General features: G+C 45.1%; 1 protein-coding gene and 1 pseudogene across 1 annotated transcript; both read left to right on the top strand.

Annotated features, from left to right (window-relative positions):
* Positions 1-4,315: 4,315 nt before the first annotated feature.
* dhx35 (probable ATP-dependent RNA helicase DHX35) lies at positions 4,316-20,720 on the top strand. The gene is made up of 20 exons (XM_024385083.2): positions 4,316-4,427; positions 5,069-5,196; positions 5,288-5,380; positions 5,913-5,990; positions 6,195-6,299; positions 6,402-6,463; positions 6,603-6,672; positions 7,263-7,322; positions 7,797-7,909; positions 9,115-9,211; positions 9,292-9,450; positions 13,863-14,073; positions 14,229-14,353; positions 14,605-14,850; positions 15,025-15,102; positions 16,040-16,169; positions 16,261-16,342; positions 16,455-16,526; positions 16,764-16,875; positions 18,301-20,720. Exons 1-20 carry the CDS (start codon positions 4,367-4,369, stop codon positions 18,337-18,339), a joined length of 2,121 nt encoding a protein of 706 aa, XP_024240851.1. The 5' UTR covers positions 4,316-4,366; the 3' UTR covers positions 18,340-20,720.
* On the top strand, positions 18,685-18,788 carry LOC112222450 (annotated as a pseudogene).
* Positions 20,721-61,989: the final 41,269 nt, after the last annotated feature.

Genomic DNA, 61,989 nt, shown 5'->3' with positions numbered 1-61,989 from the left:
TGGGATAGGGGGCAACATTTTCACGTTCGGATGAAAAGCGTGCCCAGAGTAAACCTCCTGCTACACAGGCCCAGAAGCTAATATCTATAGAAAACAATCTGAAGTTTCTAAAACTGTTTGAATGATGTCTGTGAGTATAACAGAACTCATATGGCAGGCAAAAACCTGAGAAAAATCCTACCAGGAAGTGGGAAATCTGAGGTTTGTAGTTTTTCAACTCATTGCCTATCGAATATACAGTGTCTATGGGGTCATATTGCACTTCCTAAGGCTTCCAATATATGTCAACAGTCTTTAGAACATTGTTTGAGTCTTCTACTGTGAAGGAGGGGGGAATGAGAGCTGATTGAGTCAGGGGTCTGGCAGAGTGGCATGAGCTGATCACTAGCGCACATGTGAGAGTGACCTGCATTCCATTGCAATTCTAAAGACAAAGGAATTCTCCGGTTGGAACATTATTGAAGATTTATGTTAGAAACATCCTAAATATTGATTCAATACATCGTTTGACATGTTTCTACGAACTGTAATATAACTTTTTGAACTTTTCGTCTGAACTTTCGCCTGGACTTGCCCGCGCCTCATGAGTTTGGATTTGCTTACCAAACGCGCTAACAAAAGGAGGTATTTGGACATAAATTATGGACATTATCGAACAAAACAAACATTTATTGTGGAACTGGGATTCTTGGGAGTGCATTCTGATGAAGATCATCAAAGGTAAGTGAATATTTATAATGCTATTTATGACTTTTACTGACTCCACAACATATCTGCATGGCTTGTTTTTGTGTCGGAGCGCCGTACTCAGATTATTGCATGGTTTGCTTTTCTGTAAAGCTTTTTTGAAATCTGACACAGCGGTTGCATTAAGGAGAAGTATATCTATAATTCGGTGCATAATAGTTGTATCTTTTACCAAAGTTTATTAGGAGTATTTCTGTAAATTGATGTGGCTCTCTGCGGCTCTCTGGAAATTCGCCAGATGTTTTCGAGGCACAACATTACTGACCATAAAGCACTAATGTAAACTGAGATTTTGGGATATAAATATTAACTTCATCGAACAAAACATACATGTATTGTGTAACAGGAAGTCCTATGAGTGCCATCTGATTAAGATCATCAAATGTTAGTGATTAATTTGATCTCTATTTCTGCTTTTTGTGACTCCTCTCTTTGGCTGGAAAATGGCTGTGTGTGTTTTTGTGACTAGGCTCTGACCTAACATAATCATATGTTGTGCTTTCGCTGTAAAGCTTTTTTGAAATCAGTCACGATGGGTAGATTAATAAGAAGTTTATCTTTAAGTTGGTGTATTGCACTTGTGAATTTATGAATGTTACATATTTCTAAAAAATATTTTTGAATTTCGCTCTCTGCCTTTTCTGCGGAATGTTGACGAGGTGGAACCCCTAGCCATAAGAAGCTGCCCCTATCACCTCCAAGCCTATCTCTGACCTTTTTAACCTGTTTCTCCTCTCTCGGGAGGTTCCCATTGCTTGGAAGGCAGCCACAGTGCATCCTTTATTTAAAGGGGCGACCAAGCTGATCCTAACTGTTATAGGCCAATTTATATTTTGCCCTGTTTATCAAAAGTGTTGGAACAACTTGTCAATAATCAACTGACTGACTTTCTTGATGTCTATAGTATTCTCTCGGGTATGCAATCTGTTTTCCACTCAGGTTATGGATGTGTCACTGCAACCTTAACGGTCCTAAATGATGTCACCATTGCCCTTAATTCTACGCAATGTTATGCTGCTATTTTTATTGACTTGGCCAAAGCTTTTGATACGGTGGACCATTACATTCTTGTGGGTCTGCTAAGGAGAATTGGTGTCTCTGAGGGGTCTTTGGCCTGTTTTGCTAACTACCTCTCAAAGAGTGCAGTGTATGAAGTCAGAACATCTGCTGTCTCAGCCACTGCCTGTCACCAAGGTAGTACCCCAAGGCTCTATCCTAGGCACAACGCACTTTTCAATTTACATCAACAACATAGCTAAAGCAGTAGGAAGCTCTCTCATCCATTTATATGCAGATGACACAGTCTTATACTCAGCTGACCCCTCCCTGGATTTTGTGTTAAACACTCTATGACCTAGCTTTCTTTGTGTCCAACAAGCTTTCTCTGCTCTTAACACCTCCAAAACAAAGGTCATGTGGTTTGGTAAGAAGAATGCCCCTCTCCCCACAGGTGTGATTACTACCTCTAAGAGTTTAGAGCTTGAGGTAGTCACCTTTACAAGTACTTGGGAGCATGGCTAGATGGTACTCTGTCCTTATGTCAGCACATATCAAAGCTGCAGGCTAAGGTTAAATCTAGACTTGGTTTCCTCTAAAGTAATCACTCCTCTTTCCCCCCAGCTGCCAAACTAACCCTGATTCAGATGACCATCCTACCCATGCTAGATTACGGAGACAGAATTTATAGATTGGCAGGTAAGGGTGCTCTCGAGCGACTAGATGTACTTTACCATTCGGCCATCAGATTTTCCACCAATGCTCCTTATAGGACACATCACTGCACTCTATACTCCTCTGTAAACTGGTCATCTCTGTATACATGTCGCAAAACCCACTGGTTGATGCATTTTTATAAAACCCTCTTAGGCCTCACTCCCCCCTATCTGAGATACCTACTGCAGCCCTCATCCTCCAAATACAACATCCATTCTGCCAGTCACAGTATGCTAAAGGTCCCCAATGCACACACATCCCTGGGTAACTCCTCCTTTCAGTTCGCTGCAGCTAGTGATTGGAATGAGCTGCAAAAAACACTCAAACTGGACAGTTTTATCTCCATCTCTTCATTCAAAGGCTCAATCATGGACACTCTTACTGACAGTTGTGGCTGCTTCACGTGATGTATTGTTGTCTCTACCTTCTTGCCCTTTGTGCTTTTGTCTGTGTCCAATATGTTTGTACCATGTTTTGTGCTGCTACCATGTTTTGTGCTGCTACCATGTTGTGCTGCTACCATGTTGTGCTGCTGCCATGTTGTGTTGCTATCATGTTGTGTTGCTATCATGTTGTTGTCATGTTGTGTTGCTACTATGCTGTGTTGTTATGTGTTGCTGCCATGCTATGTTGTTGTCTTAGGTCTCTCTTTATGTAGTGTTATTGTGTCTCTCTTGTCGTGATGTGTGTTTTGTCCTATATTTGTATTTTATTTGTTATTGTTAATACCAGCCTCTGACCCTGCAGGAAGCTTTTTGCCTTCTGGTAGGCCATCATTTTAAATAAGAATTTGTTCTTAACTGACTTAACTCATTAAATAAAAATAAAAAATAAAATAAAAAAGTTATGGAAATATATATTGATCTATTATGAATTATTATTCGGCTGTATGGATTCATGAACTTTTTTGGAGGCCTTTTTTGTCAACAATGTGGCCTCATTAACCTGGACAGTGGTCTCGAGTAGAAGGCCTCGAGCAGAGCATGGGGGGTTCTCAAGCTGAGAAAATATATATTTTTAAATGATTGCTAATATTATTATTTTTAAATTATGCCCAGCTCAGGAGGCCCCTTGATGATGTGAGCCCTGAGGCAATTGCCTCTTTTGGCTACTGGTAAGTCTGCCACTGCTTGACAGAGCTTGAAGAATTCAAAAAATAATATTGTACAATCCAGGTGTGCAAAGTTCTTAGCGACTTACCCAGAAAGACTCATAGCTGTAATCACAGCCAAAGGTGATTCTAACATGTATTGACTCAGGGGTGTGAATACTTATGTTAATGAGATAAATCTGTATTTAATTTTCAATCAATTTGCAAAAAGCTCTAAAAACTTGTTTTCACTTGGCATTATGGGGTATTGTGTGTAGATGGTTGAGAAAAAAAATCTTCATGCTTTAACAATAAAATGTGAAATAAGTCAAAGGGTATGATGAATACTTTCTCAAGGTAGGTATGTACTGTATAACGCATTTTTTAAATTTTATATATATATAGCATAAAGCATTGACTTTAACATATGGTCATTTGTGCCATATTGTGGTCAATATAATAAACACTCAAGGAATCGCGCCGTAAACATGACGTCATACTCATAACACCGCGTTTTATGTTTTTTTTTCTCACTTTTTTTATGCCGCGTTCAAAACAACTAGGAACTGGGTACTCGGAAATCGAAATCTCTGACACCCGACCTTAGTGCGTTCAAGACAACTGGGAACTCGTAAAAAACGCGCACAACCAGGAAAAATAGTTTTGAACGGTCATCCAACTCGTAATTCCAAGTCATAAACTCGGGCATCTTGCTTGAGCTCCGAATTTCTGACCTGAAGATCACTGACGTCATGATTTGACCTCGTATTTTTCCTTGTTCTCAGTTGTGTTGAACGCACCATTAGGCTAGAAAAAATGTGTGACGTAGAAGCCAAGATGGCGGCCCCCCTCTCCACGATGAAATTTTGGAAACCGGGTAAGCGCAATATTGTTAAATTAGACAATGATTGCATGCATTTCGTCGTTTCACGTAAAAAGTGTATTAATTTGTGCATGTGAATTAGTGCGTAAGATATTTATTGCAGATAACCAACGTTTTTTTTCCCGCCTGCGTTGTGTTATGATAGCTAACGTTACTACTGTGGTCCATTGTCATTGATACTAGCTAGTAATAACGTTAACTAGCTAACGGTAACATTAGTAACTAGTTACTGCTGTCTTGAGGATTGTGAACGTATTTAAGTTTCCCAACATGACAAAATATACGTTGTCAAGCCACATTGGCTAGGATGTAAAGGGGTGTAGCTAACTAGCTAGCTAGTTACTATCATTCGGTTCCCGCTCGGTTATGCATAAGGAGGTAAGGGGGATTTTGCACGTCCCTTTGCAGTAACAATATATCTATTGCTATATTGGCCTGTCATCATATCAGGCGTTAGTTATGTAAACGTTAGCTGAATCCAAGCTGTCAGCAGCATTTCACTATGCAGAGAAACAATCTGTGGTATTAGGTCATCTTATCAATGTTGTATTTGTTTCATTGCGACGTTCATTATGGTTGATCATGAATTTACGCCGTTCTGTGATTATACTACATCATCATCGTCTGTGTCTAAGGTTCGGAGGCCCCCGGGATATCGGAGGAGCGGCATGTCACGACAGAAACGACAGGCTCCCCCATCATTTTCAACCCTCACACCGCGCTGTCCATCGAGAAGCAGCGACAGAAACTTCCTGTTTTCAAGGTTGCTCATCAACTCTCATTAGTAAAGTGTTTTTTATTGTTTCTACTAAATCATAGGAGCCCTGTTGACATGTCTGCCATGTTGTTTTCAGCACAGAAACAACATCCTCTACTTGGTGGAGAGTTACCAGACAGTGATCATCGTAGGAGAGACAGGATGTGGGAAGACTACACAGATCCCCCAGGTTTGGATAAGCTAATATACAGTAGCCAGGCTTGACAACGACAGAGTTGGCTCAAGCAGCAGTTCATATCTGGCTAATTCTAACTTAATATGAAGGATTTTGACCATTCTCATGAAGTAGGACAGATTAATATAGAAGTTGGGGTTGGGGAACACTTGACTCATTACTGTGGAGAATACTATGGACACCCCAGTCTTCCACTAGCGAAGCTGAGTTTTTTTCCAGCCAGTAGAACAGCCTCCAGGCAGGACACTGCAGCAGTGGACTGATACCCTTCACACAGCTTCCTTCTTACGGAGCGGGAGAGTGACCTTGTCCTCTGCTTACTAGCCATTTTCTCTTCTATGCAACCAGGGTTCAGAGCAAATCAAGTGGGACTTAATTTCTGCTGAGTAGGCTGTCCTAGACTTTATATTGATGCCCCTCGCTCTCTTTCTCTCTCACACTCCCCCTTGTCCTCTGTCTTTCTCTTGCTCTTCTGCATCCCACTCTTCCCCTCTCTCTTACCCCTTCCTTTCTTTCTCTACCTCAGTATTTGCTGGAGGCTGGCTGGGCAGCTGAGGGGAAGGTGATTGGTGTGACACAGCCTCGTAGAGTGGCTGCTATCTCAGTAAGTACTCCTATCTCCCTCACATTCTCCTTAAGCTCTGCTGGCCCTTTGGACCGCTTACTACCCTGAATATCAAATAGTCCCCTTTTATCATTTTAAAGAGTTGCAAAAAATGATATAACTTCATTAAAATAACTGTATTTTGGCACTTTTTTAAGAGACAGTTCTGCCTGGCTGAGGTTGTTTCCCCTGTCTTCCTGTCAGGTAGCCAATCGTTTGGCAGAAGAGCGTGGAGCCCTGTTGGGGCATGAGGTGGGCTATACCATTCGCTTTGATGACTGCTCTGACCCCCATGCCACCCGCATTAAGGTACTACACTCAGCCTGCTGCCATGTCCCCTGGCACATAGTGGTACCATAAATTCCTTTTGTTGGGTGTTTTCCTTATGTGAATTTTCTCTTTCTCTCTCAGTTCCTGACAGATGGGATGCTGGTGAGAGAGATGATGGCTGATCCTCTACTGAAGAAGTACAGGTGAATAACTTCACAAACTTAACAAACTGACCTAGTATTGGCTACGCAATACTAGCCTCAGACTGAATATCAATGGTGGATTCATAGTCTGGGTTCATCCTGTTTTAACCCCAGGGATCTGTCTATCTTTCTTCCTCAGTGTCCTAATGCTCGACGAGGCCCATGAAAGAACCCTTTACACAGACATAGCCATCGGCCTGCTAAAGAAGGTAGCTTCTGTGCATGTCTCCTTTAATGCTGGAATCCTTCATTGAAACGATAGCAAAGTGTTTCCCGTGCCTATGTTCTGGTAAAAAGCTGAGGGATGGGCCTGGAGGAATGAAACCACTCTTCAACTCAAAGCCACAGCTATGGATCAGAGGACTGACCATCCATGATATAAAAACTTGAGTTATGAGGCTATGCAATGTTATATTGACTGCTTTGCTTTATCTTGGCCAGGTCGCAGTTGTAAATGAGAACTTGTTCTCAACTAGCCTACCTGGTTAAATAAAGGTGAAATAAAATTAATAACTATTGGGGTATAACAAGCTTATATTTTGCGTTTCTGATTGGGTACGGCCGTTTGTACTAAGCTCATCGGGCATTTATAAGTTATGTTCTTCAAGAATCAATGGGCGTATGTTTAATTTAGAAGTCAAGAAATGTATGTAGCAACTAAGGATTCACAGCTTTAACAGCTCTATCTACTTCACTGTAATGTATTTCCACTGACCATGCATTCAGTTAGGCTAACAATGCATCTGAAATCTATTAAATCAATTAAATAAAGCTTTCTCCTCGTTTCATCCTTCTCTAGATTCAGAAGAAGCGCAGAGACCTCCGGCTGATAGTGGCCTCTGCCACTCTGGATGCCAAGGTGAGTCTCTGATTCATTAAGATGGACAGATATGCTTCAGTACAGAGAAACAAAGGAACTGGGAGAGATGAGCTGATGTCATGAGAGACCACAGTGCACTGACATCTGAAATGTACTACCAAGATAGTGCAGACAGATAAAGATGCAGTCGGCTCATGACTGCGTCAGTCAGCAAGCCAGATGGGACATCAGACTGTATTTTTTTGTTGTCTTGTGTAGAAATGGTTTTTATGTTCGCCAGCTCAGCAATTTTTGCTTCACAGGAGTTTTTCAGAATTTCTGTAGTAATTCTGTTCCCTGTGTAGCTCAGCCGAATCTCACTTTAGGTACAGTTACATTTCACATTTGCAAATACAGTTTCGATTAAATATCTATTTTGTCTTAGAAACAAACAACTCCTTTGTTGTGGTCATGCCAGTGACAAGCCTGTTTACCTACATCTAACCCACTCCTATGTTATCACCTTGGCTGCAGAAATTCCAAGAGTTCTTTAACCTGAATGAGACTGGAGATCCTAACAAGGACACGTGTGGAATTCTGACGGTGGAGGGACGCACCTTCCCCGTTGACGTCTTCTACACTGTCAGGTATTCCATGGAATTCTGAGTGTCTCTTCTGTCTCCAAACCTGACACAGATGATCACATTCTACAGCCCCACATATTTAATGTTTCATTGGTGTCAGAATTAATCAAGCTCAGGACAGACTAAGTTGAGCATCTCTTCACATTGTCTGCGCTCTCTTTCTCTCTGTCCCCAGCCCAGTCATTATACACTGTGTCCCCAGCCCAGTCATTATACACTGTGTCCCCAGCCCAGTCATTATACACTGTGTCCCCAGCCCAGTCATTATACACTGTGTCCCCAGCCCAGTCATTATACACTGTCTCCTGTCGTGGAAATTTCCTCTATTTACCAAATCATGAGCGCAAACCACACACAAGTCAGAGTTAGTTATCAAAGTCCATCTTTAATTATATCAGCTCTATCACAATCCTGTGACTCAGATAAATTCAGTGTCTCTCAATGAATTCTCTGAGAGCCCCTTCTGCATTGCAACTGCGATCCTTTACTAGCAAAGAACACACATAGTCAGACAGCATAGACATAATAAATCGTTCAGCTTTGTCTCCTTACTCAAACCCCAGAACCATAAACCAATCCTCCATATCAACAGGCATATATCAAATTGTCATTTAGATACAACCAATCCTGGACAAACTCACAGAGAGGATAGAATGATTCCAGACACTGCCATCCTCCTTTCCCCGATGGGAAAAGTAGGGAGTGACTGGCACACAGACACAGTGGAGCAAAAGACATGTTTACACATGATGACACCTTGACCTCTCCCCTCTCTGCGGCCCATGCAACTTAGTCTTGACATAGAACACATACTGCAACCCTGCCACAGTATAATACAAAAATAACATTCTTGATGAGAAGTAACTTACAAACATATGATGAATATAAAACATCTTACCTATGTTACCAACAAATTCTGATTATTCCACAACACTCCCCTATCTCTCTGTCCTCAGCCCAGTCATTATACACTGTCTCCCCTATCTCTCTGTCCTCAGCCCAGTCATTATACACTGTCTCCCCTATCTCTCTGTCCTCAGCCCAGTCATTATACACTGTCTCCCCTATCTCTCTGTCCCCAGCCCAGTCATTATACACTGTCTCCCCTATCTCTCTGTCCCCAGCCCAGTCATTATACACTGTCTCCCCTATCTCTCTGTCCCCAGCCCAGTCATTATACACTGTCTCCCCTATCTCTCTGTCCCCAGCCCAGTCCCAGACTATGTGAAGGCCACAGTGGAGACTGTGCTGAAGATCCATGAGACTGAGGATGATGGAGATGTTCTGGCCTTCCTCACTGGACAGGTGTGTTTCTCTTACGGTTTGATTTTGAACTGGGTACTTGTTGTCATGTGACCTGTGTGTGACCTGTGTGTGTCCTGTAGGAGGAAGTGGAGAAGGTGGTGTCTCTGCTTCAGGAGCAGGCCAGGGCTCTGGGCCGTCTCGGCATGAAGAAATACCTCAAGGTGCTGCCCATGTATGCAGGTCTGCCCTACACTGACCAGATGAAGGTGTTTGAGAGGACGCCCCCTACTGTCCGCAAGGTGAATTTCAATCTGCCTCTGTACTCCGTACCAATGTCCCTACGCAGTGGTCATCGACCCCGATCAATGGAATGTTAAATTAGTTGTTTTGTTACTGGGCTGGCACAAAAGCCTGCACATCTTCTAGTTCTCCAGGACCAGGGTTGGTGAGCTGGTCTAGTGGTACTGCATATGATGCATGTATCATATCAGCGTCCTAAAGAGATGCAGAGTCCAACATAAAGGCTTGTCCTTTTGTCCGGGACAAGTAAAAACAAATGGATTTATTTGTCGGACAAGAAGAATATAGATTTTGGTTGTCTAAATGGACGAGAGAAAAAAAATCACACACCACAATATCAAATAATTACTCTGATCAGAGAGGCTAACATTGGAATACAGTTTCTTATGTACATAAATTTAAAAAAAGCCTACAGGGACTTCAAAAAGATTTCACACAGTGGTCTTCACGGATCCAAAAAGTTGGACCGGTTCTGAAATAGACCTGGGTCTTTCCCACCTGGACCCGATAAGTATACTTTTTTTTAAATATAGAGAGCCTTTCCAAACGGACCTGAGGACATCTAGACTCCTTCCATATAGTCCTAGGTGGATCCCAGTCCGCTCCAGGTGAACAAAGCATCAGAAAAGCTACTTTATTAACCAGAGCTGATTAAAGCACACAAGGAGGGAGAGAGGTACCACTAGCAGACGCGGGAGGGGGCATACTGTGAGGGAGGAGGGGGAGGAGAGACGGCAACCGACCAGGCCGACTCGCGCTATAATAGACTAAGGGTTGCCATAGCTAGGTTATTTATCATCAAATATGATTGCATAGTACCTGTCTTGGACTGCATCGAACCAGGAGAAGCTAGTTAAGCTAGCTAGCTAGGCTAACTGATGCTGCAGTTCATACACTTTCTCATTTTAGTTACAAATAACTCCATTCAGAATATTAAGTAGCAGCCTGACTACCTGTTTGCTCTTGGTCGTTATAGCCAATCCTTCTCCTTTTTACTCCGTAATTTTAATTCCATCTTTCACTGATTAGATATCTCCTAACTTTTGCCACACACTGAGCGATGCTCTATGACTGTAGCCTATTGCCGCTTTGATGACTTATGATTGACCAAGAAAAAGTGCTGCTCTTGTGAAAAGCAAGAGCAGCAGCATAAATAATCATTTTTGAATCTGTTATTTTACCAGGTACGTTGACTGAACACGCTCTCATTTACAGCAACGACCTGGGGAATAGTTACAGGGGAGAGGGATGAAAGAACCAATTGTCAACTGGGGATTATTAGGTGACCAGATTGGGAATTTAGCCAGGACAACCGGGATTAACACCCCTACTCTTACAATAAGTGCCATGGGATCTTTAATGACCCCAGAGAGTCAGGACACCCGTTTAACGTCCCATCCAAAAAACGGTACCTGACACAGGGCAGTGTCCCCAATCACTGCCCTGGGGCATTGGGATATTTTTTTAGACCTGAGGAAAGAGTGCCTCCTACTTGCCCTCCAACACCACTTCCAGCAGCATCTGGGCTCCCATCCGGAGACTGACCAGGACCAACCCTGCTTAGCTTCAGAAGCAAGCCAGCAGTGGTATGCAGGGTGGTATGCTGCTGGCATAAAATGTATTTCTCTACTGCAGCAGTCGTGTTTGGATCTGTATGGGCCGGACAAGTCAGTTAAAGTCAGACCTATTGGTAAATTTAAAAAAGCAGACATTGAATATCCCTTTTGAGCATGGTGAAGTTATTAATTACACTTTGGATGGTGTATCAATATACCCAGTCACTTCAAGGACACAGGGGCCTAACTCAGTTGCTGGAGAGGAAGGAAACCACTCAGGGATTTCACCATGAGGCCAGTGGTGACTTTAAAAGGTTGGTGTTTAATGGCTGACAGGAGAACGCTGAGGATGGATCAAATCAACAACATTGTAGTTACTCCACAATACTATTGTAAATGACAGAGTGAAATGAAGGAAGCCTGTACAGAATAAAGATAATGCTAGTTGATTCTGTTGACTCGAGGCATGGTAGTGTTCAGATCAAATGGTCACGTTAGCGGAGGCGGTCGTCATGTTGAAACTATTTAACCATAAAATGATTTCTTTTAAAACCTGGATGTTTTATGTCATTTTATGAAGCATGTCTTAACTTGTTTCAAAGTAGCCTAAAATACGACCATAGAAATGTTGAGGGAATTACTCTACATGGCCAAATGTATGTGGACATCTTTTCAAATGAGTGCATTCTGCTATTTCAGCCACACCTATTGCTGACAGGTGTATACAATTGAGCACACAGGCATGAAATCTCCATAGACACACTTTGGCAGTAGGATGGCCTGTACTGAAGAGCTCAGTGACTTTCAATGTTGCACCGTCATAGGATGCCAGCTTTCCAACTAGTTAGTTCGTCAAATTTATGCCCTGCTAGCGCCACACAAACTCACAGAACGGAACTACTGAGTGCTGAAGCGCGTAAAAATTCTGTCTAAGTTACAACACTTGCTACGAGTTCCTAACTGCCTCTGGAAGCAGCGTCAGCACAATAACTGTTCGTTGGGAGCTTCATGAATTGGGTTGACATGGCCGAGCAGCCGCAGCAAGCCTAAAATCACCATGCGCAATGCCAAGCTTCGGGCTGGAGAGGTGTAAAACTCGCCGCCATTGGACTCTGGAGCAGTGGAAACTTGTTCTTTGAAGTGATGAATCACACTTTGCCATCTGGCAGTCCGACAGACAAATCTGCGTTTATCGGATGCCAGGGGAAAGCTACCTGCCCGAACGCATAGTGCCAACTGTGAAGTTTTGTGGTGGAGGAATAATGATCTGGGGCTGTTTTTTATGGTTCCGGGAAGGAAAATCCTTTACGCTACTGCACACAATGACATTGTAGATGATTCTGTACTTCCATCTTTGTGGCAACAGTTTTGGGGAGGCCCTTTCCTGTTTCAGCATGACCATGCCCCCGTCTACAAAGTGAGGTCCATTCAGAAATGGTTTGTCAAGATGGGTGTGGAAGAACTTGACTGGCCTGCACAGAGCCCTGACCTCAACCCCGTCGAACACCTTTGGGATGAATTGGAACGCCGACTGCGAGCCAGGCCTAATCACCCAACATCAGTGCCCGACCTCACTAATGCTCTTGTGGCTGAATGGAAGCAAGTCCCTGCAGCAATGTTCCAACATCTAGTGGAAAGCCTTTCCTGAAGAGGAGAGGCTCTTATAGCAGCGAAGGGGGGATCAACTCCATATAAATCTTATTTTTAATGCCCATGATTTTGGAATGAGATACTTTTGGACATGTAGTGTATTTTATATATATATATTTTACCTTTATTTAACTAGGCAAGTCAGTTGACTTGACGAACAAATTCTTATTTTCAATGGCAGCCTAAGAACAGTGGGTTAACTGCCTGTTCAGGGGCAGAAAGACAGATCTGTACCTTGTCAGCTCGGGGGTTTGAACTTGCAACCTTCCGGTTACTAGTCCAACGCTCTAACCACTAGGCTACCCTGCCGCCCATAATGCTTAATATGACATTGAAACCAGCATTTTTTCATATTCTATTGGTTTTAAATCAATGTTATTTTATTGTCCAGCAGCCAAAGGCATAATCCTAGTCATATTAGTAAACCATGCTAGTTGATGATAATCCTAGTCATATTAGTTAACCATGCTAGTTGATGATAATCCTAGTCATATTAGTCAACCATGCTAGTTGATGATAATCCTAGTCATATTAGTCAACCATGCTAGTTGATGATAATCCTAGTCATATTAGTCAACCATGCTAGTTGATGATAATCCTAGTCATATTAGTCAACCATGCTAGTTGATGATAATCCTAGTCATATTAGTCAACCATGCTAGTTGATGATAATCCTAGTCATATTAGTCAACCATGCTAGTTGATGATAATCCTAGTCATATTAGTCAACAATGCTAGTTGATGCATCATTAGATCTCCACTTAATTTCTGATGGATATTTTAATCTGTGGGCTTTTGAGAACAGTGTTTTCCTGCCAATTGCATTTTTGAAACATTTGCAGCAGGGTTCGCCAACTGTCGGCCCGCGGGCTGGTGTTGGAGACCCTTTTCCAGGGGTGGGGGTAACGTGACGGGTGACTTTTTAACATTTGCACAAGTAAAAAAATCTTTCCTAATTATCTGAAGGACAAGTGGCAAAAAAGGTTTGTCAAGTCCTCAGATGGCAAAGAATGCTTTTATACCTCCGCTTGGACATAGGACAACCATGGGTATACGCTAAGCTTCCTTAGTACCGAGCCGTGAAGACACTTTTTACCACAGGATGAAATGATCTGAGTGGCTGAAGCATGTGCTTTATAAAAGCCTTGTATTGGATATACAGGAGTGGGTGGTCGATGTTAAAGCGCTCTCTCTGCTTCTCTAAGGTGGTGGTGGCCACTAACATAGCAGAGACGTCCATCACCATCAACGGCATCGTGTTTGTGATCGACTGTGCGTTTGTCAAGCTGCGGGCGTACAACCCTTGCACTGCCATCGAGTCGCTGGTGGTCACGCCCATTTCCAAGGCCTCAGCCAGTCAGAGGGCAGGACGAGGGGGACGCAACCGAGCCGGGAAGTGCTTCCGACTATACACAGGTGTGTATGTGTGAGGGAGGGGGTGGGGTCTCTGTGTGTGTGTGTGTTATCGGAAAAGGCCATCGGTGAGGGGGAAAAAGTGTCAAGAAAGCTCTAAGTTTGCTCAGATCAGCCCTGGACTGTGGTGTGTGTTCTGACCTGTCTGTGTGCTCCAGAGGAGGATTTTGAGAAGCTGCCTGCGTCCACGGTTCCTGAGATGCAGCGTACCAACCTGGCCCCTGTCATCCTGCAGCTCAAAGCTCTGGGCATAGACAATGTGCTGCGATTCAGCTTTCTCTCTGTGAGTCCATCCAATAAAATGTGTGTACTTTGTTTTGAGCACTGTAATCTTGGGTTTACTCGGATCTAAAAACAATTCTGAATTTGGTCAGATGCTTGAGTAGTCTGTACACAAGATTAGGAGCACTGTGAAAGGCTCACAATTCTAAAAGATGGTGAATTGACTCAAAGAGCACCAAGACTGGTTGTCAACAAATGATTAACTTTGATAGCCTGTGTATTAAACTAACTCTATAATTGTTCCCACTCTAGCCTCCTCCAGCCCAGTCCATGGTCCAAGCCCTGGAGCTGCTCTACGCCCTGGGGGGTCTGGACCAGTATGGTCGTCTGACTGACCCTATGGGCGTGCGTATGGCAGAGTTCCCCCTCAGCCCCATGTTTGCCAAGATGCTGCTGGAGTCAGGAAACTTTGGCTGTTCCAAGGAGATCGTTACCATAGCAGCCATGATGCAGATCCAAAACATCTTCATGGTGCCAGCCAATCAGAAGAAACCAGCAGTGAGTGTTGCAGATGTCATGTTGAATGCCCAGTCTAAAATGTTCTGTTGTGCAGATCTGTATGTCTGTCTCTGTGCTTCGAGAAGCACGGCATCTACCATCCTAATCACCTCTCGTCTCCCCCTCTGTCTGCATGTTTCTCTCTCTGCTCCCATCCTCCTCCCTCCTCCATAGGCGCGGGAGCATCGCAAGTTTGCTGTGGCGGAAGGAGATCATCTCACCATGCTCAATGTCTACGAAGCCTTCATCAAGGTGGGCACTGCCACTGTATGGGCTACTGCTAGGAATGAAGCCTTCCGTTTAGCAGCGATCAACCTGAATCTTTTTATATCAACATGGTCCATGAACAGTAAAGCACTCTGCTGAATGATATAACATTTTAGATTGATATCTTTTCAGGACTTGGTGCTAAAGATCAGCTTTACTAAGCATTTGCATTCCTGAAAACTATACTAAACAAAAATATAAATGCAGCATGCAAAAATTTCAAAAATTGTACATATAAGGAAATCAGTCATTTTAAATAAATTCATTAGGTCCTAATCTATGGATTTCACATGACTGGGAATACAGTTACGCATACAGATACCTTAAAAAAAGGTAGGGGTGTGGATCAGAGATCTGTTGTGACCACCATTTGTCTCGTGCAGCGCGACATCTCCTTTGCATAGAGTTTTCGAAAACGATGTTGGAGGTAGCTTATGGTAGAGAAATTAACATTCAACTCTCTGGTATCAGCTCTGGTGGACATTCCTGCAGTCAGCACGCCAATTGCACGCTTCCTCAACTTGAGACATCTGTGGCATTTTGTTCTGTGACAAAACTGCACATTTTAGAGTGGACTTTTAGTATCCCCAGCACAAGGTGCACCTGTGTAATGATCATGTTTAATCAGCTTCTTGATATGCCATACCTGTCAGGTGGATGGATTTTCCTAGCAAAGGAGAAATGTTCACTAACAGGGATGTAGATAAACATTTGTGCACAAAATTTGAGAGAAATAAGCTTTTTGTGCATATGGAACATTTTCTGTGATTTCAGCTCATGAAACATGGGACCAACACTACATGTTGTGTTTATATTTTTGTTCATTTTAAGTACCCTTGTTATTTTCCAGAGGGAATAAAACCTAAATGGTTTTAACCTAAAACTGGTTTGTCTCTACCCCCCCCCCACCTCATCCATCTAGCACCAGAAGAGCTCTCAGTGGTGTCAGGAACACTTCCTCAACTACAAGGGTCTGCAGCGAGCCATGACTGTACGAGAACAGCTCAGGCGACTCATGAATAAATTCAAGGTGCCGCGCACCTCCAGCGAAGGTGTGTATACCCCACATTTCTGTCCTGTTTGTATCCTTTATGTGCACCTCTTTACGGTGTTCAAATTGAATTGGGTTTTTGTCTTGTCCAGGTGACCCGGATGTGATCCTGAGATGCATTGTGTCTGGGTTTTTTGCCAACGCTGCCCGCATGCACCACTCAGGATCCTACAGGTGACTACCAACTACCTGAAACACTATTGTCTGTTGCTCATTGCTTTTGCCTTGACTAAGCTCAATGTCTCCACAGTTAATTCATCCCTTCCTCACACCTTCTGTTTCCCAGGACTCTACGGGATGACAGAGAGCTTCACATCCATCCAAACTCCGTGCTGTTTGGAGAAAAGCCTACGAAGTGGTGAGGATTTGGCTTTTACATTGGTCCAAGGGTTCTCAAACCTCTCCCCGGGGACCCCAGAGGTTTCACTATGTTGTTGTAGCCCTAAACTAGCTCAGCTGATTCATCAAGGGCATAATGAATAGTTGACTGAATCAGGTGTTCGAGCTCTGGAATAGATCAAATATGTCTGGGTCTCAGAGGAGAGGAATGAATCTCCTAGATATATGCGTCTAACACTGCCTTGTCCTCCCCCAGGGTTGTCTTCAATGAAGTCGTGCAGACCTCTAAGTACTACATGCGTGATGTCACAGCTGTCGAGTCCTCCTGGTTGGTCGAGCTTGCTCCCCACTTTTACAAGCAGGCTAAGGTAGGAGAAAACACTGTCTTTCTAATACTCTACTCTTTTTGTTCTCGCCTGTTTGTTCTGAGGAAAGTTTTTAAAAAAGCACACCCATAACACATATTAGGGCTATGTGTGTACACTACATGACCAAAAGTATGTGGACACCTGCTTGTTGAACATCTCATTCTAAAATCATGGGCATTAATATGGGGTTGGTCCCCCCTTTGCTAATATAACAGCCTCCACTCTTCTGGGAAGGCTTTCCACTAGATGTTGGAACATGTAGGAACTTGCTTCCATTCAGCCACAAGAGCATTAGTGAGGTCGGGCACTGATGTTGAGTGATTAGGCCTGGCTCGCAGTCGGCGTTCCAATTCATCCTAAAGGTGTTCGAACGGGGTTGAGGTCAGGGAAGTCAAGTTCTTCCACACCGTTCTCAACAAACCATTTCTGAATGGACCTCGCTTTGTGCATGGGGACATGGTCATGCTGAAACAGGAAAGGGCCTCCCCCAAACTGTTGCCACAAAGATGGAAGTACAGAATCATCTAGAATGCCATTGTATGCTGTAGCGTAAAGGATTTTCCTTCAATGGAACTAAGGGGTCTAGCCCGAACCATGAAACAGCCCCAGACCATTATTCCCCCTCCATCATCCATCAGTTGGCACTATACATTCGTGCAGGTAGTGTTTTTTTTCCCCTGGCAACCCAGATTTCGGACTGCCAGATGGCGAAGCGCGATTCATCACTCCAGAGAACGTGTTTCCACTGCTCCAGAGTCCAATGGCAGTGAGCTTTATACCTCTCCAGCCAATGCTTGGCAATGCGCATAGTGATCTTAGGCTTGTGTGTGGCTGCTCGGCCATGTCAACCCATTACAGGAAGCTCCTGACAAACAGTTATTGTGCTGACGTTGCTTCCAGAGGCAGTTTGGAACTACCACTTTGCGGCTGAGCCACTTTTGCTTCTAGACGTTTCCACTTCACAATAACATCACTTACAGTCGACCAGGGCAGACAGTCGAAGGTGGCATCCTATGACAGAGCCACGTTAAAAGTCACTGAGCTCTTCAGTAATGCCATTCTACTGTCAATGTTTGTCTATGGAGATTGCATGGCATTGTGCTCAATTTGATACACCTGTCAGCAATGGGTGGGGCTGAAATAGCCGAATCCACAAATTTCACGGGGTGTCCACCTACTTTTGTGTATATATAGTGTATACATGCGTGCAACTGTCCGTAGGACCTTGTTTTGGATCTAATTGTGTCTTGTGCATGTAGAACAGTCTATTGATGTTCTGTGTGGACTCCAGGAAGAGTATCTGCTGCTTCAGGAACAACTAATGTGGATCCTAATAAAACACTACCATATGTTTATCTTCCTCTGATTCACTCTATATCCCTCTTGTTCTCTCTCTGTCTGTATTTCCTTCTCCCCATCTGTTAGCATGGGTCACTAACCAGCAAGAGATCCAGGGTCCTCTGAGCTGGTTCCTGTCCGCGCCTCTCATAACTCTGACCACTACATCCTGGTTCCAACCCCTCACCCAGAGAGTACCAGCGTTAGGGGAACAGAGTCATGGGAAGCAGGGTACTGGGTAAGACCCGAAGAGGAGAAAGGAGAACACCCCTCCTAAACCTACACTGTGCCCCCCCATCCCCATTCTGATACCCTCTTCCCCTTCATCACCCTGTACAAATCTGTATTATATATTTATTTCCCCATTCCACATGGCAGTCACTAGAGGGTCATTCTGAAAGGGACAGAACAAATGAGCATGTAAATGGGCTGTTTGTTCTGAGTTTACTGAAGGGTTAGTGGACCCCCCCCCTCCCATCTGCGTTTTGGCTTAGATCAAATGTAGGATCTGTTCTTATCAGTTTAATGTCTGATAGTTATAATATGGTTGGAGAGCTCCATAGTTCTGTCCTTTCCAGCATGACCAGCTAGACCAGGTCCCATCCACACCTGTACATATAGAGACAGAGCAGGCTCGGGTCCAGGGAATGGTGGTACCATGCCTGGTCCTTGGTTCCATGGTTATTTTTTTATGGCTTTGGGCTCAATTCAATCGAACCCTGTAGTATTTACGCAGTAGCTCTTTTTCGCCATGGTCAAATAAAATCCCTACCAACACCAGCTAGACTCCACAGGTAGATGCTTCCAGTTTAAGATCATCTGTGTGTGTGTGTATATGTGCAGTAATTTGTAAAACCAAGATGCTGTGTAAACATTGCTATGGGGGGTTTGATTTGAATCGTGGCATGGCGTGGTAAATAAATGAAGACTGAGTGTGAGGATGTGAAAAGTTTAATTTTTTAAAATTTATTTTTTTGGTGGTGGGGGGGTGCAAAAAATGTGTATCTTATTTTGTAATAATTTGCTCCTCCCCTAGACTGGGTGCTCGTCTCATCCTACTGTAGCTGTCAGTACCAAGGCTAGCGGTCTCCTTTTTCCAATACTTGTCTCTCTAGAGCAGGAATCCCCAACTCCACTCCTGGAGAGATACGGGAAAAGCAGGGTTTTGTTCCAACCCAGCCACAACACAATCGATCAACTACTCATGGTCTTCAATCTGGATCACGTTTAGCTAAATCAGATGTGTTCCGGCTGGAACAAAAGCCAGCACACCTAATGTCTCTCCAGGACCAGAGTTGGAGAACCCTGCAATCTTCAATCATAAGTGTTTTGACTCAGTGGCACAGATCTATAAGCTTGTGCCACAGATGGAAAATCCATTTAGGATTTGATGTGTGGACCCAGAATGTAGCGTTCTGGGTTATTACTGTGAAAAAGACCTCTTTGCTTTTAGACAGCGTCTCTACAACTCTTTACTACTGTCTATCTCAAACATAGTGGCCTTTTTAACCGTTCTGTGCCAAATGATCTAACCATATTTCACATTTCATTTTGGTATGAAATGTGCAAATAACCCATCAAGCATTTTAAGTGCAAAAGAAGCAATCAAAACTGAAAAATGTAAGTGCCATTTTTCCATACGAATAAGTGCATTCAGAGATGCATATGAAGCCTAAAAAAATTTAAGCATTTTATATTTTTGAGCCATTTCTCTTTGGCCCACCACTGTTTCCCTATATCGCCATTGGTTGTGGTTTGCATAAATCAGTTGTTCTTTTGTACACCGTTGTCAGCGTCAAGACCAGTAATGTTCAACAGAAAGGAAGGCACACATTTTTATGGGTCATTGCTATCTTGGTTCCTTTGGATGTCCCTACCCATAACCTTAACATTTTACATTTTAACTTCAATGGGGGGGGGGCGTCCGAAGGATACCAGATAGCATGGGCCATTTTAAGTATGTTTCACCCCATATATTACAACAAACCTGCTCCTGTCTTGATTTGATCTTCCTTATTTTCTGTTTTTCTCTAGGATTGCTATTATTATTGGGTAAAAAAAAAGACCCCCAAAAGCTTTAGAGTAAGAAAACAAACAAGACCATAGGACCTGCTTTCATTTCAGTAAGGTTGCTGTCCTTACTTTGACTTAAGTCTGCATGATTTTAACTTTCAATTCCTTGTCCTTTCTAGGTACAATATAACTGCCTCTGAACTCTGGAAAACTAACATACCATAGATGATCCAATGCAATCTGAATAGTAGAATGACTACAAGTGAAATACTCTTGCATGTTAAATGGTAGTCTATTAAGGACACTGCTAAGATCACAATGTAGATTTGCACAAATGTAGTTGACTGTGAGATGACTGATGTTCCTCTGTGCTGAGGATCTTGATGCGTCTGTCACAAAGCCACAGTGTAATCTGTAGTCTGTAGTTGCCCAGCTCTGATAAGCAGCTGTATTCCTCCACATCTTGAAATAAAGCTGTATGGTCATGGGCTCAACTATGCCTGTCTGTGTCTGTTAAATGGTTTCAACTTAAGCAATAAGGTCTGAGGTGGTGTGGTATATGGCCAATATACTACGGCTAAGGGTTGTTCTAAGCACGACGCAACACGGAGTGCTAGGACACAGTTCTTAGCTGTGGTGTATATTGGCCATATATCACAAACCCCTGAGGTGCTTATTGCTATTATAAACTGTTTACCAACTTAATTAGAGCAGTAAAAATGTTTTGTGATGTACTGCAGCTTTCAGCCAATCAGCATTCAGGGCTCGAGCCACCCAGTTTATAATGACCATTAGATCAGTGTTTAGGGGAAAGTTCATCCTACACCTGAGTCCTGGGTGAACTTACTGGTGTCCTCATACTGGTGCTGTAGTGTACTTGTCCAGCAGGTGTCAGTGTTGTACTGTAAACTGATCTGGAATGGTTTCCAGTCCTGCCAGTATTTCCTTTGATAGATGTTATTCCATTTAAGATTTAAAGCATATAATCAGTATTATTATGGGAGACAATGCCAGCATGTTAATAATGTAGTGTGCCCAGTTTAAAAAAAAAACCTTTTTCTGTTTTCTACTCATCCAACAATGTACTGACAATTCTTGAAACGACCTTGTATTGGCATTAAAGACTATCTTCACGGGACTGCTCATAATTACACTGAATGAAATGTATTGTTTCAACTTCAGGTATTTTGAGTGTTTTAAATTACTAATGTAACCAACTGGATTTATCCTCCGATTAGGCAATTGGAGATTGTGGTAGGCATATGGCTGATGTTAGGCCCTGGTTTGTTTTTGTCTGGCTGATTAGGTTACAAATGATTTCATATTGGGCGGGCATTTAGGCATCTACCTGGCGCGTTGATTGATCTCTGACAGCGGTAAAAGGGAATGTGGGTAGAGTAACCTTACAGCGGGTAGTGGAAATGTAAATAAACTCTGGGATGACAGTATGAGAGAGTGCGGCTGACTTCCTCGCTTAGCGCTCCAATCAGTTTGCAGAGTTGCGCGAAGAGCGTGCTCACGACTCTTGGGAATTGAGGGAAGCTGGCAACCTGGTCTCAGCATTTCGTATTATTCTGTATGTATATCCAAAACATTGCTTTAGCATGATGTTTCGTATGGTATGTTACGAATTACAATGGCAATTCGTATATGTTACGAATTTTCAAAACGTTTGAAATGTTACAAATTACAATTTGTTGTGGGTAACGTTAGCTAGGTTATGTGTTAGGGTTAAATGTAGGTGTTAGGTTAAAGAGTTAGGGGAAGGTTTAGCTAAAAAGTTATATGCAGTTGATAAAATCGTGAAGTTGTCCGTGATGAGATTTGAACACGCAACCTTTGGGTTGCCAGCTGTTCACATATGTCCACCCTGACCAACCACCCTCCTTTCATCTTTGCCTTAAGTATAACCTTCTGTCTTACGTAACCATAAGAAACATATTGACATTTCAATATCCCGGATTTATATGTACTATGTTATGTCTAGTCTATCAGACCAGTCTGAGGGGAAAGGGAGCCAGAGTGGTGGGTCTTCTACTGAAATGTAAGAAAGAGACCTAGGACCTCTTGCGAAATTAACTTGAAATATGTTGTGACTCTTAAAAGGATGGCACTGGCAACCACTTGGTGCAGTGGAAGGAGGGAGTCATGGCACCAGGCTTTTTTTGTTGTCTTGTATGAGTTTTATTTTCTTAACCCTAACACACTTTTTTTTTAAACGCCTGCTGCGTAAATGATCCTAACCTGTTATAACCTGTTATGAAAGTCACTCCTGACCTTTTTATATAGCCCTGCCATACCTGGAAGATACCAAAGGCATATCGGTAGGCTAAATATGATTAGCCTAAAACGTTTCCACATGAATGCTTCCGTACATTTAAATATACCCATTTAGATTATTTATTCAATAAAGAAAAATGCTGACCATAATAGTTTTATCACCAGCAAAATAATTTGTAAACCAAAAAGATACCATACAAAGTAAGTGCCTGCACAGTGAAATGGCCACTCTGTCCTGGAGAGAAACCCAGAAAACCAAACACCAGATGTAAGTTAATGGTGATGTTACACAATAATATAATGATACTTTTATAACAATGTGCTGCACCGTTAAAAAAAATGTATTATCCTTTTAAGCTACTAGTTTGATGTTTGTAGCCCACTGTCACATTTCTCTAGTATAGGCTTGTTATCATAATGAACGATATCAGCACATTGCCTGCGATAAGTGACCGGTATGATGTGTCGATAGTCACTTATCGTCTCAGTTCTAGGGATTTAGTATTGAGAAATTTGGGGACACGCTTTCCTGAAGGAAAGGGGGTAATGTACTGACCTTAAACCAACACGTAAACACTTCAACAGGGACCGCTCGGCGTAATGGTGGTAACCTGACAGCCCCTGTACCCAGGTTTGAGTCCTGGTCAGGGCTACCCCCCCGAATTCAATAAAAAAACTTAAACCGTAGCCTAATACATATCAAGAGTAAACAGGGTTCCTCCTAATGGTTAGAATTATTTAAACTTTTGACCAAACAAACAAGATGCTGTAAGGTGCTAACTGGCCACTAGCCTAATTAGAATAAGGACAATGACCATTAGCTCCAATGATCATTCTATGATGAGTAGCCTGGTTAAAAATAACTATGCTGGTTGGCAGTCTGGCAGATGCTGTCCAAGCCAAGGTGAAGGGATAGAGCCGGTAGTCTTACAACAAACTGGTAGCCTGATGAGCCCCATGTGTGTTCTCAACATTTCAAAGATGTCCACGCTCCCTCATCTAAAGAAGATTTACTGTCTCTAAAGGTATCTCACTTCAACATCACTTACAGCCCTATTGATAAGAAGTTATCACGACAGTTGTCATCCCAACCCTGTTGATGGGATATTCTACCTCGGTGTCTAGGCGAGGAAGGAGTCGCCCCTCGTTCCTTGATCTAGGCTGCATTTCTGCTTTAACTTACATCTAGGTGTTCGGGTCTGTAAAACAGTGTTACCAAACCTGCTTTCCAGTTCCACTCAGTTGCCCATTCTAGTTCTCCAACCATGGGATGACAGGAGGAGTGACAGCCACATCTGTTAGTGATTCATAGTAGCCCATTGGACCACAGAATTTAGACGAGGCAGCAGTTTGAACAGGTTGTGTGTGTTAGGTCCACTGTCTTCCTTTCCCTGTTTTAGACCACCATTTAAACAATCATTGATGTGTTTGAGTCCATTTGAAGAATGTTTAACAGTGATCAAGTGTTCTGGAGGGGAGGCATGTCATGTTTAGATTGTAATTAAGGCCTACCCCCCCTGTTCAAAGTTTACCCATGTTTTGAAAGAAAACAATCTGGTTATTGTTTCTGTCATTCAAGCGAAGTGTCCACGTCTACACCTACATGTTTTTTGTCACTATGAACGTGTAATTGTATAAACAATATGTCAGTTGATCAATAATATACAGCAGGTTAGTTGAGCTGTAGTCTTGGAGGGTGCTGAGATTAGTTGAATTTCATTTTAGCTTCCTATTATCAGTTTGTTTTTCATCTCTTGTAAAAATGTACAAATGCTGATGAATTTGAGTTAAATCTGAGTTGAGGATGAGATAAGGTTCATTACAGCTGACCTGTTTCATAGGTATGGGTGTAAGTTAAGTTGTATACCGAGAGGCAGCTTGTACCCATCAGATCATTCTTCTAGGGCTATGAGAAGTGTCTAGAGGTAGGGGGGACTGACACATTTCGTTGACATCCTAGACCTAGATAGTAAACCTGTGGCAACATATTGGCAAATATAACCACTCACATGATGTTCTTCCATCCTGTTTGGCCACACATTAACATATTCTAATAAATGGCCAGAGTCAAAGGGCCCAGACATGTGCAGAGGGTTAATACTGTTGAATAATAGTTCAAATAGCATTTTACGTTCTGCTCTGTTATGACGAAGTGAGTGTGAGAGCTGTTGTTGTATTCCCAGGAAGAACTATTGACCTTTTTATTTAACATTGTGCGCAAAAAAAAACGTTTAGCTGAGGATTGTGTAAGATCTTACCAGTACTGCCTCATACATACTGCGTAGTCACTAATGGACACTATATTATATTCCAAATGATCTCTCTTTATAAAATATGATATAATTGAAGGATTGGAATTCTTCTCACAGTTTGCATTGCTTAAAAATAAATATCTTCAAAAACGGCGAAAAATGGATATTTAAATAGACAACATACACTACAAAGCAGGCTTCAGTTTCCACGGGCTTTTGGAGCATGTACAGGACATGGTGGGATGGACTGGGCGGAGGGTTTGTAACATTTTGGCATAAATGTTAAGTAGTAGAGAATATAAAATGAAAAGGAAAAGACCAGAAAGAATTTCAACCGCGGGAGGAGTTTTTACATTTGGAATGGTGGATGCAATCAATTGTGCGAGGCTGGTTAGTGGGCTCCCCGGGTGACAAATTGAAAGTGTCTCGGTCTAGTTTATAGCCCTGATCAGGTCAAACGAAAAATATTGGAGGTCTGGGTGAGAAGACAGGCCCGCCTGGCGCAGATAAATGGACTGATCATTTCTTATTGAGAAACAATTCCTAAAAGGTAGTTTACTGTGTGACTGGGGAAGCGGGGGAGCGGAGAGCACGACGCGCATCCACTGCTCCCTCCCTGACCCTTCCTCCAGCGCCGGAATGAAATGGATAGAGAGAACGCGCGTTTCTGATGGCACTCCTCCGCCAGAGAGACACTCCATTTGTTATGAAGTAGGGGTCCTGATGAAGTGTAGGGAGCGCCTCCTTTTTTTCTCTTCTTTTCCCCCCTCATCCCTCCTTTCTCAGGCACTACAAGGCCGGCCTTCAGTCTGCTACACTCGAAATGGATGGAAGGAGCCGATTGAATTTTACACTCCCTTGGTCATGATTAATGTGTCTGGAGTGGGGCGTCGCGGCAGTGTCATGCCATGAACACTAGGTGGTGGTCAAGCTCCTCTGGTTGAAGCTTGATACTTGGGTTTGGGGGCAAGTGGCGGTGAGGGGCGCATTGGTGATTGGAGATACGACTCCTCTCTTAGCAGTCGACCCCTTCAACTCCTCTCTCTAGTGTTAATAGAAAATGTGTGCTCACTCCCACTCCCTCTCGTTATTAGGCTACTTCACGGTCTGTTTCTCTGTGCTGTGCGCTGCCCTCTCTGTGTAACTTGGCAGGGTTGGCTGTAAATGTCAGTTTATCACTTAACGCATTGTAAAAGGGTGCGAGGCCTAATAAAAAGAGTCAGGTCGCATTGCTAGACTTTGTAACAGATGTTTATGGTGTCCCTTTTACTCATTTACAGTTCAAGCCAGATGTCTATCAGTAGGCTTAAGTGTGTTGTGGGTTTTATTCTAGATTCACCTAAGAGGGAGCTTGTACGAGGTAATGTTTTCTTTAGTGGGTTGTGTCAGTTGATAACAGGAGCTTTTCTCTGTTTGGGTCACAGTGGGGGTCAGCTCTGATGGGGTTTGTGTATACTCATTCCAGAGAGAGAGGATTTCCCCATATTAATGCCAATAATCTTTCCCTGGTTAAATCCAGGAAGTCTGATATTGGGATAATATTGTGACACACATCCAGGCCCAAGCTAGCCAATGGTCCTTAAAGTGGCTGGTGATAAGGGTCTGTGTTTCATGGTATTAATGGCATTAGGGCAGGAACTACTTCAGAGATGAGGGATCAATAAAGGCCAGGGTGTGTGTGTGTGTGTGTGTGTGTGTGTGTGTGTGTGTGTGTGTGTGTGGCTGGTTTTCCCAGACAGGGAGCAGGTTTAATTTGGCATGAATAATGCAGACAGAGAGAGGAGGAAGATTGGACAGAGGAAGCTGAAGCCTTCAGGTAGACAGTGGCTCTTATCTTGTCCCTTCTCCCCTTCTAAATGATCTGCTACTATCTGATGCTACAGGACATCTTGTGATTGTGACTGATTTTGTGTATGTTTATCAGGTCGAACACAGCAGGTCATTGGCTTATCTTCATCTTCTTCCCAAAATCTTTTTTTCTGTTGATCGTCTCCTGGAAGGAAAGGTTAATTTACTGATAACAACATCTTGTCAATGCATGAGGAACTCACATTCTCAAAACTCTGTCTCAATGATCGGCGAAAAACGTGGTGTTCTGCCCTAGAGGAGCTCTCGTCCTATTCTGCTCCTCCTGTCCAAACACTGCTTTCATCATCAGGACTACAGCCTGTGATGGATGGAGCTGTCCATAGCCAGGTTATCATGGCATCTGTTGCATGGCACTGCCTCTGTATACTGCTTTCTAGATGCTTTGTGTCTTCATATCCTCACACAAACACCATTACAAAGACACACACACACACACATACACACACATGCTCTGTGGATGCTTGGTGCCCAATCACCTCACTCTGGACCCAGTTCCTCTTAGGCAATACCAAACGCTTCTAGAGCAGTGAACTCTCACATACTCAAGTCCCAAATGGACTGAGTTTGAAATCGGATCATCTGCGTCCCGCAAGACTGTGTAGGCCTCTGAGCTCATTAGGCATTTGGTAATTGGTCTCCAGGCAAGTTTACTCAGCAGACCAGCATTGTTCACCAAACCACCTCCACTACCTGGGCTCTCCTAAAATGGCTGACAGGACCGCGGTCTCATCATGGAGGTGGAACAGAAGGATGGAGAGAGGAAGGGAGGAGATAACTGGAGATAAAAACAATGGGAGAGTGACGAAGCGAGAGATGGCGGAATGGAGGGAGAAATCAATAGGAAATCAGCGTTTGGGGAGGGCCCGCCGTTTATCAGGTGACACGGTTAAACAGCGTTAAGGCACTAAAAGTGAGAAAAATACGGGCCGTCCGGCAGGCCATATTGATCACAGCGGAATGGGCCAGCAGAAGGCCGAAACCACTAATAAAATAAGACGTATCTGAGAGGGAATCAGCCAGGGATCGATCGGCGGGGTGATCAAGGCCAAAAACATCTTCACTGGGATTTAAGCCCTCTTCCGCTGACCTGTGGCCCTCACACGCACACACGTGGATGCACACGGGGGCACAAACACCTCAGACCACGGAAGGATTTTTACCCAGTTTTTTTTTCTCCACCTATAGCCTATCCCTGTCTTTTTGGTTCAGTGAAAATGCAGTAGAGGAGACGAGCAGAGGAATCCAAGTTGAACTATTGAGATGCACCCATAACATCTCCCCCTGTCCTCATTCCCCTTCTCTATACCTCCTCATTACCTAAGTGCCTGGATAGTCCACATTAATGGCTTTATTCACTACCCCCACAGACCTCCAGCTTAAACATGTTTTATAGCCCACGTAGCTTGTTTCAAGTGCTCATTTAAATCAGCACCAGTGAAAATGGCCCATCATTGAGGGAAAGAGAGTAGAAATCAGAACGCCATGCCATTTAACATCTGTCCATGGACACATAATGAGAGTAGTTCAGTTGGTTAGGGGGCGGGACTTCGAGATGGAACACTTTTGGGTCTTGACCTCATGTCATAGGAATGGAGTTCCCCTTTACACACTAATCTAAGGTCAGGTCTTGCTAGAACTATCAGGTCTTGTCTACCAGAATCTCCAGTAGGACTTCTGTGGAAAGAAGGGTCATGGCAGCAGAGCAGAAGTGCTGACAGACTAACTGAGACCCCTCATCTTCAGGGACAGTCTTTCCAGTAAAATACCACAAACCCTCGCCATTCTGTCTTGTTATTTCTAGGAAAACAAACAGGTGTCATTGGGCCAGGATGACCTGACTGAGAACGTCTCCTGTTTTTCCTGGGAAAGTCACATGGTCAGGTAAATCAAATCAAAATCAAATCAAATTTTATTTGTCACATACACATGGTTAGCAGATGTTAATGCGAGTGTAGCGAAATGCTTGTGCTTCTAGTTCCGACAATGCAGTAATAACGAGCAAGTAATCTAACTAACAATTCCAAAAAAACTACTGTCTTATACACAGTGTAAGGGGATAAAGAATATGTACATAAGGATATATGAATGAGTGATGGTACAGAGCAGCATAGGCAAGATACAGTAGATGATATCGAGTACAGTATATACATATGAGATAAGTATGTAAACCAAGTGGCATAGTTAAAGTGGCTAGTGATACATGTATTACATAAGGATGCAGTCGATGATATAGAGTACAGTATCAACGTATGCATATGAGATGAACAATGTAGGGTAAGTAACATTATATAAGGTAGCATTGTTTAAAGTGGCTAGTGATATATTTACATCATTTCCCATCAATTCCCATGATTAAAGTGGCTGGAGTAGAGTCAGTGTCATTGACAGTGTGTTGGCAGTAGCCACTCAATGTTAGTGGTGGCTGTTTAACAGTCTGATGGCCTTGAGATAGAAGCTGTTTTTCAGTCTCTCGGTCCCAGCTTTGATGCACCTGTACTGACCTCGCCTTCTGGATGACAGCGGGGTGAACAGGCAGTGGCTCGGGTGGTTGATGTCCTTGATGATCTTTATGGCCTTCCTGTAGCATCGGGTGGTGTAGGTGTCCTGGAGGGCAGGTAGTTTGCCCCCGGTGATGCGTTGTGCAGACCTCACTACCCTCTGGAGAGCCTTACGGTTGAGGGCGGTGCAGTTGCCATACCAGGCGGTGATACAGCCCGCCAGGATGCTCTCGATTGTGCATCTGTAGAAGTTTGTGAGTGCTTTTGGTGACAAGCCGAATTTCTTCAGCCTCCTGAGGTTGAAGAGGCGCTGCTGCGCCTTCCTCACGATGCTGTCTGTGTGAGTGGACCAATTCAGTTTGTCTGTGATGTGTATGCCGAGGAACTTAAAACTTGCTACCCTCTCCACTACTGTTCCATCGATGTGGATGGGGGTGTTCCCTCTGCTGTTTCCTGAAGTCCACAATCATCTCCTTAGTTTTGTTGACGTTGAGTGTGAGGTTATTTTCCTGACACCACACTCCGAGGGCCCTCACCTCCTCCCTGTAGGCCGTCTCGTCGTTGTTGGTAATCAAGCCTACCACTGTTGTGTCGTCCGCAAACTTGATGATTGAGTTGGAGGCGTGCATGGCCACGCAGTCGTGGGTGAACAGGGAGTACAGGAGAGGGCTCAGAACGCACCCTTGTGGGGCCCCAGTGTTGAGGATCAGCGGGGAGGAGATGTTGTTGCCTACCCTCACCACCTGGGGGCGGCCCGTCAGGAAGTCCAGTACCCAGTTGCACAGGGCGGGGTCGAGACCCAGGGTCTCGAGCTTGATGACGAGCTTGGAGGGTACTATGGTGTTGAATGCCGAGCTGTAGTCGATGAACAGCATTCTCACATAGGTATTCCTCTTGTCCAGATGGGTTAGGGCAGTGTGCAGTGTGGTTGAGATTGCATCGTCTGTGGACCTATTTGGGCGGTAAGCAAATTGGAGTGGGTCAAGGGTGTCAGGTAGGGTGGAGGTGATATGGTCCTTGACTAGTCTCTCAAAGCACTTCATGATGACAGATGTGAGTGCTACGGGCGGTAGTCGTTTAGCTCAGTTACCTTAGCTTTCTTGGGAACAGGAACAATGGTGGCCTTCTTGAAGCATGTGGGAACCGCAGACTGGTATAGGGATTGATTGAATATGTCCGTAAACACACCGGCCAGCTGGTCTGCGCATGCTCTGAGGGCGCGGCTGGGGATGCCGTCTGGGCCTGCAGCCTTGCGAGGGTTAACACGTTTAAATGTCTTACTCACTTCGGCTGCAGTGAAGGAGAGACCGCATGTTTCCGTTGCAGGCCGTGTCAGTGGCACTGTATTGTCCTCAAAGCGGGCAAAAAGTTATTTAGTCTGCCTGGGAGCAAGACATCCTGGTCCGTGACTGGGCTGGGTTTCTTCCTGTAGTCCGTGATTGACTGTAGACCCTGCCACATGCCTCTTGTGTCTGAGCCGTTGAATTGAGATTCTACTTTGTCTCTGTACTGGCGCTTAGCTTGTTTGATAGCCTTGCGGAGGGAATAGCTGCACTGTTTGTATTCAGTCATGTTACCAGACACCTTGCCCTGATTAAAAGCAGTGGTTCGTGCCTTCAGTTTCACACGAATGCTGCCATCAATCCACGGTTTCTGGTTAGGGAATGTTTTAATCGTTGCTATGGGAACGACATCTTCAACGCACGTTCTAATGAACTCGCACACCGAATCAGCGTATTCGTCAATGTTGTTGTCTGACGCAATACGAAACATCTCCCAGTCCACGTGATGGAAGCAGTCTTGGAGTGTGGAGTCAGCTTGGTCGGACCAGCGTTGGACAGACCTCAGCGTGGGAGCTTCTTGTTTTAGTTTCTGTCTGTAGGCAGGGATCAACAAAATGGAGTCGTGGTCAGCTTTTCCGAAAGGGGGCGGGGCAGGGCCTTATATGCGTCGCGGAAGTTAGAGTAACAATGATCCAGGGTCTTTCCACCCCTGGTTGCGCAATCGATATGCTGATAAAATTTAGGGAGTCTTGTTTTCAGATTAGCCTTGTTAAAATCCCCAGCTACAATGAATGCAGCCTCCGGATAAATCGTTTCCAGTTTGCAGAGAGTTAAATAAAGTTCGTTCAGAGCCATCGATGTGTCTGCTTGGGGGGGGATATATACGGCTGTGATTATAATCGAAGAGAATTCTCTTGGTAGATAATGCGGTCTACATTTGATTGTGAGGAATTCTAAATCAGGTGAACAGAAGGATTTGAGTTCCTGTATGTTTCTTTCATCACACCATGTCACGTTGGCCATAAGGCATACGCCCCGCCCGTCTTCTTACCAGAAAGATGTTTGTTTCTGTCGGCGCGATGCGTGGAGAAACCCGCTGGCTGCACCGCTTCGGATTGCGTCTCTCCAGTTAGCCATGTTTCCGTGAAGCAGAGAACGTTACAGTCTCTGATGTCCCTCTGGAATGCTACCCTTGCTCGGATTTCATCAACCTTGTTGTCAAGAGACTGGACATTGGCAAGAAGAATGCTAGGGAGTGGTGCACGATGTGCCCGTCTCCGGAGTCTGACCAGAAGACCGCTTCGTTTCCCTCTTTTTCTGAGTCGTTTTTTTTTTTGGTCGCTGCATGTGATCCACTCGGTTACACTGGTTGTAAGGCAGAACACAGGATCCGCATCGCGAAAAACATATTCTTGGTCGTACTGATGGTGAGTTGACGCTGATCTTATATTCAGTAGTTCTTCTCGGCTGTATGTAATGAAACCTAAGATGACCTGGGGTACTAGTGTAAGAAATAACACGTAAAAAAACAAAAAACTGCATAGTTTCCTAGGAACGCGAAGCGAGGCGGCCATCTCTGTCGGCGCCGGAAGTACTGTGTAATCATTGAAGTACCAATAATCATTGGTGTGTTAAAGGCCTTCCCAAACACCAGAGGTTAGTTAATAGACAGTTAGTGCTCCTCATTGACCCCTTCCCACAACTTCCACATTATGAGAAGCTCTTTCCTCATGTCTTTCAACAGCCCAGGCGTTCTACCAAAACATATTTGTGTTGTGTAATAACCGTTAACCAGTTAGGATGTTGTCAGTGATTCACAGAAACTCTGGGATATTTTCCTGCGTTCAGAATGGCAAGTGTAGCATAATAATTAATAATAATCATTTGGTGTCTGCTTATATTTGTCCTATTTCACACATGTACAAGTGTGTGTTAATATGAGTTTGGGAATTGGAAATGTGTTTTTTGCGTATCTCACTCTCCCTGAGAGGTCACGGGCCAGGGTCTGCCATTATCAACAGTGTGTGTGGTGAGAATGGCAGTGCATTCAACTCAATGTTACATAATGACTGGCGGCCATTGTGAGCGTACCCATAAGAGCAAAGCAGGAAAGATGACATTTTGGACATTTTGAGCCAAGGTCAATTGTAGTTTACTGAGAACATGTCCCACAGCCCCCTTTATCTCCCCTTTCTAGTGAAGGGAACGGCAAAACAGGAAGTGTGCCAGTCTCTGACCTGTGCCTCCAACATATCTCAAACTTCCTTCCTCCCATGATGCAATGATAGGAACCAGTGGCATTGACTCAGGGAGGGAGGGACAGTCTTTCTTTCCCCATTGCATCGTTCTGCGCTGGCATTAAGTTTAACAAGTGCTACAAGTGAGGGGCGGCTGGGGAGAGAGTCGGAGTGTGACAGATCGCAGCAGATCATGCAGAAAATGTGCCATGCTAAACATCACTTACTGCACATGGGAGAAGTGGCGTGTTTGTGCAGTGTTTGCTATCCAAGGAGTTCTGGTGATGGGAGTAAAACAGAGAGAGAGGGTTGTTTGCCTTCACAGCTGGGGACTGGAAATTGAATATACAGCTTCATTTTCACAGTTTGAAAAAAACAAAACACAGAAACTCACAGGAATTATGTTTAGGAGGGCAGAAATTGTTGCTGGGGTTTTGAGTTTCGTGTGATGTGTCCTGATGACGATTATGAAATCCAATAAAAACTAATTAGGAAATTAGGAGAGGGGATCAATACAATATGCTCTAGTGGAGCGCACTCTGCGTGTGTTTTGCAATGTGTGTGTGTGTGTGTGTGTAGTACGTCTCAGTGTATGTGTGATGGTCAGCCTTCAGTAACCCCCTACACCCCCAAGAGTGAGGTGCAGACCCGACCTGGCCAAAACAATCGTTAGCCTGTGGTCCTCTGCGGACTCTACCCCACTCCCACAGAAGTCATTTATATTTTGTTGACTGCCAGTTCCCTCTCCTATGTGTAATTTGATTCCAGCCAGGGCTACTCATTTCTGATTATCCCCCCCTCTAATGTTACGCCTAATGTACTCTGGAACCTGCTTATTGCTCTTTAGTTACTTAATTTATTTATTTAGACTGTTTGGCCACCACAAAAACAAATGACGTAGTAGTGTTGGAGTAGGAGCCTTGTGAAATGTCTCTCCTGCGGTGTTTCTCAGTGCCATGGTGATGGGTGGATGGTGACGGTTAGATGGTGACGGTTAGATGGTGACGGTTAGATGGTGATGGGTGGATGGTGACGGTTAGATGGTGACGGTTAGATTGTGACGGGTGGATGGTGACGGTTAGATGGTGACGGTTAGATGGTGACGGCAGAGGACGCCAGAGGACAAAGGACGCCAGAGGACAAAAATCAGTTAACCACCTAACTGAGGATCTCAATTTAACCTTGCGCAATACCCTAGATGCAGTTGCACCCCTAAAAACTAAAAAAAATTCTCATAAGAAACTAGCTCCCTGGTACACAGAAAATACCCGAGCTCTGAAGCAAGCTTCCAGAAAATTGGAACGGAAATGGCGCCACACCAAACTGGAAGTCTTCCGACTAGCTTGGAAAGACAGTACCGTGCAGTACCGAAGAGCCCTTACTGCTGCTCGATCATCCTATTTTTCTAACTTAATTGAGGAAAATAAGAACAATCCGAAATTCCTTTTTGATACTGTCGCAAAGCTAACTAAAAAGCAGCATTCCCCAAGAGAGGATGACTTTCACTTTAGCAGTGATAAATTCATGAACTTCTTTGAGGAAAAGATTATGATTATTAGAAAGCAAATTACGGACTCTTCTTTAAACCTGCGTATTCCTCCAAACCTCAGTTGTCCTGAGTCTGCACAACTCTGCCAGGACCTAGGATCAAGAGAGACGCTCAAGTGTTTTAGTACTATATCTCTTGACACAATGATGAAAATAATCATGGCCTCTAAACCTTCAAGCTGCATACTGGACCCTATTCCAACTAAACTACTGAAAGAGCTGCTTCCTGTGCTTGGCCCTCCTATGTTGAACATAATAAACGGCTCTCTATCCACTGGATGTGTACCAAACTCACTAAAAGTGGCAGTAATAAAGCCCCTCTTGAAAAAGCCAAACCTTGACCCAGAAAATATAAAAACTATCGGCCTATATCGAATCTTCCATTCCTCTCAAAAATTTTAGAGAAGGCTGTTGCTCAGCAACTCACTGCCTTCCTGAAGACAAACAATGTATACGAAATGCTTCAGTCTGGTTTTAGACCCCATCATAGTACTGAGACGGCACTTGTGAAGGTGGTAAATGACATTTTAATGGCATCGGACCGAGGCTCTGCATCTGTCCTCGTGCTCCTAGACCTTAGTGCCGCTTTTGATACCATCGATCACCACATTCTTTTGGAGAGATTGGAAACCCAAATTGGCCTACACGGACAAGTTCTGGCCTGGTTTAGATCTTATCTGTCGGAAAGATATCAGTTTGTCTCTGTGAATGGTTTGTCCTCTGACAAATCAACTGTAAATTTCGGTGTTCCTCAAGGTTCCGTTTTAGGACCACTATTGTTCTCACTATATATTTTACCTCTTGGGGATGTTATTCGAAAACATAATGTAAACTTTCACTGCTATGCGGATGACACACAGCTGTACATTTCAATGAAACATGGTGAAGCCCCAAAATTGCCCTCGCTAGAAGCATGTGTTTCAGACATAAGGAAGTGGATGGCTGCAAACTTTCTACTATTAAACTCGGACAAAACAGAGATGCTTGTTCTAGGTCCCAAGAAACAAAGAGATATTCTGTTGAATCTGACAATTAATCTTAATGGTTGTACAGTCGTCTCAAATAAAACTGTGAAGGACCTCGGCGTTACTCTGGACCCTGATCTCTCTTTTGAAGAACATATCAAGACCATTTCAAGGACATCTTTTTTCCATCTACGTAACATTGCAAAAATCAGAAACTTTCTGTCCAAAAATGATGCAGAAAAATTAATCCATGCTTTTGTCACTTCTAGGTTAGACTACTGCAATGCTCTATTTTCCGGCTACCCGGATAAAGCACTAAATAAACTTCAGTTAGTGCTAAATACGGCTGCTAGAATCCTGACTAGAACCAAAAAATTTGATCATATTACTCCAGTGCTAGCCTCTCTACACTGGCTTCCTGTCAAAGCAAGGGCTGATTTCAAGGTTTTACTGCTAACCTACAAAGCATTACATGGGCTTGCTCCTACCTATCTCTCTGATTTGGTCCTGCCGTACATACCTACACGTACGCTACGGTCACAAGACGCAGGCCTCCTAATTGTCCCTAGAATTTCTAAGCAAACAGCTGGAGGCAGGGCTTTCTCCTATAGAGCTCCATTTTTATGGAACGGTCTGCCTACCCATGTCAGAGACGCAAACTCGGTCTCAACCTTTAAGTCTTTACTGAAGACTCATCTCTTCAGTGGGTCATATGATTGAGTGTAGTCTGGCCCAGGAGTGGGAAGGTGAACGGAAAGGCTCTGGAGCAACGAACCGCCCTTGCTGTCTCTGCCTGGCCGGTTCCCCTCTTTCCACTGGGATTCTCTGCCTCTAACCCTATTACAGGGGCTGGGTCACTGGCTTACTGGGGCTCTCTCATGCCGTCCCTGGAGGGGGTGCGTCACCTGAGTGGGTTGATTCACTGTTGTGGTCATCCTGTCTGGGTTGGCGCCCCCCTTGGGTTGTGCCGTGGCGGAGATCTTTGTGGGCTATACTCAGCCTTGTCTCAGGATGGTAAGTTGGTGGTTGAAGATATCCCTCTAGTGGTGTGGGGGCTGTGCTTTGGCAAAGTGGGTGGGGTTATATCCTTCCTGTTTGGCCCTGTCCGGGTGACCTCGGATGGGGCCACAGTGTCTCCTGACCCCTCCTGTCTCAGCCTCCAGTATTTATGCTGCAGTAGTTTATGTGTCGGGGGCTGGGGTCAGTTTGTTATATCTGGAGTACTTCTCCTGTCCTATTCGGTGTCCTGTGTGAATCTAAGTGTGCGTTCTCTAATTCTCTCCTTCTCTCTTTCTTTCTCTCTCTCGGAGGACCTGAGCCCTAGGACCTGAGCTCCAGGACTACCTGACATGATGACTCCTTGCTGTCCCCAGTCCACCTGGCCATGCTGCTGTTCCAGTTTCAACTGACCTGAGCCCTAGGACCATGCCCCAGGACTACCTGACATGATGACTCCTTGCTGTCCCCAGTCCACCTGGCCATGCTGCTGCTCCAGTTTCAACTTCCACCTGACTGTTCTGCCTTATTATTATTCGACCATGCTGGTCATTTATGAACATTTGAACATCTTGGCCATGTTCTGTTATAATCTCCACCCGGCACAGCCAGAAGAGGACTGGCCACCCCACATAGCCTGGTTCCTCTCTAGGTTTCTTCCTAGGTTTTGGCCTTTCTAGGGAGTTTTTCCTAGCCACCGTGCTTCTACACCTGCATTGCTTGCTGTTTGGGGTTTTAGGCTGGGTTTCTGTACAGCACTTTGAGATATCAGCTGATGTACGAAGGGCTATATAAATAAATTTGATTTGATTTGATTTGATTTGATTTGACGGGTGGATGGTGACGGTTAGATGGTGACGGTTGGATGGTGACGGGTGGATGGTGATGGTTGGATGGTGATGGTTGGATGGTGACGGGTGGATGGTGACGGTTGGATGGTGACGGTTAGATGGTGACGGTTGGATGGTGACGGGTGGATGGTGAAGGGTAGATGATGATGGGTAGATGTGATGGGTAGATGATTATGGGTAGATGATTATGGGTAGATGTGATGGGTAGATGATGATGGGTAGAAGATGATTGGCAGATGTCATGGTGGATGGTGACGGGTAGATGATTATGCGGAGATGGTGACGGATGATTGGTGATGGGCAGATGATGGCTGGGAGATGGTGACGGGTAGATGGTAATGGATAGATGGTGATTGGTACATTATGAGGGGAAGATGGTGATGTATATGGTGTTAGGTAGATGATGATGGGTAGACGATGATGGGTGGTGGTGACGGGTGATTGGTGATGGGCAGATGATGATGGATAGATGGTGATGGGTAGATGATGATGGACAGATGGTGATGGGTAGATGATGATGGTTAGATGGTGACAGGTAGATTTGACGGGTAGATGGTGATGGGTAGATGGTGATGGGTAGATGGTGATTGGTAGATGGTGATGGGTAGATGGTGATGGGTAGATGATGATGGGTAGATGGCGATGGGTAGATGATGATGGGTAGATGGTGACAGGTAGATTTGATGGGTAGATGGTGACATGACGATGGTGACGGTTAGATGGTGATGGGTAGATGGTGACGGGTAGATAGGGATGAGTAGATGATGATGGGTAGATGGGGATGAGTAGATGATGATGGGTAGATGGTGGCTAGTAGATGGTGACAGCTAGATGTGGTTGGTAGATGTTTACAGGTAGATGATGACGGAAAGATTGTGATGGGTAGACGTTGTTGGGTAGATGATGAAGGGGGATGTTCACTGAGAGATGGGACAGGTAGATGGTGATGGGTAGATTGTGATGGGTAGATGGTGATGGATAGATGATGAAGGGGGATGTTCACTGAGGGATGGGAGATGGGACAGGTAGATATGATGGGTAGATGGTGAAGGGTATATAATGTTGGGTAGATGGTGACAGGTAGATAATGATGGGTAGATGGTGACAGGTAGATGATGATGGGTAGATGGTGAAGGGTATATAATGTTGGGTAGATGGTGACAGGTAGATGATGATGGGTAGATGGTGATGGGTAGATGATGATGGGTAGATGGTGACAGGTAGATGGTGATGGGTAGATGGTGAAGGGTATATAATGATGGGTAGATGGTGATGGGTACATTATGACAGGTAGGTGGTGATGGGTTGATGGTGGTTGGACATTGATGATGTGTAGATGATGATTGGTAGATGTCATGGTGGATGGTGACGGGTAGATGATTATGCGGAGATGGTGATTGGTGATGGGCAGATGATGGCTGGGAGATGGTGACGGGTAGATGATGGATAGATGGTGATTGGTACATTATGAGGGGAAGATGGTGATGTATATGGTGTTAGGTAGATGATGATGGGTAGATGTGATGGGTTGAGGGTGACGGGTAGATGATGATGGGTAGATGTGACGGTTAGAAGATGATGGGTAGATGTGATGGGTAGATGTGATGGGTAGATGTGACGGTTAGAAGATGATGGGTAGATGATGATGGGTAGATGTGACGGTTAGAAGATGATGGGTAGATGATGATGGGTAGATGTGATGGGTAGATGGTGACGTGTACATGGTGACGGGTAGATGGTGAAGGGTATATAATGATGGGTAGATGGTGATGGGTAGATGTGACGGTTAGAAGATGATGGGTAGATGATGATGGGTAGATGTGATGGGTAGATGTGACGGTTAGAAGATGATGGGTAGATGATGATGGGTAGATGATGATGGGTAGATGGTGACAGGTAGATGGTGATGGGTAGATGGTGAAGGGTATATAATGATGGGTAGATGGTGATGGGTACATTATGACAGGTAGGTGGTGATGGGTTGATGGTGGTTGGACATTGATGATGTGTAGATGATGATTGGTAGATGTCATGGTGGATGGTGACGGGTAGATGATTATGCGGAGATGGTGATTGGTGATGGGCAGATGATGGCTGGGAGATGGTGACGGGTAGATGATGGATAGATGGTGATTGGTACATTATGAGGGGAAGATGGTGATGTATATGGTGTTAGGTAGATGATGATGGGTAGATGTTGAGGGTGACGGGTAGATGATGATGGGTAGATATGACGATTAGAAGATGATGGGTAGATGTGATGGGTAGATGTGATGGGTAGATGTGATGGTTAGAAGATGATGGGTAGATGTGATGGGTAGATGTGATGGGTAGATGTGACGGTTAGAAGATGATGGGTAGATGATGATGGGTAGATGTGACGGTTAGAAGATGATGGGTAGATGATGATGGGTAGATGTGATGGGTAGATGGTGACAGGTAGATGATGATGGGTAGATGGTGAAGGGTATATAATGTTGGGTAGATGGTGACAGGTAGATAATGATGGGTAGATGGTGACAGGTAGATGATGATGGGTAGATGGTGAAGGGTATATAATGTTGGGTAGATGGTGACAGGTAGATGATGATGGGTAGATGGTGATGGGTAGATGGTGATGGGTAGATGATGATGGGTAGATGGTGACAGGTAGATGGTGATGGGTAGATGGTGAAGGGTATATAATGATGGGTAGATGGTGATGGGTACATTATGACAGGTAGGTGGTGATGGGTTGATGGTGGTTGGACATTGATGATGTGTAGATGATGATTGGTAGATGTCATGGTGGATGGTGACGGGTAGATGATTATGCGGAGATGGTGATTGGTGATGGGCAGATGATGGCTGGGAGATGGTGACGGGTAGATGATGGATAGATGGTGATTGGTACATTATGAGGGGAAGATGGTGATGTATATGGTGTTAGGTAGATGATGATGGGTAGATGTTGAGGGTGACGGGTAGATGATGATGGGTAGATATGACGGTTAGAAGATGATGGGTAGATGTGATGGGTAGATGTGATGGGTAGATGTGATGGTTAGAAGATGATGGGTAGATGTGATGGGTAGATGTGATGGGTAGATGTGACGGTTAGAAGATGATGGGTAGATGATGATGGGTAGATGTGACGGTTAGAAGATGATGGGTAGATGATGATGGGTAGATGTGATGGGTAGATGGTGACATGTACATGGTGACGGGTAGATGGTTATGGGTAGATTGTGACGGGTGGATGTTGATGGGTGGATGTTGATGGATAGATGGTGGCTGGTAGATGGTGGCAGCTAGATGTGATGGGTAGATGGTGATCGGTATAATGATGATGGTAGATGGTTCGATGGTGAAGGGTAGATGATGATGATGGTTAGATGGTGATTGGAAGTTTTGATGGTAGATGGTGATTGGTAGATGATGATGAGGACATGGTGATGGGTAGATGGTGACGTTTAGAAGATGATGAGTAGATCCTGACGGGTAGATAATGATGGGTAAAGTGAAGGGTAGGTGATGCTGGATAGATGATGAATGGTAGATGATAATGAGTAGATTGTGATGGGTAGATGGTGATAGTAGATGATGATTGGTAGATGGGTAGATGGTGAGGTGTAGCTTTTACGGTTACAGAAGTCATCAAATGAGAGTGCCTGGGGAATGGGAGTGGTGCGGGGTTTGCAGGGCCTGGGTTAACCTCTACATCACCAGAGGAACAGAGGAGGAGGAGGATAAGGGTATGGCTAAAGGCTATAAGAATTGGTCGTCCCGTCCTTTCGGAACAGAGAGTACAAGAAGCTGATTTCAGGGTGTGGCAGAATAGATTCAAGGCATAATGTACAGACAAGGGTATGGTAGGATGTGAGTACAGTGGAGGTAAACCTAGGCGTTGAGTGACGATAAGAGAGGTTTTGTCTCTAAAGGCACCTGTTAAGCCAGGTGAGGTCACCGCATGTGTGGGGTGTGGAACAAAAAGGCTATCTAAGGCATATTGGGCAGGGCTCGGGGCTCTACAGTGAAATAAGACAATAATTACTAACCTAAACAGCAGTAGACAAGGCATATTGACATTAGGGAGAGGCATGTGTAGCCGAGTGATCATAGGGTCCAATGAGCAGCAATAGGTGAGTCAGGGAGACGATTCAGTAGTCTCTACTGTCGTGTCTTTGGCTATGCCGGATTAAGTGATATGACATGCTATTCTATATAATCATTTCTCCGTAATTAATATTACCTGATTGAGCTAATCATGTAAATGTAATAACTAGAGAGTCGGGGCACCACAAAATAATATTTATAGAGCTATTATCTTCCGAATAAACTCTTAAAGACCTAGTAATATTTTACATCAATAGCAGTCAATATCAATCGTCATCTTAATTCAGTCTCAAGTTGTAAATTCTTGGTTATCTGCACGAACCCTGGCTAACAAGTTGAATCAGCAATACAAAATTGGGTTTAATTATTTATTTACTAAATACCTAACTAATCACACAGAATTACACGTACACATAATTAAATCATAACTTGATTACAAATTACGCCATAAAGGAAAACGTCCCTAGCGGGCGGAACAGATATGACAGCTTGTTACACAAAAGACAAGGGGCTGGAAAAGAGCGGGAAGACTGAGGAACAAAGGGAGAAGCTATGCTATCGTAAATACAGTATCTTATGCATTCTAAGTTACCGGCCATTTGGAAAAAGAAAATGCAATAAATATTTACTCTGAGCAGCGCTTCGGTAGGTTGGTTGTAGATGGAAGGCCGTGTTGCCCAACCGAGTCCTTTGTCCTTTGAAGAATGTCTCTGCTGGTAAATTGGATACATTGTAGTAACGTTGTTGTGTGGTAGACGGGATACTCTGTCTGTTCCTTCCTAACCTGCGTTTGCAGCTCCTAACTCAACAGCTAGGAGGTATCACTTCTGTAGTGAATAAGAGTTCAAAGTTCATACCATTCGCAACCAAAGCTCACGCTGATGTTGGCTTCGTTCTGTAGTTATTATCTGAACCATTCTGACATCGGACCGTCGTCCTCACATCCTCGGAACAGGAGGTTATATTGTTGTCAAGGCTTTATATAGGAAGAGAGAGGAGGGCGTGTTTGAAAAGTTTTAAAGCCCATGTCCCTTCACAGGGGCGGGCCACTGATTGAGCATAGCCCTACCTTATGAAAACCCAAATCTCACATTTTAGAAGCTAAAATCACATTTCATCCCATCACGAATAATTTCATATTCAAACATTTAAATTTAACAACAATTCCATGTGAATCCGATAACTCTGATGTGTAGACTTTCCACTGTAGAGTTTATGTCATCTTATCATTGATGAGAATGTCTCAGATGACAACCGAACTGACATCATATTCATTAAGTACCACCGCATATGTTCAATTGGTCGGATTACCAGAATATAGTTAATTTCCCCGCACCTTCTGATGTTCCCAGAATCTCTATGTTAACCAAGGGTTTTGCAAATGTAACATCAGTAGGGTAGAGAGAAGAAAAAGGGGGGAAGAGGTATTTATGACTGTCATAAACCTACCCCCAGGCCAACGTCATGACACTACTACACTAGGCGAGCTGGAGACACGGCGATTCAGACAGCTAGCGGGTCGGGGATAGCAGATGGGCCTCCGGCGACGTCGCAACGGAAGAGCCTGTTGAAACCACCCCGGACGATTACGTCGGCAGACCAAAACATGATGGATCGGCGGGGCTCCGTGTCGGCAGTAAAGGGTCCAGGCCAATTGGCAAAGGAGGTATTGTAGTCCATGAATTGGCTTGTGGGACCTCTTCGGCTAGCCGGGAGATGGGCCTAGCTCGAGGCTAGCTCAATGCTAACTGGTGCTTGCTACGGGACAGAGACGTTAGTCAGGAGTAGTCACTCGGATAGCCACTAGCTAGCTGCGATGATCTGGTGTAAAGGTTCAGAGCTTGTGGTAGGAATCTGGAGACGTGGTAGAGAAAAAGCAGTCCGATATGCTCTTGGTTGATATCGCGCTGTGCAGACTGGCAGGTATTGACCAAGCTGAGGCTTGCTGGTGTCCGAGTTAACGTTGAAGACTGCAGTGGCTAACTGATTACTAGCTAGTTAGGTCCTAAAGTATAAAAATAGCAGATCCGTACCACATTGGGTGAGGCGGGTTGCAGGAGAGTATATTCAGTCCGTAGATGGAAAATGAGATTAAAAGAAATTTGAAATATATATTAAAAAATAACAATATTTACATGGGACAGGACGGGACAAGACAAAACACGCGTCTGACTGCTACACCATCTTGGAATTCAAATAGTGATGGGTAGATGAAAATGGGTAGGTGATGATTTGTAGATATGAAGGGTAGAAGTTGATGGGTAGATGGTGATGGGTAGATGAGGATGAGTAGATAGTGATGGGTTGATGATGGGTAGATGGTGATGGGTAGATAGTGATCGGTAGATAGTGATGGGTAGATGATGATGGGGTTGATGATGATGGTGACGGGTTGATGATGATGAGTTGATGATGATGATGGGTAGATGATGATGAGTAGATAGTGATGGGTAGATGATGATGATGGGTAGATGATGATGAGTAGATAGTGATGGGTTGATGATGATGGGTAGATGGTGATGGGTATATTGTGACGTGTAGATGGTTCTGGGTAGATGATGATGGGTAGATCATTATTTTGTTTTTATTTCACCTTTATTTAACCAGGTAGGCTAGTTGAGAAAAAGTTCTCATTTACATTTGCTACCTGGCCAAGATAAAGCAAAGCAGTGCAACACAAACAACAACACAGAGTTACACATGGAATAAACAAACATACAGTCAATAATACAGTAGAAAAAGTCTATATACAGTGCGTGCAAATGAGGTAGGATAACGGAGGTAAGGCAATAAATAGGCCATAGTGGCGAAATAATTACAATAAACACTGGAGTGATAGATGTGTACAAGTAAAGATACTCTGGTGCAAAGGAGCAAAAATATATATCAAAGACTCAAACCATTTTCCTCCTGTGTCTGCATCTGGGTCTCGCCTTGTGCCCTTATAGATGATGATGGGTAGATAGTGACGGGAAGACGATGATGGTAGATGGTGGCGGGTAGATGTGATGGGTAGATAGTGATGGGTAGATGATGATGGGTAGATGATGATGTGTAGATGGTGACAGGTAGAAGTGATGGGTAGATAGTGATGGGTAGATGATGATGGGTAGATGATGATGTGTATATGATGATGTGTATATGATGATGGGTAGATGGTGACAGGTAGAAGTGATGGGTAGATGATGACGGGTAGATAATGATGGGTTGACGGTGGTGGATGTTGAAGTGTAGATATGATAAGTAGATGATGATGGGTAGATAGTTACGTGTAGATAGTGACGTGTAGATGGTTATGTGTAGATGGTTATGTGTAGATGATGATGGGTAGATGGTTATGTGTAGATGGTTATGTGTAGATGATGATGTGTAGATGATGATGGGTAGATTGTGACGTGTAGATGATTATGTGTAGATGATGATGTGTAGATAGTTACGTGTAGATGATTATGTGTAGATGGTTATGAGTAGATGATTATGTGTAGATTGTGACGTGTAGATGATTATGTGTAGATGATGATGTGTAGGTGATGATGGGTAGATTGTGATGTGTAGATGATGATGGGTAGATGATGATGGGTAGATTGTGACGTGTAGATGATTATGTGTAGATGATTATGTGTAGATGATGATGTGTCGATGATGATGTGTAGATTGTGACGTGTAGATGGTTATGTGTAGATGATGATGGGTAGATTGTGACGTGTAGATGATTATGTGTAGATGATGATGGGTAGATTGTGACGTGTAGATGGTTATGTGTAGATGATGATGGGTAGATTGTGACGTGTAGATGATTATGTGTAGATGTGTAGATGATGATGGGTAGATTGTGACGTGTAGATGATGATGTGTAGATGATGATGTGTAGATTGTGACGTGTAGATGATTATGTGTAGATGATGATGTGTAGATGATGACGGGTAGATAGTGACGTGTAGATGGTTATGTGTAGATGATGATGGGTATATTCTTTTTTATTTTTTTATTATACCTGCTGGAGCGGGTGCTACAGGTGGGTGCTGCTATGGTAACCAGTGAGCTGAGATAAGGCGGGGCTTTACCTAGCAAAGACATATAGATGACCTGGAGCCAGTGGGTTTGGCGACGAATATGAAGTGAGGGCCAGCCAACGAGAGCATACAGGTCACAGTGGTGGGAAGTATATGGGGCGTTGGTGACAAAACAGATGGTACTGTGATAGACTGCATCCAATTTGTTGAGTAGAGTGCTGGAGGCTATTTTGTAAATGACATCGCCGAAGTCAAGGATCGGTAGGATAGTCAGTTTTACGAGGGTATGTTTGGCAGCATGAGTGAAGGATGCTTTGTTGCAAAATAGGAAGCTGATTTTAGATTTAATTTTGGATTGGAGATGCTTAATATGAGTCTGGAAGGAGAGTTTACAGTCTAACCAAACACCTAGGTATTTGTAGTTGTCCACATATTCTAAGTCAGAACTGTTCAGAGTAGTGATGCTGGGCGGGCGGGCAGGTGTGGGCAGCGATCGGTTGAAGGGCATGTATTTAGTTTTACTTGCATTTAAGAGCAGTTAGAGGCCACGGAAGGAGAGTTGTATGGCACTGAAGCTCGTCTGGAGGTTAGTTAACACAGTGTCAAAAGAAGGGCCAGATGTATACAGAATGGTGTTGTCTGCGTAGAGGTGGATCAGAGACTCAGCAGCAGCAAGAGCGACGTCATTGATGTATACAAAGAAAAGAGTCAGCCCGAAAGATTGAACCCTGTGGCACCCCCATAGAGACTGCCAGAGGTCTGGACAACAGGCCCTCCGATTTGACACACTGAACTCTGTCTGAGAAGTAGTTGGTGTACCAGGCGAGGCAATCATTTGACAAACCAAGGCTGTTGAGTCTGCCGATAAGAATGTGGTGATTGACGGAGTCGAAAGCCTTGGCCAGGTGGATGAATACGGCTGCACAGTATTGTCTCTTATCGATGGCGGTTATGATATTGTTTAGGACCTTGAGCGTGGCTGAGGTGCACCCATGACCAACTCGGAAACCAGATTGCATTGCGGAGAAGGTACGGTGTGATTCAAAATGGTCGATGATCTGTTTGTTAATTTGGCTTTCGAAAACCTTAAAAAGGCAGTGTAGGATGGATATAGGTCTGTAACAGTTTGGGTCTAGAGTGTCTCCCCCTTTGAAGAGGGGGATGACCGCAGCAGCTTTCCAATCTTTGGGGATCTTAGACGATACAACAGAGAGGTTGAACAGGCTAGTAATAGGGGTTGCAACAATTTAGGCGGATAATCTTAGAGAGGGTCCAGATTGTCTAGCCCGGCTGATTTGTAGGGGTCCAGATGTTGCAGCTCTTTCAGAACATCAGCTATCTGGATTTGGGTGAAGGAGAAATGGGGCAAGTTGCTGTGGGGAGGTGCAGGGCTGTTGACCGGGGTAGGGGTAGCCAGGTGGAAAGCATGTCTAGCCGTAAAAAAAAAATGCTTATTGAAATTCTCAATTATCACGGATTTATCGGTGGTGACAGTGTTTCCTAGCCTCAGTGCAGTGGGCAGCTGAGAGGAGATGCTCTTATTCTCCATGGACTTTACAGTGTCCCAGAACGTTTTGGGATTTTTGCTACAGGATGCAAATTTCTGTTTGAAAAGGCTAGCAATGATTATGGGTAGATGGTGATGGGTAGATGGTGATGAGTAGACTGTGATGGGTATGTGGTGATGGGTAGATGTGATGGGTAGATATGGTGATGGGTAGATGATGATTGTCATGCCCTGATCTGTTTCACCTGTCCTTGTGATTGTCTGTGGGGCCTCTGAGTGAGCAGAGTTTACAACCAATGTCTGTTCACATGGGCGGGGCCTCTGAGTGAGCAGAGTTTACAACCAATGTCTGTTCACTTGGGCGGGGCCTCTGAGTGAGCAGAGTTTACAACCAATGTCTGTTCACATGGGAGGGGCCTCTGAGTGAGCAGAGTTTCTCTATGACAAACCGTTCTCTCATTTAAGACACTAAAATTACATTTAATCTTTTCACAAATAGTTAAATATTTAAACATTTAAATTGCACAACAATTCCATGTGAATCTGATAACTAGAATGTGTTGACTTTCCAAGATACAGTTTATGTCATCCTGTCATTAGTAGTAATGTCTCAGACAACAACTGATCTGAGATCATATTCATTAAGTACCAACGCATATTTCTGGTTCTGATTCCCATGTTTTTGATGTTACCAGACTATCTTTGTTACAAAGGCTTTACAAGAGTCAACTCTATAAAGTAGAGAGAGGAAAAGGGAAAGGTATTTATGGGGGTCATAAACCTCCCCCAACAGGCCAACGTCATGACAACGGGTAGAAGTGATGGGTAGATGCTGATGGGTAGATGCTGATGGGTAGATATGAGTTTACATAAGCATTTGTCTTTGTCTTTCCTTTGGTCAAACCAGTTGTGAGCTGTTAAACATTATCAAGGTTTAATCTCTCTTCTATTTTTATGGTAGTCAGGCCCAATCTGAAATGGACTCTACTGAAACACCTTGCAGTATCTGTGGCTGTACCATGAGCTCCAGTACCCCCCAAAACCTGCCCAGCTTCCATGGATGAGTTTGAGTGGTGGGGGGATCTGATGGTGCTGGGGTTGAGATGTATGTTTGAGAGTGTACAGGGTTATGAATGGGATCCCAGGACAGGACAGTGTAGTGCAGCATGCAGACAGTACCTCTCGGCCTTCTCCCAATTCTCTCCCCCCAATCTTTTCTCAATCCAATCCCCCCACCATCATAATCCTCTCCCCCCATCTCCGCCCACTGGTCGGTATGGTAACGGGGCCTTATTTAGCGGCCGGACCCTTCCGTGTCCGCTGCCGGCGATTTGTCCTTGTCTAATTACTGCTGCCGGCTGCTGCCCGCATGCACATGACTAATGGACAGAGGGCCGGAGAGGGAGGGAGGAGGAAGGAGGGAGACAGGGAGGCAGTGGGTAGAGGGGTTGGTGTGTGTGTGGGGGGTGGGGGGTGGACGAGCAGAGCGGCCAGTAGTGGTGATTTGTGGACCAGGCACTCTGTCATTGCCCTGGACCCATTTGTCTTCAAGAGGACTGGGGAGGGGAGAAGAGGGGTGGTGGGTTGGGGGGGTGGCTCCCGGGCAGAAAATGGTTTAAAATTACTCCCATTTTCTAGCACTTTCATGCTTGGCTACAACAGTATGGCTTGCCCTGCCAGGGACAGGATGGAATGGGATGGGGTGGGGGTAGATGTGATGTAAGTTATGACAGAAGTCTTGATGGCTTGCTGCTACTCTTTCTTTTTTAGGCAGACTTGCTTGTTGTCTGGCCACACCCTCCCTCCTCTCAGAGAGACCGCACGATCAGGTCTCTCTGTCATGACAAGAGCAGTGTACAGAAGGGAAGTATAGATTCAACTGTCCTCTATTTCTAGGTTATAACTTATACACTACCCTGCCATACCAAAATACATATTACAAACTGGGTGGCTCGAGCCCTGAATGCTCATTTCCTCACAGCCGTTGTAAATAAGACCGTATACTACGGTATGACATAACATTCATTTTGACTTTAATTATGTTGGTAACCCACTTACAAAAGTGTTAAGGCACCCCGGGGGTTGGTGGTATATGTGTCCAAGAACAAGCACGATGTTCTAACAACTGAACTACAGAGGACCATGTTCTACTAACTGAACTACAGAGGACCATGTTCTACTAACTGAACTACAGAGGACCATGTTCTACTAACTGAGCTACAGAGGACCATGTTCTACTAACTGAGCTACAGAGGACCATGTTCTACTAACTGAGCTACAGAGGACCATGTTCTACTAACTGAGCTACAGAGGACCATGTTCTACTAACTGAACTACAGAGGACCATGTTCTACTAACTGAGCTACAGAGGACCATGTTCTACTAATTGAACTACAGAGGACCATGTTCTACTAACTGAGCTACAGAGGACCATGTTCTACTAACTGAACTACAGAGGACCATGTTCTACTAACTGAACTACAGAGGACCATGTTCTACTAACTGAACTACAGAGGACCATGTTCTACTAACTGAACTACAGAGGACCATGTTCTACTAACTGAGCTACAGAGGACCATGCTCTATCAACTGAACTACAGAGGACCATGAGGACCATGCTCTATCAACTGAACTACAGAGGACCATGTTCTACTAACTGAACTACAGAGGATCATGCTCTACCAACTGAACTACAGAGGACCACCTTACATTCTACTGCTGGCTTGTCTCTGAAGCTATGTGCGGTTTGATCTGGTTGGGTCTGGTTCCTTCTTGAATGGGAGACCGGGTAGTTGTATCCAATCGTTATTCAATGTATGAAGCCTAAAGAGTAAACCTTGTTTGGATCTGTTTTAGAGAGACGCGGCTCAATCACACCAAATGGGTGCATGCACAGTTCTGGAACCAGAGACTGGAGGAGGAGGGGGAGGGGGAGGTGGAGGAGGAGGGGGAGGGGGAGGTGGTGGAGGAGGAGGGGGAGACGGGGAACAGGGGAGACAGGCATTCTCCTCAGGCAGAGGAATTGGGTGCATGCACTGGCAACTTTGACTGATGGTCAAGCAATAAAAGAAGTTGTGTTGTGGGCAATTTGATGTAGCACAAGTAAAGCGCCAATATCCATTTATCATTTACCTCTTTTTTATCATTGAAGATCGTTGTTTTTCACAGCCTTTATAAGTGTACATTCTCTGTGAGATGTTCCCGGTCTCTGCCCAGTACAGCCCCAGACCACTGCAGCCACCACATCCTCCTTCTCTGGCCCTTATTAGAGCCCATCTACCCAGCAGAGCCTCCCTGTCCCCTAGCTACCCCCTTCCCCTCCCCACCAGCATGTAAAACCAACCACTGCCACCACCAGGGTTTAGCCCTGCTACCTCTCTATTGATTTTACACTGTTTTTATCTCCCCCTTTGCTCCTTTCTCCAGGTCTTTTTAAGTAAATAAACACCAGATTTGTCATGTTTGTGCAGGGAGAAGGAGGAGGAGGGATGGAGGGGGGAGGAGGGGAGGTAGAGAGGGGGAAGCCAGGTCCGGGTTCGGACTGGGTCAGGCATGATTCATTCTGCCATCTCTCTTTCAGGCAGAGAGATCAGGGGAGGGGAGGGGTGGTGCTGCTGAAAGGGAGTTGAGGTGGAGCCTGTGGAGCTTTGTCTCTGACCCCCCTCGCCCCTAACCCCCCTCCACACCCACCCCTGCCTTCCCTGGTCCGCCCTGGTCCTAAATCACAGTCTGTCAGTGTGTTGGCAGAACAATAGGCCTCAGCTCCAGTGGACTGGACACGATGGCTTTCCTCCGTCGTTAGTGTGAGCTATCCTACTGCCCTCCACTGGCCCTCCACTGGCCCCAGAGCACCAGAGGCCCCCACAGGGCCTCACAGAGACCCGCTGTACGAGCTTAGCCTGACAGGCTGGCTGCAGGAGAGGTGGACGGAGGAGGAAGCTACCTACTGGAACTAGCTAAATCTACAGTAGCTCTGTAGCAGGGTGACCAATGTGTTCACATACACTGAAATAACTGAATTATGGTTGTGAGAGGAGAGAAGATAAATTAACACAGTAGTGTAAAGGCTTTGGAGACATACTGTATGCAGAGATAGACCAGAGAGAGATAGACCAGAGAGAGATAGACCAGAGATAGATAGTCAGAGAGAGTTAGGAAGAGAGAGATAGGCATTGAGAGATAGGCAGAGAGAGATAGGCAGAGATATAGATGGAGAGAGATAGGCAGAGAGATAGATGGAGAGAGATAGGCAGATAGAGATAGGCAGAGAGATAGATGGAGATAGGCAGACAGAGATAGGCAGAGAGGGAGGAGAAGCCTACTGAAGCTATATCACTTTGTTTGGCCATCACCTATCACTACCTTTATTGAAATTGTATGGGAAAAGGGTGTTGAGTGTTGCCAAAAGTCTGCGTAAATGGGGGACTAGAGGACTAAATTAGTGTTCAATATTGGGGCGGCAGGGTAGCCTAGTGGTTAGAGCGTTGGACTAGTAACCGGAAGGTTGCAAGTTCAAACCCTGACAAGGTACAAATGTGTCATTCTGCCCCTGAACAGGCAGTTGACCCACTGTTCCTAGGCCATCATTGAAAATAAGAATTTGTTCTTAACTGACTTGCCTAGTTAAATAAAGGTACATTTTTTTTTTAAATTACCAGGTCCTGTATCCTGTCCCATTCTGAGTTTATCTCCAACTACACATTAGCACCTATGATCGCTATCTGATCATCCACCGTCCCTCTCACATCCCTCTCATCCCTCTCACCCTCCCCCTTCCCTTTTCCTCTCTCATTTCCAGATTCAGTCTCCCCCTTCAACATTTCAAGAGAGCTCAATCTCCTAACTGAAGGCAGATCAATACGTCAGCCCCCAGACCCCCCTGCCCAGCAGTTATGATGATGTTGCCCTGGCCTGTGTTGCTGCTACAGCGCATTGAGCAGCGGATCGAACCATTGCTGTCAGGGGGGCTGACGGAAAGCATGAATCACTATTAGTGGAGCTGCTGTTTCGCCCCCTGTCTGTATGTAAGTGTGTGTACGTGTGTGTGTGCACTGCAGTAAATGCATCTCTCTCTCTCACACACACACACACACACACACACACACACACACACACACACACACACACACACACACACACACACACACACACACACACACACACACACACACACACACACACACACACAGATGCCAGAGTCCATAGACCTCAGACAATGTTTGATTTAAATCCAAATGAGAAGCGCAACTAAAGAAGAGATGGAGACAAGTGCTTGTGAGCCTGCAGCCCCCCACCTCCAACACAGACAAGTGCCTGTGAGCCTGCAGCCCCCCACCTCCAACACAGACAAGTGCCTGTGAGCCTGCAGCCCCCCGCCCACCTCCAACACAGACAAGTGCCTGTGAGCCTGCAGCCCCCCACCACCACCCCACCTCCAACACAGACAAGTGCCTGTGAGCCTGCAGCCCCCCACCTCCAACACAGACACGTACGTCTTTGTCTCACCTCACTCTATTAAGTGTCAATCGGCATTTGACCCACCCGAGCACCGGGAACCTGATCCAGCCCACACACCACCTCCCGCCTCGTTATCACAGAGTGAGCTCAGTCTGCTTGGCAGGGAGAGGTTCCGGTTACCCCTCTAATCTCATTGGGAAGCTTTAGCCGCGGCTAGCGGATACCTGCGTGTCCAACAAGCAGCCTAGACGCTAATATTCTAATAGCCCCATGACTGGTGCTCGTGTTGTGTGTTTACGTGTGTGTGTGTGTGTGGATAAGTGTATGTGTTTGTCTGTATTTGTGTATGGGGAGAGTAAGCGGGTTGAAGCCCGGTCTGTGTGTGGCTAATATTTGAGTTTACAGGATGCAATTTGCCTTTAATACAGCCCTCCTAATGTAATTTGGCGTCCGTGTGCTGGGCTGTGCTGGGAGGTGTACATTTCTGCTGACTGCCTGTGTTTTGTGTTCATATGGACGAGGAGATCCAGTGCATTAGGCCTCCTTTTCACCGTTTAAACATGATGTGTATGGCACCAGAGGCCGGGGCATTTTACACAAACAAGGAAATATGTATTTGATTAAAATATATTTGATCTCTTTATTGATTAAAAGGGCCAGTTTGCTAATGGAATGTCTCCGTTCGCTCCCCTCTATAGGCTTTCCTGTTTCTCTGTCTCCTCCAAGGAAGGTAGCAGGGGGACATAGAGGATGGGGGCATGTTTTAGGAGAGGGTTTTTATCAGTGGAGACATTGTAGGGGAGGGATAGCAGAATCTGACCGTAGACACTGTTTGGTTTCATAGCAACTCCAAAGTCAACTGGACTGTTTGAATGAAGAGGTAGGTCTCGTAAAAACATGTTCCACATCTCGATGACAGATTCTATGAATGACTGTTTAGTTTAATAAGTGACTTCCTTCGTGTGTCTCTCTGGTGGCTCCAAGACATCGGGGTCACACCCTCACCCCATCAGTCAGATCATCTCAACCCTCAGAGAGAGAGAGAGACGGATGGGGTGGGGGGAGATTGAGAGGAAAGTGGTATAGTATGTGTGTGATGGAGAGGGTGTGTGTATGTGTGTGTGAGATAGAGTTGAGCTTGAGTGAGAACAGATGGAGATGTGCTCTTTAATTAACCCTGCAGAATCACAGGGATGAGAACAGGCCCGTGAATAACACCCAGCGTGCCCACGGTGTGTGTGTGTTTGCACATACTGGAACTCTGTGTGTCTGTGTAATATGTGCGTGTGGTGCATTGTGTGTGTGTGGTGAGTTGTAGAACAGTCGGACCGTCGACCCTGCAGCCCCCCTCCCCTCCCTCAGAGCACAACGTTTTATTTCTCATTAGCAGCCAGCAAACTGCTGGGGGATGAAATTTGCTAACAGGAATTAAAAGTGCATTAACACATCTGAGAGATTCATTTCTGCTAATAGTTTTACTAGTGCTCTGACCTTTCAGTTCATTAGAGGACTGTACCAGGGAGGGAGGGAGGGAGGGAGGGAGGGAGGGAGGGAGGGGAGGGAGGGGGAGGGAGGGAGGGAGGGGAGGGAGGGAGGGATAGAGGGAGGAAGGGATAGAGGGAGGGAGGGATAGAGGGAGGGAGGGAGGGAGGGATAGAGGGAGGGAGGGAGGGATAGAGGAGGGAAGGGATAGAGGGAGGGAGGGAGGGAGGGATAGAGGGATAGAGGGAGGGAGGGAGGGAGGGAGGGAGGGAGGGAGGGAGGGAGGGAGGGAGGGAGGGAGGGAGGAGGGAGGGAGGGAGGGAGGGAGGGAGGGAGGGATAGAGGGAGGAAGGGATAGAGGGAGGGGGAGGGAGGGAGGGATAGAGGGAGGGAGGGATAGAGGGAGGAGGGAGGGATAGAGGGAGGGGAGAGGGGGAGGGATAGGGAGGGAGGGAGGGAGGGATAGAGGGATAGAGGGAGGGAGGGAGGGAGGGAGGGAGGGAGGGAGGGATAGAGGGAGGGAGGGAGGGATAGAGGGAGGAGGGATAGAGGGATAGAGGGAGGGAGGGGGATAGAGGGAGGGAGGGATAGAGGGAGGGAGGGAGGGAGGGAGGGAGGGAGGGAGGGAGGGAGGGGGAGGGAGGGAGGGAGGGAGGGAGGGGGAGGGAGGGAGGGATAGAGGGAGGGAGGGAGGGAGGGAGGGATAGAGGGAGGAAGGGGAGGGAGGGAGGGATAGAGGGAGGAAGGGATAGAGGGAGGGAGGGAGGGAGGGAGGGAGGGAGGGATAGAGGGATAGAGGGATAGAGGAGGGAGGGAGGGATAGAGGGATAGAGGGAGGGAGGGAGGGGGAGGGAGGGAGGGAGGGAAGGAGGGAGGGATGAGGGGAGATAGGAGGGTTATGGGTTAACTGTGTTAGGCTAGCGCAGGACACAAGGCTGGCCTTGTAAACTGTTGGAGCTGTGTGTGTCTTTCCTTCATTTTAATGTCTATCTTACTGGAAAGTGTAATTATGAATGCTTTAAAAACAACCCAAAACACACAAACACGCAGTAAAAAGTTTACAACAGATTATAGAATCACCAGTACTTGCTTTAGGCGATATCAATGCATTATCATACTTAATATGGATTGATAGCTCATAGACCGTTTCCTGTTCTAGATTCTGTCACTGTAAAAGCACTGCTCTTACTGTAAAAGGACTGCTCTCACTGTAAAAGGACTGCTCTCACTGTAAAAGGACTGCTCTCACTGTAAAAGGACTGCTCTCACTGTAAAAGGACTGCTCTGGCGTTAGCTCCAGTGGGGTGTTTCCACACAGTCATGTCTAACCTTCCTTCAGTTAACGAACATCATTTATTAATTTATTAATTTATTTATACCACATGCCTTTTCAGGTCTGTTAGTGCTCAAGTGTATCACTTACTGGGACGGTTAATTGTTTATGAACTTCACCCTCCCCCTCCTCCCAAATGAAGAGAGAGCCAAGAAAAGAGAGAGGAGAGGGGTGATGGAGCGAGGGACAGACAAAAAGAGAGAGAGAGGGAGAGAGATAAAAAGAGAGAGATGGCATTTGGCAGAGGGGAAAGGGTTAGAATAATGCATGTAATTTAGAAGTAGAGACGACACTCCAGGTCTAGCCATCACTTTTAGCCCTCCTCTCCCAGATCGCCCAGCGTGGCGACACAGATAGATAGACACACATATAACAGGCTGAATTGACTTCACCAAACAGGGCAACTAAAAGGGAATTAATGTTGTTTTCTCCCACTTTTATTGGAAAGCAAGCGAGGCATGTAACAGTGTAATTTGCTCTGCCCTGTTCTCCTATAATTAGCACCGTACAGAAATGAAATAACATTGATGAGACGCTCAATAAGCCTGATCTATAGTGAAATGAATCCTGCTATCGACACGACCAACAAACAATACAATTAAGGGAAAACAAGACATAATAGAAGAGAAAGGAGAGAGGAGAGAGAGAGGTAGAGAGAGAGAGAGGTAAGAGAGAGGAGAGAGGAGAGAGAGAGAGAGTAAGAGAGAGGAGAGAGGTAAGAGAGAGGAGAGAGGTAAGAGAGAGGAGAGAGGTAAGAGAGAGGAGAGAGGTAAGAGAGAGGAGAGAGGAGAGAGAGAGAGGTAAGAGAGAGGAGAGAGGAGAGAGGTAAGAGAGAGGAGAGAGAGAGAGGTAAGAGAGAGGAGAGAGAGAGAGAGAGAGGTAAGAGAGAGGAGAGAGAGAGAGAGGAGAGAGGAAGAGAGAGGAGAGAGAGAGAGAGAGAGGAGAGAGAGAGGAGAGAGAGAGAGAGAAGAGGAGAGAGAGGTAAGAGAGTAAGAGAGAGAGAGAGAGGAAAGAGAGGAGAGAGAGAGGAAAGAGAGAGGAGAGGAAAGAGAGAGAGAGAGGTAAGAGAGAGGAGAGAGGAGAGAGAGAGAGAGAGGAGAGAGAGGAGAGAGGTAAGAGAGAGGAGAGAGGTAAGAGAGAGGAGAGAGGGAGGTAAGATAAAGAGGAGAGAAAGGAGAGAGAGGTAAGAGAGAGGAGAGAGGAGAGAGAGGAGAGAGGAAAGAGAGAGGAGAGAGAGGGAGAAGAAAAGAGAGAGAAAGGAGAGAGAGGTAAGAGAGAGGAGAGAGGAAAGAGAGAGGAGAGAGGTAAGATAAAGAGGAGAGAGGTAAGAGAGAGGAGAGAGGTAAGAGAGAGGAGAGAGGAAAGAGAGAGGAGAGAGGTAAGAGAAAGAGGAAAGGAAAGAGAGGTAAGAGAGGAGAGAGGAAAGAGAGAGGAGAGAGAGGTAAGAGAGAGGAGAGAGGAAAGAGAGAGGAGAGAGAGAGAGAGGAGAGAGGAAAGAGAGAGGAGAGAGAGGAGAGAGGAGAGAGAGGAGAGAGGAAAGAGAGAGGAGAGAGGTAAGAGAGAGGAGAGAGGTAAGAGAGAGGAGAGAGGTAAGAGAGAGGAGAAAGGGAGGAAGAGGAAGAGAGGAGAGAGGAAAGAGAGGTAAGAGAGAGAGAGAGGAAAGAGAGAGAGGAGAAGAGGGAGGTAAGATAGAGGAGAGAAAGGAGAGAGGTAAGAGAGAGGAGAGAGGAAAGAGAGAGGAGAGAGGTAAGAGAGAGGAGAGAGGTAAGAGAGAGGAGAGAGGTAAGAGAGAGGAGAGAGGAAAGAGAGAGGAGAGAGAGAAAGAGGAGAGAGGGAGGTAAGAGAGAGGAGAGAGGTAAGAGAGAGGAGAGAGGTAAGAGAGAGGAGAGAGAGAAAGAGAGAGAGAGAAAGGGAGGTAAGATAAAGAGGAGAGAAAGGAGAGAGAGGTAAGAGAGAGGAGAGAGGAAAGAGAGAGGAGAAAGGGAGGCAAGATAAAGAGGAGAGAAAGGAAAGAGAGGTAAGAGAGGAGAGAGGAAAGAGAGAGGAGAAAGGGAGGTAAGATAAAGAGGAGAGAAAGGAGAGAGAGGTAAGAGAGAGGAGAGAGGAAAGAGAGAGGAGAGAGAGGAGAGAGGAAAGAGAGAGAGAGAGAGGAAAGAGAGAGGAGAGAGAGGAGAGAGGAAAGAGAGAGGAGAGAGGAGAGAGGAAAGAGAGAGGAGAAAGGGAGGTAAGATAAAGAGGAGAGAAAGGAAAGAGAGGTAAGAGAGGAGAGAGGAAAGAGAGAGGAGAGAGGAAAGAGGAGGAGAGAGGAAAGAGGAGAGAGGGAGGTAAGTGAGAGGAAGAGAGAGGAGGGAGAGAGGATAGAGAGAGAGAATGTCTTGAGGAATAGGATGTGTTTTATCTGCCTGGGTTGACTATGCAGGATAATTAATTCATCCATAGTTAATGAAGGCCAGGCGAGGAACCAGGGATTAAACATGAAGCACGAGGAGGATACAATTAGAGATACCGGCCTAGTGATTGTTTTCTTGTTGCTCTCTTTTGTTGTTTTACTTTGTTGACGGCCAGTGTTGTGTATTTACTGGCTATTTAAAATGAGCTGGAGCATGTGTGTTATTCCCTGCCCCCCTCCCTTGTCTGCAAACTACTTTACAGCACTTTTCTAGTCAGAAACCCACACAGCCGAAATGAATCCTTTCTGAGCCTTTTGGAGCCTTTTAATAGACTGCAGACGGGTCCCTCTAGTATTGATGACTGAACATTGAACCCGCTGCATTTCAACCAGACAAATAGATACAGTAGAAGAGGAGTTGGCTAAAGCAGAAGCAGCCTGGTTTCTAATCCAGACATTAACAGGGGATCTTTTCTGGAGTAGCATGACATTGCCCCAAGGACACTAGGCCCTTGTTAAGATAAAGGTATCGGTAATCTGATCTTAGATCTGTGTCTATGGGACACTACCCAGAGCAGGGGTGCCAGTGACAGTGACAGTGACAAGGGGGACCTGGCTGAACTTTCTGGCTGAGGTGTTTCCACTGTAGTCCCCGTCTGGCTACAGTCTCCGTCTCACCGGAGGCCTGGAGGGGAGCAGAGTCTGGGAGGCAGCGCAGAGCAGGGGGAAGGGCTACCGGAACGCTGCTGTAACCTAACGGAAGGCTGGAGCATCGGAGCGGCGGATATGGAAGAAGGATGGTCTTTCAGGAATTACGAGCCATTAAATCAGAGGTGGGAAGACTCAAGGTTCCCCAAGACTGCTGCACAAGGAATCTGGGGCCGGAGAAATATTGTTTATGGTTTAAAAGCCCCAGCGATGGATTTATAAAAGAAACATTCATCATTGCAGGAAAACGGAACAAAACATTCTGGAAATAAATACTCACTCTATAGGTATACTTGTCACCCGGACAGCACAATAACAAGTGAATCTGGAGGAAGATCCTTCATTCTCTGGCAGCTGGCCCCCAAACATGCCATGTCTGTCCAAGTTCAAGCCTCCCTTGGCCTCTCAGTGGCTGTGTGGCTCTGGATGTGTGTGTGTGTGTGTGTGTGTGTGTGTGTGTATGTGGACACTCTTTGTTTGTACAGTGTTTGTGTGAATAATATGTGTGCATTTACAGTGCATTCGGAAATGTTCAGACTCCTTCCCTTTTCCAACATTTTGTAACGTTACAGCCTTATTTTAAAATGGATTCAATTATTTTTTCCCCTCATCAATCTGCACACAATACCCCATAATGACAAAGCGAAAACAGGTTTTTACGAATTTGAGCAAATGTATTAAAAATATGAAACAGAAATACCTTTTTACACAAGTATTCAGACCCTTTGCTATGAGACACGAAATTGAGCTCAGGTGCATCCTGTTTCCATTTATCATCCTTGAGATGTTTCTACAACATGATTGGAGTCCACCTGAGGTAAATTCAACTGATTGGACATGATTTGGAAAGGCACACGCCTGTCTATATAAGGTCCCACAGTTGACAGTGCAGAGCAAAAACCAAGTCATGAGGTCAAAGGAATTGTCCGTAGAGCTCAGAGACAGGATTGTGTCGAGGCACAGATCTGGTTAAGGTTACCACAAAATGTCTGCAGGATTGAACGTCCCCAAGAACACAGTGGCCTCCATCACTCTTAAACAGAAGTTTGAAACCACCAAGACTCTTTCTAGAGCTGGCCGCCCAGCCAAACTGAGCAATGGGGGGAGGGCCTTGGTCAGGGAGGTGACCAAGAACCCAATGGTCACTCTGACAGAGCTCTAGAGTTCTTCTGTTGAGATGGGAGAAACTTCCAGGAGGACAACCATTTCTGCAGCACTCCACCAATCAGGCCTTTATGGTAGTGTGGCCAGACAGAAGCCCCTCCTCAGTAAAAGCACCTAAAGGACTCTCAGACCATGAGAAACAAGATTCTCTTGTCTGATGAAACCAAGATTGAACTATTTGGCCTGAATGCCAAGTGTCACGTCTGGAGGAAACCTGGCAACATCCCTACGGTGAAGCATGTTGGTGGCAGCATCATACTGTGGGGATGTTGTTTAGCGGCAGGGACTGGGAGACTTGTCAGGTTTGAGGGAAAGATGAACGGAGCAAAGTACAGAGAGATACTTGATGAAAACCTGCTCCAGAGCACTCAGAACCTCAGACTGGGTGAAGGTTAACCTTCTAACAGGACAACGACCCTAAGCACACAGCCAAGACAACGCAGGAGTGGCCTTGAGTGGCCCAGCCAGAGCCCGGACTTGAACCCAATCGAACATCTCTGCAGAGACCTGAAAATACAGTAGCTGTGCTGCAACACTCCCCATCCAACCTGACAGAGCTTGAGAGGATCAGCAGAGGAGAATGGGAGAATCTCCCCAAATACAGGTGGGCGAAGCTTGTAGCGTCAAACCAAAGAAGAATCGAGTTTGTAATCACTGCCGAAGGTGCATCTGCAAAGTATTTTATAATTTTTTTTATTTCACCTTTATTTAACCAGGGAGGCAAGTTGAGAACAAGTTCTCTTTTACAACTGCGACCTGGCCAAGATAAAGCATAGCAGTGTCAACAGACAACACAGAGTTACACATGGAGTAAACAATTAACAAGTCAATAACACAGTAGAAAAAAGAAGAAAAAAAAGAGTCTATATACATTGTGTGCAAAAGGCATGAGGAGGTAGGAGAATAATTACAATTTTGCAGATTAACACTGGAGTGATAAATGATCAGATGGTCATGTACAGGTAGAGATACTGGTGTGCAAAAGAGCAGAAAAGTAAATAAATAAAAACAGTATGGGGATGAGGTAGGTAAAAATGGGTGGGCTATTTACCGATAGACTATGTACAGCTGCAGCGATCGGTTAGCTGCTCAGATAGCAGATGTTTGAAGTTGGTGAGGGAGATAAAAGTCTCCAACTTCAGCGATTTTTGCAATTCGTTCCAGTCACAGGCAGCAGAGAACTGGAACGAAAGGCGGCCAAATGAGGTGTTGACTTTAGGGATGATCAGTGAGATACACCTGCTGGAGCGCGTGCTACGGATGGGTGTTGCCATCGTGACCAGTGAACTGAGATAAGGCGGAGCTTTACCTAGCATGGACTTGTAGATGACCTGGAGCCAGTGGGTCTGGCGAGGGCCAGAATATGTGGTGGTGTCACGGTTTTCTAGTGGTGATGAAGAGCCAGCCGACCATGGTAAATCTTTAATAAAGAAAATACTGACACTGTATACAAAACAATAAACAAATGACAACCGTGGTGGGTGGTTCTCATAAGGACACCTGCTTTAGTGACAAAAAATGCGGATGGCACTGTGATATAAGGTGCTTTAGTGACAAAACGGATGGCCAGTTTGCTGAGTAGAGTGTTTTTAAGCAATTTTGTAGATGACATCGCCGAAGTCGAGGATCGGTAGGATAGTCAGTTTTACTAGGGTAAGTTTGGCGGCGTGAGTGAAGGAGGCTTTGTTGCGGAATAGAAAGCCGACTCTTGATTTGATTTTCGATTGGAGATGTTTGATATGAGTCTGGAAGGAGAGTTTACAGTCTAGCCAGACACCTAGGTACTTATAGATGTCCACATATTCAAGGTCGGAACCATCCAGGGTGGTGATGCTGGTCAGGCGTGCGGGTGCAGGCCGCGAATGTTTGAAAAGCATGCATTTGGTTTTACTAGCGTTTAAGAGCAGTTGGAGGCCACGGAAGGAGTGTTGTATGGCATTGAAGCTCATTTGGAGGTTAGATAGCACAGTGTCCAAGGACGGGCCGGAAGTATATAGAATGGTGTCGTCTGCGTAGAGGTGGATCAGGGAATCGCCCGCAGCAAGAGCAACATCATTGATATATACAGAGAAAAGAGTCGGCCCGAGGATTGAACCCTGTGGCACCCCCATAGAGACTGCCAGAGGACCGGACAGCATGCCCTCCGATTTGACACACTGAACTCTGTCTGCAAAGTAATTGGTGAACCAGGCAAGGCAGTCATCCGAAAAACCGAGGCTACTGAGTCTGCTGATAAGAATATGGTGATTGACAGAGTCGAAAGCCTTGGCAAGGTCGATGATGACGGCTGCACAGTACTGTCTTTTATCGATGGCGGTTATGATATCGTTTAGTACCTTGAGTGTGGCTGAGTGTGACCGGCTCGGAAACCAGATTGCACAGCGGAGAAGGTATGGTGGGATTCGAGATGGTCAGTGACCTGTTTGTTGACTTGGCTTTCGAAGACCTTAGATAGGCAGGGCAGGATGGATATTGGTCTGTAACAGTTTGGGTCCAGGGTGTCTCCCCTTTGAAGAGGGGGATGACTGCGGCAAATCAAATCAAATTGATTTATATAGCCCTTCGTACATCAGCTGATATCTCAAAGTGCTGTACAGAAACCCAGCCTAAAACCCCAAACAGCAAGCAATGCAGGTGTAGAAGCACGGTGGCTAGGAAAAACTCCCTAGAAAGGCCAAAACCTAGGAAGAAACCTAGAGAGGAACCAGGCTATGTGGGGTGGCCAGTCCTCTTCTGGCTGTGCCGGTTGGAGATTATAACAGAACATGGCCAAGATGTTCAAATGTTCATAAATGACCAGCATGGTCGAATAATAATAAGGCAGAACAGTTGAAAC

Source organism: Oncorhynchus tshawytscha, linkage group LG22 (genome assembly GCF_018296145.1).
Source record: "Oncorhynchus tshawytscha isolate Ot180627B linkage group LG22, Otsh_v2.0, whole genome shotgun sequence".
Lineage (NCBI taxonomy): Eukaryota > Metazoa > Chordata > Actinopteri > Salmoniformes > Salmonidae > Oncorhynchus > Oncorhynchus tshawytscha.
This window is presented reverse-complemented; position numbering and strand designations above follow the sequence as displayed.

Excerpts from the sequence above, each read along its gene's own strand:
- dhx35 (XM_024385083.2), top strand. The coding sequence starts at position 4,367 with ATGTGTGACGTAGAAGCCAAGATGGCGGCCCCCCTCTCCACGATGAAA. Across the intron at positions 7,910-9,114 it reads GACGTCTTCTACACTGTCAG|CCCAGTCCCAGACTATGTGA; the intron begins GTATTCCATGGA and ends CTCTGTCCCCAG. Across the intron at positions 16,343-16,454 it reads CACCACTCAGGATCCTACAG|GACTCTACGGGATGACAGAG; the intron begins GTGACTACCAAC and ends TCTGTTTCCCAG.